The 67,888-nt window shown below is 44.3% G+C and overlaps 2 protein-coding genes across 4 annotated transcripts; one reads left to right on the forward strand and one right to left on the reverse strand.

Annotated features, from left to right (window-relative positions):
* Positions 1-7,102: 7,102 nt before the first annotated feature.
* Positions 7,103-21,676, reverse strand: WDR53 (WD repeat domain 53). Of its 3 annotated transcripts, XM_012510646.2 has the most exons (3): positions 21,521-21,676; positions 14,015-14,510; positions 7,103-7,733 (listed from the first exon to the last, which is right to left on the reverse strand). In XM_012510646.2, exons 2-3 carry the CDS (start codon positions 14,492-14,494, stop codon positions 7,137-7,139), a joined length of 1,077 nt encoding a protein of 358 aa, XP_012366100.1. In that variant the 5' UTR covers positions 14,495-14,510; positions 21,521-21,676; the 3' UTR covers positions 7,103-7,136. The 3 variants fall into 3 exon arrangements, with proteins under 3 accessions (XP_012366100.1, XP_012366099.1, XP_030678879.1); XM_012510645.2 differs by lacking the exon at positions 21,521-21,676 and having other exon boundaries at positions 14,015-14,598; XM_030823019.1 differs by lacking the exon at positions 7,103-7,733 and having other exon boundaries at positions 13,571-14,510; positions 21,521-21,576.
* On the forward strand, positions 21,651-40,964 carry FBXO45 (F-box protein 45). The gene is made up of 3 exons (XM_003280112.4): positions 21,651-22,316; positions 31,056-31,412; positions 37,809-40,964. Exons 1-3 carry the CDS (start codon positions 21,987-21,989, stop codon positions 37,992-37,994), a joined length of 873 nt encoding a protein of 290 aa, XP_003280160.2. The 5' UTR covers positions 21,651-21,986; the 3' UTR covers positions 37,995-40,964.
* Positions 40,965-67,888: the final 26,924 nt, after the last annotated feature.

A 67,888-nucleotide genomic window follows, 5' to 3' on the forward strand; every position in this document is an offset into this window, starting at 1 on the left:
GGGAAGTGAGGGGCGCCTCTGCCCGGCCGCCCCGTCTGGGAAGTGAGGAGCGCCTCTGCCCGGCCACCCATCGTCTGGGAAGTGAGGGGCGCCTCTGCCCGGCCGCCCCGTCTGGGAAGTGAGGAGCGCCTCTGCCCGGCCGCCCCGTCCGGGAAGAAGTGAGGAGCGCCTCTGCCCGGCCGCCCCGTCCGGGAAGAAGTGAGGAGCGCCTCTGCCCGGCCGCCCCGTCCGGGAATAAGTGAGGAGCGCCTCTGCCCGGCCGCCCCGTCCGGGAAGAAGTGAGGAGCGCCTCTGCCCGGCCGCCCCGTCCGGGAAGAAGTGAGGAGCGCCTCTGCCCGGCCGCCCCGTCTGGGAAGTGAGGAGCGCCTCTGCCCGGCCGCCCCGTCTGGGAAGTGAGGAGCGCCTCTGCCCGGCCGCCCCGTCTGGGAAGTGAGGAGCGCCTCTGCCCGGCCGCCCCGTCTGGGAAGTGAGGAGCGCCTCTGCCCGGCCACCCATTGTCTGGGAAGTGAGGGGCGCCTCTGCCCGGCCACCTATCGTCTGGGAAGAAGTGAGGAGCGTCTCTGCCTGGCCGCCCCATCTGGGAAGTGAGGAGCGCCTCTGCCCGGCCGCCCCGTGTCTGGGAAGAAGTGAGGAGCGCCTCTGCCTGGCCGCTCCGTCTGGGAGGTCTACCATGGAGGCCAGAAGCAATGTGGGGGCTGGATGTGGTGGCTCACGCCTGTGGTCCCGGCACTCTGGGGGGTGAGGCGGGTTGATCACTTCGGGCTAGGAGTTCGAGACCAGTCTGGCAACGCATGAAAATACAAAGAAAAAAAAACTCGTAGGGACAACTCTGGATGTCAATAGAGGTGACTTCCTTGCTATGTTTTATTAACCAGTAGAAGACTGGTGGTGGCATTTTGGCCTCTTGCCTTGCTTAGAGCTTTGTGGAACTTTGAACTTGAGAGAGATGATTTAGGGTATCTGGAAGAAGAAATTTCTAAGCAGCAAAGCATTAAAGAGGTAACTTTGGTGCTGTTAAAGGCATTCAGGTTTTTTTTTTGTTTTTTGTTTTTTGTTTTTTGATATGGAGTCTCACTCTGTTGCCCGGGCTGGAGTGCAGTGGTGCGATCTCAGCTCACTGCAAGCTCCACCTCTAGGGTTCACACCATTCTCCTGCCTCAGCCTCCTGAGTAGCTGGGACTACAGGCACCCACCACCATGCCCGGCTAATTTTGTTTTTGTATTTTTAGTAGAGACAGGGTTTCACTGTGTTAGCCAGGATGGTCTCCATCTCCTGATCTTGTGATCTGCCTGCCCCAGCCTCCCAAAGTGCTGGGATTACAGGCGTGAGCCACCACACCCAGCCAGCATTCAGTTTTAAAAGGGAAACGGAATAAAAGTTTGGAAAATTTGCAGCCTGACAATGCAATAGAAAAGAAAATCCCATTTTCTGAGGAAAAATTCAAGCCAGCTGCAGAAACTTGCAGTTAAGAAGAAGCCAAATGTTAATCCACAAGACAATGGGGAAAATGTCTCCAGGGCATGTCAGAAGTCTTCATGGCAGCCCCTCCCATCACAGGTCCTAAGGCCTACGAGGAAAAAATGGTTTAGTGGGTCAGGCCCAGGGTCCCCATGCTGTGTGCAGCCTAGGGACTTGGTGCCCTGTGTCCCAGCCAATCCAGCCATGGCTAAAAGGGGCCAACATAGAGCTTGGACTGTGGCTTCAGAGAATGCAAGCCCCAAGCCTTGGCAGCTTCCACATAGTGTTGAGCCTGTGAGTGCACAGAAGTCAAGAATTGGGGTTTGGGAACCTCTGCCTAGATTTCAGAAGATGTATGGACACACCTGGATGTCCAGGCAGAAGTTTGCGGCAGGGGTGGTGCCCTCATGGAGAACCTCTGCTAGGGCAGTGTGGAAGGGAAATGTAGGGTAGGAGTCTCCACACAGAGTCCCTACTGGGGCACCCTCTAGTGGAGCTGTGAGAAGAGGGCCACTATCCTCCAGACCCCAAAATGGTAGCTCCACTGACATCTTACATCATTCACCTGGAAAAGCCACAGATACTCAACACCAGCCTGTGAAAGCAGCTGGGAGGCTGCACCCTGCAAAGCACACAGGGGCAGAGCTGCCCAAGACCATGGGAACACACCTCTTGCATCAGCGTGACCTGGATGTGAGACAGAGAGTCAAAATAGATCACTTTGGAGCTTTAAGATTTGACTGCCCTGATGGATTTTGGACTTGCATGGGGACTGTAGCCCCTTTGTTTTGGCCAATTTCTCCCATTTGGAACAGATGTATTTACCCAATGCCTGTACCCCCATTGTATCTAGGAAGTAAGTAACTTGCTTTTGATTTTATAGGCTTTATAGAGGAAGGGACTTGCCTTGTCTCAGGTGAGACTTTGGACTGTGGATTTTTGAGTTAATGCTGAAATAAGACTTTGGGGGACTGTTGGGAAAGCATGATTAGGTTTGAAATGTGAGGATATGAGATTTGGGAGGGGCTACGGGTGAAATGATATGGTTTGCTGTGTCTTTATCCAAATTTCTTCTTTTTTTTTTTTTTTTTTTTTTTTTGAGATGGAGTCTTGCTCTGTCCCCCAGGCTAGAGTGCAGTGGCGCGATCTCGGCTCACTGCAGGCTCTGTCCCCAGGGTTCACGCCATTCTCCTGCCTCAGCCTCCCGAGTAGCTGGGACTACAGGTGCCCGCCAACACGCCCGGCTAATTTTTTTGTATTTTTAGTAGAGACAGGGTTTCACCGTGTTAGCCAGGATGGTCTCGATCTCCTGACCTTGTGATCCGCCTGCCTTGGCCTCCCAAAGTGCTGGGATTACAGGCTTGAGCCACCGCGCCCGGCCCAAATTTCATCTTGAATTCCCACATGTTGTGGGAGGGACCCAGTGGGAGGTAATTAAATCATGGGGACAGGTCTTTCCCATGCTGTTTTCATGATAGTGAATTAAGTCTCACAAGATCTGATGGTTCTATAAGGAGGAGTTTCCCTGCACAAGCTCTCTCGGGTTGCCTGCTGCCATGCATGTAAGACATGACTTGCTTCTCCTTGCCTTGCACCATGATTGTGAGGCCTCTCCAACCACATGGATCTGTAAGTCCATTAAAATTTTTTCCTGTATAAATTACCCAGACTTGGGTATGTCTTTATCAGCAGCATGAAAACAGACTAATACAAAGTGTCAAGGTACCTCACTTTCAAATAGTTCAGCAAACAAGACACACACACATACACACATACAAAACATATGTGCTGTGCATTACTATTTTTCACTAATTCTTTGCTTGTAAATAGGAAAACTGTGGTCAAGGGAGAGCTGGTCTTAGGCTGACGGCACCAGAACTACACGTGATTCTGCCAGAATGTGACTGATTAATCCTGAAAAGGCCGGGCGCAGTGGCTCACGCTTGTAATCCCAGCACTTTGGGAGGCCGAGGCGGGCGGATCACGAGGTCAGGAGATCGAAACCATGGTGAAACCCCGTCTCTACTAAAAAAAATACAAAAAATTAGCCGGGCGTGGTGGCGGGCGCCTGTAGTCCCAGCTACTCGGCGAGGCTGAGGCAGGAGAATGGTGTGAACCCGGGAGGCGGAGCTTGCAGTGAGCGGAGATCGCGCCACTGCACTCCAGCCTGGGTGACAGGGCAAGACTCCGTCTCATAAAAAAAAAAAAAAAAAAAATCCTGAAAAGTATTTCTGCTCTTGGCAAGGAGTGGTTGGGTGGCACTGTATCAGCCTCAGGTTTGTGTATCCAGGACCACAAACTGATTGTAATTTGGAGAGGGTACATGAAATGTGAAATAATTTGGTAGGCCAGGGTGGGTGAATCACCTGAGGTCAGGAGTTCAAGACCAGCCTGGCCAACATGGTGAAACCCCATCTCTACTAAAAATACAAAAATTGGCCAGGCACGGTGGCTCATACCTGCAATCCCAACACTTTGGGAGTCCAATGTGGGTGGATTACTTGAGGTCAGGAGTTCAAGACAAGCCTGGCCAACATGGTGAAACCCCATCTCTACTAAAAATACAAACAAATTAGCTAGGCGTAGTGGCGGGCACCTGTAATCCCAGCTATTCGGGAGGCTGAGGCACGAGAACTGCTTGAACCTGGTTGGTGGAGGTTGCAGTGAGCCAAGATGGTGCCACTGCACCCCAGCCTGGGTGACAGAGTAAAACTCCATCTCGAAAACAACAAAAAAAATTAGCTCGGTGTAGTGGCATACCCATGTAATCCCAGCTATTCGGGAGGCTGAGGCACGAGAATCGCTTGAACCCAGGAGGCAGAGTTTGCAGTGAGCCAAGATCATGCCATTGCACTCCAGCCTGGGTGACAGTGAGATTGTCTCAAAAAAAAGGAAAAAAGAAAAAAGAAATGTGAAATGAGCATGTTTAGGTATCTGTGAGTTCAGCATTGGTTAGGAGAATGTGTAGCCCTGATAGCTGGTGTTAAAAATAATCTGAAGAGGCCGGGTGTGGAGGCTCACGCCTGTAATCCCATCCCTTTGAGAGGCCGAGGTGGGGATCACCTGAGGTCAGGAGTTTGAGACCAGCCTGGGCAACGTGGCAAAACTGACTCTCTACTAAAAATACAAAAATTAGCTGGGTGTGGTGGCGGGTGCCTGTAATCCCAGCTACTCAAAAGGCTGAGGAAGGAGAATTGCTTGAACCTGGGAGGTGGAGGTTGCAGTGAGCTGAGATGATACTACTGCACTCCAGCCTGGGTGACACAGCAAGACTTCATCTCAAAAAAATAAAAATAAATAAATAACAAATAAATAAAATAAAAATAACCTGAAGAACAAGCAAAGGGTTGGGTCTAGTTGTCAGGCAATCCTGCTACCAGTTCCCTTCAGGCTTTTTTTTCTACCCACATTTTAACTTTCTGGATCTCCTTTGATTCATTTAATGTCTTATGAACACTGTTCGTGTTGGCTGGGGAGCCTAGGACAGGCCACACAATATGCTCTGAAGTGAAAGAGGGTAGTCTTTGCCTTCAAGCATCTTACACTCTAATAAAAATAGAAAAGCACGTAGTTATCCCTCGGTACTCATGGGTTCCACACTCTGTGGAGTCAACCAACCATGGCTCACATGTATTCGGGAAAGAAAAAACAGAACACAACTATACAATGATAAAAAATAATACAAATACAAAATACAGAATGCTATTTATATAGCATTTCCATTGTATTAGGGATTATAAGTAATCGAGATGATTTAACATATATGGGAGGATGTGCATAGATTTGCAAAATATCATTATTTTCTTTAACATAATTCTTTAAGATTCATAAATTAATCAGATCTGCAAAGATCCTTCTGCCAAATGTTTATAAATTTACTTATAATTAAATATAAATATTAATATTATCAATATTTAATAGTTACATAGCAATCTCATAAATAGTATTCAAAATTAATATTTTAAATTAAATAATTAAAACATATTTAATAGTAATAAGTAATACAGGTTCCAGTGATTAGAATCCATTATATTTGGAGGATGTTTTTCAGCCTTCTACAGGTGGGGGACATTGAAAGCTTGCTTCCGAGGGGTGACCACTGGGGCTATTTGTCACCTTGAGTGGCCACTTGACTATTAGAACTAAGCTATATTCAGAATGCTATCCTGGTTCTCTGTAAACTTAGGCTGGGGTGCTTCTTTTGCTTACCCTGCCAGTGTAGCCACCTCAGCAGTGTGCACCTGATTATTCGTGGACTTCTCAGCTATGTGAGCCAATACATTCCTTTTTATTCTGTTAAGCCAATTTGAATTTGGTTTCTGTCACCTGCAACAGGAGTACTGACTAAAACTGAACTTATGAAAAAGAGATCTCCACAAACAAGAATAACGGTAACCAATCAGATGATTTCTTCAAAGCTTTGAATACAGGCCAGGTGCGGTAGCTCACACCTGTACTCCCAGCACTTTGGGAGGCTAAGACAGGAGGATCGCTTGAGGCCAGGAGTTTGAGACCAGTTTGGCCAACATAGCAAGGCTCCTCTCTATAAAAAAATTAAACTAAAATTTAAAAAATTTTAAATATAAGAGTAGGCAGTATGAGTGAAAGCTGAAAGAACACGCAGAGAAGGCAGCAATCCAGGCCTCAATGAAAAGGAACCTAACTCTTGACACCCTATCTAGGCCTCTGTTCTCTTTTCTATCTTCTGCTTAGTCAGAATTTCTGCTTATTAATAACTGCAATTTATTCTCACTCCACCAGCATCATGGCCTGGATTGCTGCATAATACCCTAAACTGATTTGACCCTGGAACCCTTATTGTTTTTTAGAAAACAGTGAAAGGTAATTGTCAGCAAAGCAATTTGGGCTTTACACAGAACAAGCAAGAATAGGTTTCCTCTTCCAACTTGGTAATGCTCCTCATGACGTCCTGGGATCAGAAATAACTAACGTTATTTATTTATTTATTTATTTAGAGACAGTCGCTCTGTCGCCTAGGCTAGAGTGCAGTGGTGTGATCTTGGCTCACTGCAACCTCTACCTTCTGGGTTCAAGCGATTCTCCCGTCTGTCTCCTGAGTAGCTTGGATTACAGGCATGTGCCACCAGGCCCGGCAAATTTTTGTATTTTTAGTAGAGATGGGTTTTTGCCATGTTGGCCAGGCTGGTTTCTAACTGCTGACCTCAGATGATCTGCCCGCATCGGCCTTCCAAAGTGCTGGGATTACAGGCGTGAGCCACTGCGCCTGGACAGAAATAACTAATATGGTGACCGACTTGGACCAGGATGTGCGCCTCCCTACAGTAGGCAGCTTAGCAAGGTCCTTTCCAGACAAGTCGTTGTGCCTGCAGTTTTCCTGGATCTTTAAGTTACTCAACATCTCTAAGTCTTAATTTCTGTGGCACTAAAATGGGGAAATCACTGCAATGATTCGGAACAAGAAATCAAATATACGTAAAATGGCTGGTACATGGTACATGATGAATATTCATTCTCTTCCTCCAAACTGTAATATATCACTTACTATGTAAGTATCCAATTGTCTTTTGTTCAAATATCTTAAAATTTGTACAGTAGAATAGTATGATTTTACATACAACAAACAGCTTAAACAACCAGGACCTTTTTTTTCATCTGAAAAAGTTTTGCCACAATTCTTCAAATGTTTTTATTGGATTTAAAATTCATTTAAGGGGTATACAGATATACAACTAGTTTGATCAGCTACTAATATATTTTGGTGTCCCTTTATTTTTGTACCCAAAAGCCAGTTCACTTTTTCTCCATGTTCAATATTTAGCTTTGGTAAAATGTTGCCATGTTCTTCCTCATCTGTTACTGAAGCGTTAGTATTTCCACCCTGCTTGGTGCAAGTTCCTCTTTTAGGTTTCTTCCTGTGGGTACGTTTTGTAGGACTCTTCTGTTTTTTCTCAACTCCACTGTTTGCATCCCACAACATGATCTTCCCATCATTCCCTCCAGTAAGCAGCAAATAGGATTCCGGGAGAAAGCAGACCTGGGATACCCCTAAAGTGTGGCCCTTAAATCCCAGTTCCTGTTCACACTTAACTCCCATCACCCGAAAGATTCGAACCTTACCATCTTCTGCACCACAACTAAAAATATTACCACACGAAGCCACAGAGATAGAGTGGGCTAGCGCAGGGTTTAAGAGCTGACCAGGTGACTGCGGGCCTTCCATTTCTTCTGTTTCATCCTCCTGTAAATTTGTAATCCAGAGTGGTCGGGCTTTTTGAAGACTCCACAGCATCACCTTTACATCAGAAGAAATTACACAGTCATACAAAATGCTGGCCAATTTGCTCAACTATTACACAGCCATACAAAATGCTGGCCAATTTGCTCAACTATTACACAGCCATACAAAATGCTAGCCAATTTGCTCAACTATCGTGCTTATTCAGCTTCTAATAACATCGTTACAGCAGTCTGAGAATGGGCAGTAGTGCACGTTCTCAGCAGTATTAAAAAAATAATCAAATGCTGCCATAACGTGCCAGTGGAATGCTACCCCAGGACTAAAACTAGAGTGTGGCAAGGTAGAATTAAGGTAGAATTAAACAAGATCCTGAATAATTTTTGATTAATAAACCTCATTAAAGTGTAATTGTTAAGCAGCTGCCGGTTTCTAAACGTTTTTCTGCTCTCATCTCTTCAGGTAAAACCAAAGATTATCAAATTTGCTAGTTTTAGTCTATGCTGGTTATAGGTAAAAAGGCCTATCAACTAAATAAACTCGATCTGGAATATCACTGAAATGATTTCCATCTGGAATGCCTTCCTTTCCTTTCACATTACCCAGTTACCCATCCAAGGGGCTTAAGCCCAGTCCCGGTGCCTCCAAGAAGGCTTTCCTATTTCAGCCCGCTTCTCCTTCCTGTATCTAGTTTCTATTCTATTAATTGACATATTCTACTAGCTTATCAGTTTCTTGAGACTTACTTAGTCTTTGCTAATGCCTAGCACAATGGCCGAGAAAGAGGAGAAATTCCAAACGTGTCTGTTGATTAACATGACATCCTGGTGTTAATTTCATTTGGCTTTTCATTGTTGTTTCCGACCTGGTTTTTTTTTTGTTTGTTTGTTTAAATAAGCTTTGTGAATGGGTTTTACATTATCATCTAGTGATTCATTCTTTTCCTGTATCAACCATTTTGCAAAGAAAAATACTCTTAATACTTTCAAAGCAAACAGACAGCTTTATCATGTAGTTTAGCACCATCCCTGAATTATAACTCACAATTTTAACAGACACTGGAAAAAGCATGAGCTTGTTTAGACAGTGAAAAGCATAGATCTGAATTGGCAAGATTACCATTGCTGATGCTATTAAGAATTTGGTTTCCTATTCAAGGTAACTTCCCTTATGATTATTCTCAGTGGCCTATTTTCAAAAGCAGTGACATCTAGTAACACTTATATTCTGCTTCTCTTAGATGCAAATCTCTTTGAATTGGGTTTATAACATTACACTATGTGACTAACAATCACTATTTGGGTGAAGTTAAAGTACTAACAAATTGAAATAAGTTAAAGTAAAATAAATATTAGAAAATATAACGCGAAGGAGTGCTGAAACTTGATATGAAAATAGTTTTTGGTTTTTTTTTTTTTTAAAATAGGGTCTCACTTTGTCACCCAGGCTAGAGTGCAGTGGCACGACCATGGTTCACTGCAGCCTTGACCTCTTGGGTTCAAGTGATCCTTCCACCTCAGCCTCCCAAGTAGATGAGACTACAGGAGCATGCTACCACACCCAGCTACTTTTTGTAGAGATGGGGTTTTTGCTATGTTGCCCAGGCTGGTCTCCAACTGCTGGACTCAAGCGATCCACTCATCTCCACCTCCCAAAGTGATGGGATTACACACATCAGCCACAATGCCCCAAAACAATTTCTATTAAAAAATCAAAACATGGCTGGGCGCGGTGGCTCACGCCTGTAATCCCAGCACTTTGGGAGGCCAAGGCGGGCGGATCACGAGTTCAGGAGATTGAGACCATCCTGGCTAACACAGTGAAACCCCATCTCTACTAAAAATACAAAAAATTAGCCGGGCGTGGTGGCGGGCGCCTGTAGTCCCAGACATTCAGGAGGCTGAGGCAGGAGAATGGCATGAACCTGGGAGGCGGAGCTTGCAGTGAGCCGAGATCACGCCATTGCACTCCAGCCTGGGCAACAGAGTGAGACTCCGTCTTAAAAATACACACACACACACACACACACACACGGAAAATGGACATTCTAGAATCTGCTAGCTTCACTGTACTGGCAGATAGCCCCAGTTCTTTCTCATACAGCCCTTATGAATGGACTGTATTTTCTGTCCTCCAAAGACATTCAAATATGAACTGGACCCAGAGTCTTTCAGCAGCTGAAACACCTTTTGTATTTGACTTAAATCATCTAAATGTGTTAACAGCTATCCCAGATTCTACCAAGTCTAGAATCATTTCCAGGTATTGAGGATTCCAGACTGTTCCTGTCTGGACATTCCCTTTATGCTTCTTGACTTTTCCAAAATGCTAAAAACTCCGAGGTGTTTCACACTCAATTTCTCAACCAGCTGTTCAAGCAGTTATCATCCTAAGCAAGAGAGCTAGAGATACTGAAAGAAAAGAATGAAAGAGTTTGGGGCTTATGGTTCTGTAAAACATCGAAGGGAGAAAAGGTGGGGAACCAGCAAATGTTCAGAAGTGAATGGAATCATAACAAAGTGACCTTTCAAAACAAAATTCCCCTTTTACAAAAACGTTTCTTTCCACATAAAAGACTCATCTTCAAGATAAAGAGCCTCTTCGGGCCAGGTGCAGTGGCTCATGCCTATAATCCCAGCACTTTGGGAGGCCAAAGCAGGACTGCTTGAGCCCAGGAGTTCGAGACCAGCCTGGGGAACACAGGGAGCCAGCCCTCCTCTCTAGCAAAAATAAAAAAAATTAGCTGGGTGTGGTGGCTTGTGCCGGTAGTCCCAGCTACGCAGGAGGATGAGGTGGGAGGCTCACTTGAGGGAGTGCGAGGCTGCGGTGAGCTGTAATTGTACCACTGCACTCCAGCCTGGATGACAAAGACTCTGTCTCAAAAACAAACAAAAGAGCCTTCTCCACCATCCTGGTCTGTAAGTGTTGCTATTTCGGTCTTAAAAATCCAGAAAGAACAAGAAACCTTTCCATCATTTGTTTTCAGATGCAGAAAGGGGCAGGGAAAGAAAATCAACACGTATGCTACAGAAATATGACAGTTTTAATTTTCTAAGTCTTTCAAGAAAAAAAACTATAGTTGAATGGTATGTATACAGGTATTTATGTAATTTTTTTCTTTTTTTTGAGACAAGCTCTCACTCTGTCACCCAGGCTGGAGTGCAGTGGCACAATCTTGGCTCACTGCAACCTCAACCTCTAGGGCTCAAGCAATTCTCCCATCTCAGCCCCCCAAGTAGCTGGGACTACAGGCACTCACCACACACCTGGCTACTTTTTGTATCTTTTGTAGAGACAAGGTTTCGCTATGTTGCCCAGGCTGGTCACAAACTCCTGAGCTCAAGCGACCCACCTGCCATGGCCTCCCAAAGTCCTGGGATTATAGGCATGAGCCACTGCGCCTGGCCTAATGTTATTCTTTACACCTCATATATATTACTTTGTACCTATTAAATAAAAAATTAAGCAGTCTCATGTGTCTTAACGAACCACACTTTGCTTTTAGGGTCCTTGCCTCTCTGAATGTGCTTTGCCTATTTTATTTTTTTGAGACAGGGTCTCACTTTGTCACCCAGGCTGGAGTGCAGTGGCGAGATCATGGCTCACTACAACCTCCACCTCCCTGGGCTCAGGTGATCCTCCCACGTCAACTTCCTAAGTAGCTGGGACCACAGGTGGATGCTAGCACACCTGGCTAATTTTTGTATTTTTTGTAGAGATAGGGTTTTGCCATGTTGCCCAGGCTGGTCTCGAACTCCTGGGCTCAAGCAATCTGCCTGCCTTGGCCTCCTAAAGTGCTGGGATCCCAGGCATGAGCCCTCAGGCACGTAAGCTACCACGCCTGGCCCTGCCTAATTATTTAAACCCAAGTCAAAAGAAATAATTACATAATTACTGTTACATAAGAACAAAGATAGGTATGCTGAACATGGCAATCATTCAATTTCTGCCTTGAGATAAAATTTGTTTGCTCAGAGAGAAGTAACTCAAAATAGTCAGAACTCCCTTCCACTATTATTATGCCTACATTCTTGGGCTCCCCCATAGACTGGCTATCCTTAAAGTTTAGGATAATACTGGATGAACAGGTTTTAGGAAGACAACTGTGGAAAAAATTATAGAGTTTCAACTTCAGTTAAGGAAGTCATTTCTTAAAAGCATGGTTGTATGGCTGTTACATCACAACCCAGTGTAGAAACAAATCTACCGCGAACCTTTAGCAATTTTACCAGGCAAATCAAAATAAGAAATTACCTGAGCCTCCCTTTTTCAAAATACTTGTTTCCTGGGCTCTTCACTAGCAAGTGCCTGCCACTAAAACGTCTTACCTGGAACTGGGGGCAAGACAGTACATTCTGAATGCCCATTCCTTATCTAATCTGAAAAGTACACATCACTTTTGCGTACCCAATTGTCTACTGCCATGCCTAGCAGTTAATGAGCCACTGATGGAAAACTGGTATAGCTGAAGGATGACAGAATGACTACTCAAAGACACGCTGTACAATCTGCCTACTTAAAACATATCCATCTGCTTGTATAGGTCTTTCTTCACAACCACAAGGGCAGATTATCACCACTAGGGTGGAAAACGTAGGAGACTTATAAAGGGCTTGGTCAAAACCTAGGAGTGGAAAAGGAAGGTAGAGGTTGTAGGGTCACTATGCCCCACACACGTAGAGTGAGTCTCAACCCAGGCAGTACAGATGTTTTTGGGGGGACAATTCTTTATTGTTTGGAGACTATTCCAGCACTGCAGGACACCCACTGATTCTGCCTACTGAATACTGGTAGCTTGCAGGAGAGGGGAACAGCATGGTGACAACAAGAACAGTCTCATCATTCTTCAGTTATGAGGGGCATGCAGGGTTGGGGAGGGAGAGGTAAAGACCACTAGTCAACAGGGTGGAAGTCAAAACTTCTGATGCTATTAAAAAGAACATGGAATCTTAGAAGATACTGTATGTAACTGAGAACAGAGATTAAATGCCTCAACAGTGCTGGACACACAGGTCATTCACAATGGTTCTCTCTCTAGAAGCCACTTGACCGCAAACCAAGAAACTTTTCGGTGACATTATTGATGACACTCTGCTTGAATACCTGTCATCCTAGACAAAATACACAGCCTCTGGAGCCAGAGAGATCGAGGTTTGAATCCCAGTCAGGTGGCTATGTAGGTACTTAATGTGAATTTCAGTTTAGTTATAAAAAAAAACATAACTAGAAGGGTGTGATTAGAATTAAAACTAATATAAACAAAGCATTGACAAGAACTAAGCGCTCAACAGACAGAAATCATGATGACTCTCACTCCAGTGATGAGATTTACTCTCTCAAGAGGAAGCACATCCTGCCATGGGAACGTTCAAGCTATTTGAAGATGTTTACATGAAGCCCAAATCAGCTTTCCCATGACTTCTCTTATGAAGACCAGCATATTCCATTTTTTCCCCTCATGAAAACTAAGAATTAAACACCTCCAGTTCTCTACATAATGGGTTTCTGGATACATCTACTCTCCTGATGGACTTCATCTGTATTTGGGCAATTTGTGATGCTCCTTTCTTTTTTCTTTCTTTCTTTTTTTTTTTTTTTGAGACAGAGTCTCACTCTGTTGCCTAGGCAGGAGTGCAGTGGCATGTTCTTGGCTCACTGCAACCTCCGCCTCCTGGGTTCAAGTGATTCTGCTGCCTCAGGCTCCCAAGTAGCTGGGATTGCAGATGCCCGCCACCACACCTGGCTAATTTTTGTATTTCTAGTACAGACAGGGTTTTACCATGTTGGCCAGGCTGGTCTTGAACTCGTGACCTCAAGTGATCTGCCCACCTCGGCCTCCCAAAGTGCTGGGATTACAGGCGTGAGCCACCGCGCCCAGCTGTGATGCTCCTTTCAAAACTCAGCATTGAATACAGTGCTCTGATCCTGATCACCAATACACACTATTTCAGTTAATGTACCCCAGAACTTTAAAGTGAAAACGGATCCCTCTAACTTTTTGTTTAAACAGAGTTTATAGAGAATGGGTGGACCAACTCTGCCTTTAGTACTCACTGTTTGTTTAAACAGATGTTTACAATCAAATATTTGAATTTTCAGGTTTTAGGAATATCTTACAGTACAGAGAAAGGAAGAGTAAAGGATTAATGATTACTTTGTGAATAAATTCTATTAGGTTTTATCAGACTAGCATTAAATGTAGAAATAAGGCTTATCATTCATAAATGGGTATGTTAGTAGAAAACAGAAAAGCAAAGATATTTCGTGTGACCAATAATTTGATTCTGTTAGCAAATCCCACTTATGAATTCCCCAAGTACTCTGTGCAAAAGCATCACCTGCATATCCAGTCCACATGACACCAGGCTCTGAGGCCTCTGAGGCCGAAAAGCCACCGAGGAGCAGATATTGGAATGTCTCTTCAAGGATCTGATAACTTTCTTGTTTTCCAAGTCTAGGATTTTGATTGCCCCAGAGTCGTCAGCAGAAGCCAGCAGGTTTTCCGTTTGATTCAAGGAAAGACAATTGATTTCTTCTTCATTCACATGAAAATGGTCCAAGGAATCTTTGAGGGACCTGACGTCCAGTACACTAATGGTTTCTCCATGTGAGGCATACAGCTTCGTGGGGCAGGAGGGAGAAAATAAGACACTGGTAACATCATCAGCCCCTTGGAACCGCGTGTGTCCTAATGGAGTTCCATCTTCACCCCAAGCCGTGAGATCTCCACCCTCTGCTCCAGAAGCCAGCAGCCCTTCTTTACTTGCATTCAGGCAGAGGACAGGAGAAGAATGCCCACCCATCCACTTGACTGCCATAATGGTCCCGGAGACTCTGTGAAGTGGGGGAAACAACTGTAATCTCATGTTTTATACATCGACTTGATGGGAGGAGACAGATGTAATAAACAATATTTCATTTAAATGTTTTAAAAAGACATCTTAAAAAAACTCAATTAATTAAAAAAAAAAAAAGACACTTAAAGATCACGTCTCCAAAAGCCTAGCTGAACACAGGGTTGTATCCTGGCTGGCAAATGCTTCAGTGGGCTTCTTTTGCCATCAGAGATCTAGGTAAGGCTGGTCCTCCAGTCTTTCATATGGAACCCACAGAAAAATAAACACTAAATATTTTAAATTAAGAAAAATTATTTTAAAGAGAGGGCTGCAAAATCACCAGGTTATACCTCTTATCTGAATAATGTTTTAGATGGTGAGCTCTGTAGCTAGGCTCTCCAGGTTTGTAGTAGCTAGGTGACTGGGCAAATTACTGAACCTCTCTGTCACTCACTTTTCTTCTCTATAAAATGAGGATAATAATAACACTCATTTCATAGGATCATAATATATGTAAATCACACATAATAGTGCCTGATACATAATGAATCCTCAACAAGTACTGCTATTGTTACTTTTTCAATTTTTATTAGGCTGGTGCAAAGTGGCATCGCATATACTGCACCAGTACTCTCAAAGTGTGGTCCCCAGACTAGCAGCATCAGCATCACCCAGGAACTTGTCAGAAATGCACATTGCCAGACCCAACCCTAGATGTACTGAATCTGAAACTGGGGGTGAGACCAAGCAGTGTCTTTTTGTTGTTGTTGTTTTGTTTTGTTTTCTGAGATGGAGTCTCGCTGCTGTTGGCCCGGGCTGGAGTGCAATGGATGATCTCGGCTCACTGCAACCTCCGCCTCCCGGGTTCCAGCAATTTTCCTGCCTCAGCCTCCCGAGTAGCTTAGATAACAGGCACCCGGCACCATGCCTGGCTAATTTTTGTATTTTTAGTAGAGACGGGGTTTCACCATGTTGGCCAGGCTGGTCTCGAACTCCTGACCTCAGGTGATCCACCCGCCTCGGCCTCCCAAAGTGCTGGGATTATAAGCGTGAGCCACCACGCCCGGCCGCAGTGTGTTTTAGTAAGTCCTCCAGGTGATCCTGATGTACAGTGGAATTGAAGAATCTGTATTAAACTAATAACCACCTGAGAAACTGGTGAAAATGGCAGGCTCTTGGTCTCCCCACCAGACACTTACTCAGTAGGTTATCTAATTTTATCTCAAAACAACCCTTTTGATTGGTATTATTCCATTTTAGGGATAATAAAACTGAGTCTCAGAAATGTTAAATAATTTTCCCAAAGTCACTTGACTCTTAGGATTTGTAAGGGATCCCAAATGTTTTGATTTGGTTTTGAGACAGGGTTTTGCTCTGTCACCCAGGCTGCAGTGCAGTGGCACAATCGTGGCTCACTGCAGCCTTGACCTCCCAGGCCTAAGCAATCCTCCCATCTCAGTCTCCTGAGTAGCTCAGACCACTTATGTCACCACCATGCCTGGATAATTTTTATTTTATTAAATTTTTTTTTGCAAGTCGGGGTCTCCCTATGTTGCCCAGGCTCCAAATATTTAAATAATGAAGGTCCTTTTCTAACAACTCCACCTGACAACAGTTTTGTTATTATTCTTTGAAGAAACAGAAAATGACCAAAAGTTACTAGTAAGTCATCAGCGCTTGAAAATGTACTCACATATCTTTAATCATATTATCATCTACCTGCACTTACACAACAGTGCAAAATTTAGATTTCTCACCCTCTAGGAATCCCAGATATACACACACCGGAAATGCCACATAATACCAGCCTGCCTTGCCCGCCTTGCCCGCCTGCTGGTCAAGGCAAAAAGGAAATCAGGGTAATTTATACAACTCTAATCTTGGTCAAGACAAAAGGAAGCAAACAAATCTACCTGGACAAATTTAATTTTTCATTTCGTAAGTGAAAGGAGAGCTTACCCGAGTGCCAGCCCCCAGAGCTGTTGTGCTATTTTCAGATAAGATATTTGAATTTAGCCCAGTGGTACAGAGATAAAATCATTTAAAATAATCTGGCAATCTGCCCAAAGTTTCCATTCCCAACACAAACTTTTTTTTTTTTTTTTTGAGATGGAGTCTTGCTCTGTCAGCCAGGTTGGAGTGCAATGGCACAATCTCAGCTCTCTGCAACCTCTGCCTCCTATGTTTAAGCGATTCTCCTGCCTCAGCCTCCCAAGTAGCTGAGATTATAGACGCCTGCCACCACACCAGGCTAACTTTTCCATTTTTAGTAGAGACAGGGTTTCACCATGTTGGCCAGGCTGGTCTTGAACTTCTGACCTTAAGTGATCCACCCACTCAGCCTCTCAAAGTGCTGGGATTATAGGCGTGAGCCACCGCACCCAGCCTCCTCCTACTTTTAGTCACATATACGATCACTAATTAGACTGCAAAAAAATCACTGATCAAGGTAACCGAAACATGATCACAAAATCAAATATAGAAATGTTCATAAAAATAACAAAATGAAAAAAACAAAATTAAACTTTTGTTTTCAAGCAGAAGCACTCAACCAGTATACAGAGGAAACTAACTGGAGACTGAAGCAATAACATTTAAAGGAGAGAACTGGAGAGGAAATGACTCAGAGGGAGGTAAAAACAGGGAGCCCTGGTGGTTTGACTTTTGCTGACAAGTACTGAAACAGCAGCAGGTAAATATGCCGTAACGAAGACTGTTGCCAAAAGTTCCAGATAAACCAAGATTTTAAATGAAAGGCACTGATAGTATTTAGGCTTAGGAACTGTAATACTGATTTATCTCATAATAAAGATGCTATCCTACAAATTTGAATTGAGTATTGAAAAGTCAATCAAAGTTACAAATAATTTTAACGATTTCAATTTTTTTTCTTTTTCTTTTCTGTTTGTTTTTTTTTGAGACAGGGTCTTGCTCTGTCATGCAGGCCTTGACCTCCAGGCTCAAGTGATCCTCCCGCCTTAGCCTCCTGAGTAGCTGGGACTACAGGCTCTCACCACCAAACCCACCTGATTTTTTATATTTTTTTTGTAGAGATGAGGTTTCCCCACATTCCCCAGGCTGTTCTTGAACTCCTGGGCTTAAGTGATCCTCCTGTCTCAGCCTCTCAAAGTGCTGGCATCACAGGCATGAGCCACTGCACCCAGCCAATGCTTTCAAATCTTTAGAATGTCGATCACTTTTTTGCCAAGTTATAGTTTTAATTTTGCTATGATGAATCAACTTTGAAGTCAGGAAGTCTGTACTCTAGAGCATTAAGATTTGCTGATATTTGTGTGCATACAGGTTTTGGATCCCAGCTGGGATTTTAGGTTTTCTCTGAAACAAGAATGAGGCAGGGTTTCTAGTGCTCCTGTTTCTCCATTACAAACTACCCACAAGAGAGCCAAATAAATGTTGACTGACAGACAAAAGTTTCAACAGGTTTTCTTCCTAATTTAATTCTTTTCTAGAAAAGATTAACTCAATCTTCAAGGTTCATTCGGTTCAGTTTTACTCCAAAGTGTGAGAAGACAGGCAATAAATGAATTTTGTCCTTAAAGGGATTATTATAAAGACTACAGTTCCTATAAATTTTTCCACAATGGAACCAGTAATAACTCTTGTTCTATTAGTCTCACAAGACCCCAAGAACAGTTCTATCTTATTAAACTCTACACACTAAACTCCTACTCTCTAAATCACATAGATAATATTTACTGATCATTTATCTAGTCACAAAAATAAAAATAAATGTTACTGGGAATGTTAAAAAAAAAAAGGCGGGGGCGGGGGGAGGTTGTGCATGGTGGCTCACGCCTGCAATCCTAGCACTTTGGGAGGCTGAGGCGGGCGGATCAATTGAGGTCAGGAGTTCAAGACCAGCCTGGCCAAGATGGAGAAACCCTGTCTCTACTAAAAATACAAAAATTAGCAGGGCGTGGTGGTACGTGCCTGTAATCCCAGCTACTCGGGAGGCTGAGGGCTTGAACCTGGGAGGTGGAAGTTGCAGTGATGAGCTGAGATTGTGCCACTGCACTCCAGCCTGGGCGAGAGTGGGGCGGTGGGGGGCCGGGGCAGCTGGGAGTTTGGAAAGCCCCAGAAACAGAAATCCATACACTCTGAGGCTATTAATTTTAGTCAATCAAGATTTATTATGCAAACTATTGATCAGTGATTCAACTAGAGCCTCCAAAATTGTTTACTTAGTCTATAAAATTTAAATGATTTGTTATTATTTGAAACACACCAAAGAACACTATCAAAAAGTTAATCAGATTGCTGTGATAGAAGGGTAGTGGGAAAAAATGTAATTAAAGTTGGGTTAAATCAAAACAATTTTTCAGAAATGAGTTGGCAAGCCACTGTTTCTTGCTTTTCTATGACTGCAACTGGAAAGCCTGGCAGAAAGCGGTGAAGTGTCACCATCCCCACATTCACGTATCAAGTCAACAAGCTTCTCTTTTCCTACGGAGTTGCCTAAAGCGTTAAGCACAGCAGTTAATCATATCCTACTGTAAATTAATTAGATAATAGATCACTTCCTTCTAATACCTAATGAAATCACACAGAGTGGGTAAGGGAAAGGTGAGTTTTTTTCTTGGTTTTTTTTTTTTTTTTTTGAGACAGGGTCTCCCTCTGTTACCTATACTGGAGTGTAGTGGCCCAATCTCTGCTCACTGCAACTTCCACCTTCTGGGCTCAAGTAATCCTCCTACCTCAGTCTCCCAAGTAGCTGGGATTACACGCATGCACCACCACGCCCAGCTAATTATCGTATTTTTTGTAGAGACAGGATTTCACCATGTTGCCCAAACTGGTCTAACTCCTGGGCTCAAGCAATCCGCCCACCTTGGCCTCCCAAAGTGCTGGGATTACAGGCATGAGCCACTGTGCCCTGCCAGGCGAGTTATTTTGAGAGCATCTTTTCTTTTTTTTTTTTTGAGACAGTTTCGCTCTCGTTGCCCAGGCTGGAGTGCAATGGTGCAATCTCGGCTCACTGCAACCTCCGCCTCCCAGGTTCAAGCGATTCTTGTGCCTCAGCCTCCTGAGTAGCTGGGATTACAGGTGCGTGCCACCACGCCTGGCTAATTTTTGTATTTTTAGTAGAGACGGGGTTTCACCATGTTGGCCAGGCTGGTCTCGAACTCCTGACCTCAGGTGATCCACCCGCCTCGGCCTCCCAAAGTGCTGGGATTACAGGCATGAGCCACGGGCACCCGGCCGAGGGCATTTTTTAAAAGGGTGAAGTGCCGCAGTTCTCTTCAGCCAGAGCGCAGAATGAGAGTACTTAAGAGGAAGGGGCTTGGTGGGGTGGGTGATGAGCAGGTGAAAGATTTGTAAAAAAGAAAAGGAGGGGTTGAGAAGGGTAATCTTTTACTTTGAAATTCTACCTGGGGCACTTAGGAGATGGTCTGCCGTTGAAAGTCACCTCAGCGGCTGGACTAGATTAGTACCAGAATAACAACATCGGATGCTTCAAAGGCTCTACCTCGGCTGTACTGTGACACGATAAAGGCCAGTCTTTAAAAACTGAATGATCTCTACTAAACACTCTGCACCGGTCATACCACCACCGTCCCGTTCAAGTGTCTGTGCCTTTAAGGCTGTTCATTCTGTCTAGTTCATGATCCCTTTCTCAGATAGATCAACTCTGCTTATCCTTGAAGACTTCAAAGAAATTAGTGAGAGACAGTCACCATCACCAGAGTCAGCATAGGTCAACTTTTCTTTACAGGCTTGGGGTTTCTAAAGTTGGACTGGATGTGGAGGAGCTGGATAGCAACCAAAATGATTGAAGGGTTGTGGCGCTGGCATTGGTAAGAATGAAAAAAATTAGGGTTACTGGACTTGGTGAAAAAGACATATGAGGAGAAGGGACAGGCAAGTAATAATCAAACACCATGAATCAGAAGGGCAGGGAAGGTAGCCGCCGTTCTTTTGCTTTTACTAGAGACTAAGAAATGGATTATGCATAGCAAGAAGCTTCAGAAAAGATTTCTTACTACGTAAAGGTTCCAAGACATTGGAGTTGACTAAGGGAGTCTGTGAACCCTATTATTTTAATTACTTAGCTCTTGGAGTTGTTTTGAGAATTACGTATATAAAAATCTGCGCAAATGACGTAGTATATAGTGCCTGGTTCACACTGTGGCTCAAGTGATGGTTATTCTTCTTCTCTTACTGAGCATTCTTTAAAGGCTGTCGGAAAACTTTTGGGGCCACCAAGGAAATCGTAGTATAATAAAATAATGCTGAAATTCTTGTGTGTGTGTGTGTGTGTGAGGTAGGGGCTCACTCTGTCGCCCAGGCTGGAGCACAGCAGTGCGATTACGGTTCACCGCAGCCTCGACCTCCCGGGCTCAGCCTCCCAAGTAGCTAGGACCAGAGGCGCACGCCACCACCCTCGGCTAATTTTTCTATTTTTTGTAGCGACGCGGTCTCGCAATGCTGCCCAAGCTGGGATGCTGAAATTCTTCCCCTTCTAAGAATCCATCTATAATTATAGCCTCTACGTCATTCTCCCTATTGGAATGTTTAATTGACTAAAACTACATTGCCTTCATCTGCTTACTAAACGCTGGATCCAGTAAAGACCACATCTTGTCCAAAAGACGGCAGCACTTAAATTAGCACTCAAATGGCACTTGAAGGTTTGGGCGCGGGGGTGTTCAGTCGCAGTCACCTTACTTTCCGAAGGCACACAGGGACAGACGTTCGGCTAAGTGCCGATATTTAGGGAGAACGAGGGGGCCTGACCAGGTAAAGACGGCCTCCGCTGCCCAAGCTACACAAAAGGGTGGGGGAGCTAGGAACTGGCAAGCAAGAAAAGTTTCATGCGTTGAGTTGGAGTCTGAAGCAAGGACCTAACGGACACAGGGAAATGTCACAGGAAAGGGAGCCCAGGAAAGCAGACGCGGAGCCGCCAGGCCAGAAAGAGGAAAAAACAATGGAAAACAGCATCGAAGTCACCGGAAAGCAGCATCGAAGCCACCGGCGCCAGCCTCATACCTGCGCTTCCCGCTCCCTTCCTCGGCGCCTAGTGATGACCTCACCCGCCGGCGCCCAATCCCGTCGAGCGTAAGGCGCGAAGCGGCGCAGCCAAACAGTCACATCCGGGGCCGAGAGGAACCGCGAACGAGCTGGGCGTGCGCCCTTGCTTCGTGCCCTCAACCCGCATGGCGGAGCCGCTGGCGCGCCGCGGAGAGGCCGGGCGAGTCGGGCGGTTTCGGCGCCCGCGCTGAGCCGCGGGGGAGGGGCGGAGGACGCCCGTGCAGGCGGTGCGTCTGCCCTCAGTGAGGCGGGGCGCGCGGCGGACGCCCCCGGGCAGGGGCGGGAGTGGTGGAGGCGCCGGCGGTTGGCACTGGAAGGGGCGGTGAGCGAGCCGCTCCGGTCTCCGGGCGAGGCTTGGCCTTCCGAGCAGAGACGGCGGGAAGCGGCGGTGGCAGAGGCGGCCCTCGGGCCGGCTGGTGAGGCGATGGCGGCGCCGGCCCCGGCCCCGGGGGCTGGGGCAGCCTCGGGCGGCGCTGGCTGTAGCGGCGGCGGCGCGGGCGCGGGCGCGGGCTCGGGCTCGGGCTCTGGGGCCGCGGGGGCCGGGGGCCGGCTGCCCAGCCGGGTGCTGGAGTTGGTGTTCTCTTACCTGGAGCTGTCCGAGCTGCGGAGCTGCGCCCTGGTGTGCAAGCACTGGTACCGCTGCCTGCACGGCGATGAGAACAGCGAGGTGTGGCGGAGCCTGTGCGCCCGCAGCCTGGCAGAAGAGGCTCTGCGCACGGACATCCTCTGCAACCTGCCCAGCTACAAGGCCAAGGTGAGAGAGCCCCGGGCCACACCGCTGCCCCCAGTCCCGCTCCCCGGCGTCGTTCGCGGTGTTTCTCATCCAAGCTTCTGAGTCAGACGCCTCGCCTCACCAGCCCGCCTTTCCACGGCTCCAGTCAATACCTTCCTCACCTCCCCCCAACATAAAGATTCTCTTTTCTTTGGATCGAAGTTCTGCTCCTTAACCCATCCCACTTCCGTGATCCACTTTTCAAACAACTAGGTAGTTTGCATCACTCATTCAACTTCTGACAGTTTTCCCCGTTAAAGACAGACCGCCACTCTTGTACCTTTTAATGCCCTCGTCCTAATTTTCTCCCTGGCCTCCAAATAGACTTCATTATATTAAATAATCCCGGCTACCTTAGCATGGACTTAGTTTCTAAGTTTCTAGTTTGCTTTCACTCCACGTTTATCTCATCTTTTCCAAGCTCTGATTTTTAACCTTTTTTTTCATTATTTTCCCCCAAGTTCTCTTTAGTTCCCTCCACTGTATTTGAGGCTTACAAGTGAGTGTAGTCCTAGTCATCCTGCTCGCTTACAAGATACAGGCTTTTATAGAACCTCCGCGGGCACCACCGAACATACTGCTTTGTCTTACTGTTATTGGCTGTTTCCTTGCTAACTTTTTAATAGTCCCACATTGATGGTGTCTCTTTTTTTCTATTTGTCATCTAACGTGCTGATTACAGTTTTGCTGCATCCTTCCTGCATATTCCGCCCGCCTTCATATACAAAATAAAAATGTCAAGGAACAAGTTGTGGTAGGGCTGAAAGGACTCTCAGGCCATATAAACAAAGGGTCTTGGCCTTGGGTTCAGTTGAATGGTTAACAGCTATTCAGTATAGCAGTCAACCAAGGTCATACATAAGAGAAGATAAAGTCTGATTGCAATGTATTAAACATAATAAATGCGTTAGTAACTAAAAGGATAACATCCCTTTTTTTTTTTTTTTTTTTTTTTTTGAGACGGAGTGCAATGGCGTGATCTCGGCTCACCACAACCTCCCCCTTCTGAGTTCAAGCGATTGTCCTGCCTCAGCCTCCCGAGTAGTTGGGATTATGGGCATGCGCCACCACGCCCGGCTAATTTTGTATTTTTAGTAGAGTTGGGGTTTCTCCATGTTGGTTAGGCTGGCCTTGAACTCCCGACCTCAGGTGATCCTCCCTCCTCGGCCTCCCAAAGTGCTGGGATCACAGGCGTGAGCCGCCGCGCGATAACACACCTTTTTAATGCTAGCTTGCCAACAGGGGTCGGAGTAAGAAGTAAAAATTTTTTTTTCATGTGAAGCATGTAAAATTTATACTTATGTAATAAAACCGGTTTTAGTTATAGAAGATAAGGAACATTGCCATTAAATATGTCAACTATCAAGTTGTTTCTCTTTTCTTTTTTCTTTTTTTTTTTTTTTTTTGAGACGGAGTCTCGCTCTGTCGCCCAGGCTGGAGTGCAGTGGCGCGATCTCCGCTCACTGCAACCTCCGCCTCCCGGGTTCACGCCATTCTCCTGCCTCAGCCTCCTGAGTAGCTGGGACTACAGGCGCCCTCCACCACGCCCGGCTAATTTTTTGTATTTTTAGTAGAGACAGGGTTTCACCGTGTTAACCAGCATGGTCTCAATCTCCTGACCTCGTGATCCACCGCCTTGGCCTGCCAAAGTGCTGGGATTACAGGCGTGAGCACATGTGCCCGGCCTCAAGTTGTTTTTCTTTTTCTTTTTTTTTTTGAGACGGAGTCTCGCTCTGTCGCCCAGGCTGGAGTGCAGTGGTGCAATCTCGGCTCACTGCAAGCTCCGCCTCCTGGATTCACGCCATTCTCCTGCCTCAGCCTCTCCGAGTAGCTGGGACTACAGGCGCCCGCCACCACCACACCCGGCTAATTTTTTTGTATTTTTAGTAGAGACGGGGTTTCACCGTGGTCTCGATCTCCTGACCTCGCGATCCACCCGCCTCGGCCTCCCAAAGTGCTGGGTACAAGCGTGAGCCACCGCGCCCGGCCCGAGTTGTTTTTCTATTAAGCGAAATAACAATAATTTACTAGGACTATTTGTGCGTGGTGGCTATTCAGTGGATACTGGTTGTAATTTTTATAGGTGAGTGCAGACGATTGCAATTTTGTTCTACTTTGATAAATGTGTCGGTTTCATAAATTTTATTCAGTTTTCATTTTTCCATAAAGTTTTATTGTTTTTGCTTATTTTAAGCTAGGAGTTTTTATTGTTGTTTTTGAGACAGGGTCTCACTCTGTCGCCCAGGCTGGAATGCAGTGGCACAATCACAGCTCACTGCATCCTCGGCCGCCTGAGCTCAGGGGATCCTCCTTAGCTCAGCCTCCCGAGTAGCTGGAACTACAGTCATGTGCCACCACACTGGCTAATTTTTTATTTTTTACAGACACGGGGTCTCACCTTGTTGCCTAGGCTGGTCTCAAACTCCTGGTCTCAAGCGATCTTCTCGCCTCAGCCTCCCAAAGTGCTGGGGTTACAGGCATGAGCCACTGAACCCAGCCTAAATTAGGAGTTGTTGTTTTGATAATTGACTTGTAATAGAAATGTTTACACGATTCAAGATTCATATTATAATATGTAATAGATAATGTGTTCGTGTGAGTTAAGCTTCAATAGAAGCAAAATGATGTCAAGCAAAATGTTTTCCTTTCATCCTTGTCCCTCAGCTACCCAGTTCCTCTCCATGTATGCAACCTGTCTTACTTTTTCTTTTGTATCCTTCCATAGATATTTCAGGTTTCTGAGGTTTTTAATACTTTGCCTTTCTGCTGTGTGCATTATAGGTGTTGTAGACTCGTACCAATCACTGTTCATTCACGCATTGTAGGACTTTTCTTGAATATTTTGAGGATAAAATATTAATTCAAAAGGAGTCAAATAGTCTAGTAGGAAAGTCAATCTAGTAGACGAGAGAAAAAGGTATAGAAAGAACTGTGAATGTGTGGTAGAAATTGCTCCTTACTGTTACAGACGTAAAAAAGTATACTAGAAGTTCAGTGAAAGGAGGAATTTACAAATCGAGTGGAGGATTGGAGAAGATTTGAGGTTGAGGTTATATTTGAGTGAATTTTAAAGATGAGGAGTTGAATATTTTAGGAAGAGGAAGTACTCTGAGCAGAAGCAGGACAAGAGGAAAGTAAAGGGTTTGTACAACATATATTTTTATTTAAAAAAACGAGTGCCAGGCACTGTGCTCAGTTTTGCAGATGCAATGGCAAATAAAACAGGCACAGACTCTTAATGGATGTCTTGCCTTATGGAGCTTACAGTCTAGCAGGGGAAATGGATATTAATCAAATAATCACACAGATGTAAAACCGCATCTGGTAAGTAGTATGAAGGAAAAATACCTAGTGCTCTGACTGTCAGTAGTGGAGGATTTAACCTAGGTGGAGAGGTGAGGGAAGGCTTTCTCAGAGGAAGTGATTCATGTACTGACACCTGAAGGATGATAAGTAGGCCAAGGGGAGAGAGAACAGCCTTCCAGGAGGGAACCTTCTAAGTGTGAGGGACGGAAAATACGTCAATGTGGCTGGAGCACAGAGAGCAAAGGTGATGCTGGTTTGAGATAAGATGGAAGAAGTGGACTGGGACCAAAGTGTAGGGAAGCCATTTTGAGTTGTAAGCAAGAAGGATTTGAGGTGTGGGGATTGGTGATATGATTATTTGGCATTTTAAGAGATTATTTCTGACTTTAGTATGGAGAACTAAATTGTTGGTTGGAAGGGGACCTTAGAAATATGGTAGGTCAATTAGGAAATAGGTAGTGGAGGAGATAGAAATGGACAGATTTAGTAAGTAAAATCTATAGAATTGGCAATACATTTGAAATAGGGATGAGGAAGAGGGAAGTGGTAAGGATGACTCCTAGTATTTGGCTCACATAATGTAGAGATCATTTGATCTAGATTTTTTTTTTGAGGTGAGGTCTTGATCTGTTGCCCTGGCTGGAGTGCAGTGGAATGATCATAGCTCACTGCAGCCTTGAACTCCTGGGCTCAAGTGATCCTCCCACTTCAGCCTTCTGTGTAGCTGGGACTACAGGCCTGTGCCACCATGCCCAGCTAATTTTTAATTTTTTTTTTGTAGAGATGTGGTCTCATTACATTGCCCAGGCTGGTGGGCTAGGTTTTGAAGAAATGGCAGTGAGTTCAGTTCTGGGAGAGCAGCATTTACAGTATTTTTGAGACAGAGATTTCAAATAGGCAGCTGTTGGAGGTTGGAGCTTAGAGGAGAGATCTGCACTGAAGATATAAAATAATACAGTTAGACTGAATGAAAGGAAGTAGTGGGAAATATTATAAAGCCATATTATGGGACTAGATATATCATGGAGGGCTTTGAAATAATAGCCTTCAGTCTATAGTTCGGGTTTTGTACTACAATCGTAAACCATAGAAGTTTGAACAGCAGAGTGACAAAGGCTGTACTTTAAAAAGACTAGGCCATAGATGAGTTGGAGAGGGCAGGGGTTAGTGCCTATACCAGAGATACTTAAGACCGGAACAGGTACGTCGAGCGAAGGAGATGGCTGGAGAGCTGTCGTCGAAAACAATATACATAGGTAGACAGCTGACTGGGTGAATGGGATGAGGAAGATGGAGGTGTCAAATGGATTTTCCCAGGAGCCTGGATAACAGAGAATGACAAGAAAAGGTTTAGGGTAGCATAAAACAGGGAAGTGGAGTTTGTTAATCTGTTTAGTTTTTTTTTTTTTTAAGTTCATGTTTTACATATCACCCCGTAGCATTAATTGTTTCAGTCATACTTGGCATCTGATGAGAATTCTGTAAAGTTCAGACTTAGATTTTTTTTTTTCTTTTTTTTTGGAGACAGAGTCTCGCTGTCGCCCAGGCTGGAGTGCAGTGGCGTGATCTCAGCTCACTGCAGGCTCCGCCCCCCGGGGTTCACGCCATACTCCTGCCTCAGCCTCCCGAGTAGCTGGGACTACAGGCGCCCGCCATCTCGCCCGGCTAATTTTTTTGTATTTTTAGTAGAGACGGGGTTTCACTGTGTTAGCCAGGATGGTCTCGATCTCCTGACCTCGTGATCCGCCCGCCTCGGCCTCCCAAAGTGCTGGGATTACAGGCGTGAGCCACCGCGCCCGGCCAGACTTAGATTTTAAGCTAGGTCTTCATGCTGCTTTTGCCATAACAAAATCCAGGTTGTGCATGGGACTGTGAGGCTATGGGTTGTTTTTAATTTATTAATTTGGTCTTTATTTTCCCTTTTTTTTTTTTTGAGACAGAGTCTTGCTGTGTTGCCCAGGCTGGAATGCAGTGGCACGATTTCAGCTCACTGCAACCTCTGCCTTCCGGGTTCAAGCAATTCTCCTGCCTCAGCCTGCCAAGTAGCTGGGACTACAGGAGCCTGCCACTACGTCCAGCTAATTTTTGTATTTTTAGTAGAGACAGGCTTTCACCATGTTGGCCAGGACAGTCTCGACCTCTTGACCTCGTGATCCGCCCGCCTCGGCCTCCTGAAGTGCTGGGATTATAGGTGTGAGCCACCATGCCCGGCCTATTTTCCCATTTCATACGAAGTTTCCAGTATCTGTTTCTAAAAAATAAAGACACTTAATGTAATCACAATATGGCTATCACATCTAAATGTAAATGTACATTAATTTCTTAATATCAAAAATGCAGTGTTCAAATTGCCAGTTATCTCATAATTGCTAAATGTTGCATTTTAAACTTATATTTTATATAATCAAGATCTATATAAGGGTCCCATGGCAAAGGTTGATATGTCTCTTAAGGCTGTTTTAGTCTATATATTCACTCACCATCTCCCCAACTTCCCATCTTATTTGTTGAGGAAACAAGTTTGTTTACTCTCAGCTCGATTTTGCTGATTTCATTATCATGGTGTTGCTTGACATGTTCTTCTGTCCTCTATTTCCTATTGAGGTTTGATCAATTTAGATTAGATTAGTTTTTTTTGCAAGTTATCTTTTACTAGAATCAATGGTTAAAGATGTGTTAGAAAATAAGAGCTACTAAGTTGTTATGTGGTACAGAAAGTGGTGGGTAAGCACTCAGCAGAGAGAGAAATAAAGGGAATTGGGTGGCCCTGGTTAAGAATAGCTTAATAGAGGTGATCTTAGAGAATGCGTGGGAAAAGAAAGCACATATAATACTATAAGCAAGAAGAACATCATCAAGGTAGAAAGGGAAATAGGAAGAATCAGATTTGGAGGGCTTTGAAAGCCAGGCAGAAGAATTTGCAGTTGGTGATGGTACTAAGTATGGAACTTCCAAAGGTTATAGAACTGGGATGAGATGTAGTAAAGGTGCTGTTTTAGAAAGACAGGTCTGGAAATAATTCAGATAGAGAGTTGAGGACTGAGTTTGGAGAATTTGGTTGGGGCAGAGGAAGGGTGGTCACCAAAAAAGGAAATGATACAGGATCAGTCCAGGGAAATAGGAAGATGTCGTAGAAGTTTGAGGAAGACAGGGCCGGGTGCGGTGGCTCACGCCTGTAATCCCAGCACTTGGGGAGGCCGAGGCAGGCAGATCACCTGAGGTCAGGAGTTTGAGACCAGCCTGGCCAACATGGTGAAACCCTGTCTGTATTCAAAATTCAAAAATTAGCCGGGTGTGGTGGTGCACGTCTGTAATCCCAGCTACTCGGGGGAGGCTGAGACAGGAGAATCGCTTGAACCCAGGAGGCAGAGGTTGCAGTGAGCTGAGATTGAGCCACTGCACTCCAGCCTGGGTGACAGAGTGAGACTCCGTCTCAAAAAAAAAAAAAAGAAAAGGAAGTTTGAGGAAGAGGTTGTCAATAGTGTCAATGTGAAATTGGAATTTATAAGAATTGGGGAGTAGGCATAGGGAAATATTAAATATTTCATAGTGAATTATTGATATTATTCTCTTGAGTTATTTAGACAGTATTTGCTATTTTGGGGACATGTTCCTTCCCCATTTAATCCCTTTTCCTTTCTTTTCTTTCTTCCTTTTTTTTTTTTTTTGAGACAGGGTCTCACTTTGTCACCCAGGCTGGAGTGCAGTGGTGTGATTTTGGCTCACTGCTTCCTCTGCCTCCTGGGCTCAAGCATTCCTTCTGCCTCAGCCTCCCAAGTAGCTGGGATTACAAGCGTGCACCACCACACCTGGCTACTTTTTTGTATTTTTACTAGAGTTGGGGTTTCGCCATGTTGCCCAGGCTAGTCTTGAACTCCGAGTTCAGGCGATCTGCCCACCTTGCCTTCCCAAAGTGCTGGGATTGCAGGGGTGAGCCACCGCGCCCGGCCCTTTCATTGAATCTTATGTTTTGGTCTTATAAGTGCCTTAAAGTATTTTATAATACGAGCAGATAGGAAAAACATTGGGAATGCTTCAGTTTTATTGTGAATGCATGGGATACTGGAAACAAATAGTTCTCTTTTTTTAAATCTGTGCCCTGCAGTGAAACAGTAGAGTACCAGCGAATGGTAAATGAACAGGTGGTGAGGGAACTGGATACTTGATCTCTCTTTGGGCCTCTTGCACTAACTCGTGGTTGAAATCCCGGAGAAGGACTAGGTGACCTTTAAGGGTCTTCCTGAATGCTGACATTCTGTGACTCTGGAGTTGATTTCTCAGGTTAACTGAAGCATAGGTCCCAGCCTTCTACTGCTTTTGGGTAGTTTGACTAAAGTAGAGAAGAGATTTTTTAAAAACATACAAACCAGGCAGGCATAGTGACTCGAACCTGTAACCCCAGCTACTAGGAAGGCTGAGATGGGAGTATCACTTGAGTCCAGGAGTTCAAGGCTGCAGTGCGGTATGATTGTGCCACTGCACTCCAGTCTGGGTGACAGAGTGAGATGTTGTCTAAAAAAATTTAAAATACACAAACTAAAAGTTTAAAATTGTTTATGAGAAATTGTTATTGTTTGTATAGAAGAGCTATTTTCATACCCTCTTTATTTTGGAAGTGTAAACCTTTGTATTTACTGAAGAGTCAACGAACTCGCCTTATTGATAGCTTCTCTTTATAAATTCTAATAGTTGAACCTAGATGCTATCGAGGGGATTATTTGATTTGGTAAAATGAGATTGGTGATTTTTTTATTGTATAAGTCATATCCAGCAAGTAGGCTGAGGATCTAAGGTAGTTTGTGTTTACTAAAATTTTTCATAAACTTTAGAGCTGCTAGGATTAAAGTTTCTGTTTTATGTAAAATATAATTCTTTTTGATGACAGCATTGCCCATATGAAAACGGTACATCTCAACTTTTTGGTATAAAAATATCAAATATAAACAAAAGTAGAGGAAATAGTTTGATGAACTTCCTTATACCCATCACCAAGCTTTGCCAGTGATTAATTTATGGCCAGTCTAGTTTCATGTTTCTATCACACAGTCTCCCACTCCATCTCTGGATATTTCAAAGCAATTCCCAGATATCATTATTTCATCCATAAACGTTTCAGTATTATCTCTAAGATATAAGGATTTTTTTTTTTTTTTTGTATCTTTTGATGTTTTAAGAAGCCTGTTTGAGGAAATACTACAATTTAAAATTTTGGTCACTGATGAAACGGTTGGCAGTTATTTTTAATGTTATTTATTCTGTTAGTATCCCATCCTGAAACTTTAGCCATTATTTGGAAATACTTGTGTTATTTTAAAATATATAACTTCATTATTTAAAAACATATAGCCTGAAGTTTGGGTACTTTTTAATATTTAAGAAAAAATTATTTATTTGGCCTGTTTTTCATCTTTTTAGATACGTGCTTTTCAACATGCCTTCAGCACTAATGACTGCTCCAGGAATGTCTACATTAAGAAGAATGGCTTTACTTTACATCGAAATCCCATTGCTCAGAGCACTGATGGTGCAAGGACCAAGATTGGTTTCAGTGAGGGCCGCCATGCATGGGAAGTGTGGTGGGAGGGCCCTCTGGGCACTGTGGCAGTGATTGGAATTGCCACGAAACGGGCCCCCATGCAGTGCCAAGGTTATGTGGCATTGCTGGGCAGTGATGACCAGAGCTGGGGCTGGAATCTGGTGGACAATAATCTTCTACATAATGGAGAAGTCAATGGCAGTTTTCCACAGTGCAACAATGCACCAAAATATCAGGTGAGAAACGGGTTTTTCTCAAGTATGGGCCTTTGTCAAATCACGCCTTAATTTGTTTTAAATTTACAAATTTTTATATAGGAGTTTTGTTTGTCTTTTTGGTAATTTTTATCTTTATTTATTTTTATTTTTTCAAATACCCAGACTTCAAGGAGATTTTTTTTTTTTTAATGTTAGGAGGTTATAGTTAATTTTGTTGGGTGTTATATTTTGATTTTGGCTATGCAGAAAAATATTCTCTTTTTTTTTAGACAGAATCTCGCTGTGTCGCCCAGGCTAGAGTGCAGTGGTGCGACCTCGGCTCACTGCAACCTCCGCCTCCCGGGTTCATGCCATTCTCCTGCCTCAGCCTCCCGAGTAGCTGGGATTACAGGCGCCTGCCACCATGCCCGGCTAATTTTTGTATTTTTAGTAGAGACGGGGTTTCACCATCTTGGCCAGGCTGGTCTCGAACTCCTAACCTCGTGATTCACCTGCCTTGGCTTCCCAAAATACTGGGATTACAGGCGTGAGCCACCACGCCCAGCCTCAAGGAGATTTTTTGACCATTTTTAAATAAATATATAAATGATCTATCTTAATACTTGCTTCCTAATACAACTTTAAGCAGCCTATTTTTGCTCCAGATCAGGGGTTGGCAAACCTTTTTGTAAGGGCCAGGTAGTAAATCTTTAAGGCTTTGCAGTCCATATGGTCTCTGTCACAACTTTTTTTTTTAATGTCATTTTCAAGGTAAGGATCCATCACAAGTTTCAACTTTTATTTATAGTACAAAAGCAGTCATCGATAATATGTAAATGAATAAACATGGCTGTATTCCATAGACCTTATTTATGGGCTGCAGGACAGATTTGGTCCAGGGGCTGTAGTTTGCCAGTTCATGCTCTATATCAAGCTTGTCCAACCCACAGCCTGCATGCAGCCCACGATGGCTTTGATTGCGACCCAATGCAAATTCATAAACTTACTTAAAACATTATGAGTTTTTTTGCAATTTTTTTTTTAAAGCTGATCAGCTATCTTTAGTGTTAGTGTATTTTATGTGTGGCCCAAAACAATTCTTCCAGTGTGGCCCAAGGAAGCCAAAGGATTGAATACCCCTGCTCTAGATAGTCATCTTTCCTATATCACAGCACATCCAAATCTTTTTCTAGGCTCCTTACCCCAGTAAATACAGCTCTGTGCATGCACATGAGTGTGTACCCTCTGTTTGTGGATTCAAAGCCCCTGGAGGCATCAGTGATTTCTGTAGAGACAGGCAAATTCAGGCTAACTGCTGTATTTTTTATTCTTTTCATCTTAGGCTTAAGGCATACTCATTTGACTCAAGTTAAAATTATAGTTCCTATTTGTAAAAGCCATATTTATTACTATAGACTCAACAGGGTGTAATATACAATAATCTGATAAGAAATTGGAAGTCTTTAAAGAACTATAGATTGCATATTTCAGAGCCACCTGTGGCGTGAAAGTTCTAGCCTCAGTAATGACCTCAAGTCAGGCATACTAAAGCAGAAGAACCAAAAATACATCCCATTTTCTGAGGTATAAAAGCTGGAAGGATTTTTTTCATGGAATGTTTACTCACTATCCTTTTAGGCTCTGCAGATACTATAAGGAGAAGGGTGTGTAGACTTTATCACTAAAAAGGAAGTCCTGTTGCTACCCTTGTAATGATTTTGTAAGTGAAAGTCCTTAAGTCTGTTTTTCAGAGAACGTACTCTATGGTTTCAGTCCTTTTAAATTTGTTGAGATTTGTTTTATTCTAATATGTGGTCTGTCTGGATGAGTGTCCCATGTGTGCTTGAAAAAATGTATATTCTTTTGCTGAATGGAATATTCTGTAAATGAGAATTAGGTGAAGTCGCTTGATAATGTTCAAGTCTTATATAGTGTTACTGATTTTTTTCTACCCCTTCTATTATTTACTGAGAGGAGTATTGAAATCTCCATCTATGCTTGCTAATTTGTCTCTTCTTTTAGTTCTGTCAGTGTTTGTTTCATGTATTTTGGAGCTCTGTTACTACTGGTGCATGTACATTTCTAATTGTTATATCTCCCTGCCTGATTTACTCTTTTACTATGAAATGACCTCCTTTGACTCTAGTAATCCTCTGTCAATCTGTCTTTGTATTTAAAGTGGAGCTCCTACACAGCATATAGTTGGATCTTGATTTTTATCTAACCCAGTCTCTGTCTCTGACTTTTTTTTTTTTTTTTTGAGACGGAGTTTCACTCTTGTTGCCCAGGCTGGAAGTGCAGTGGCGCGATCTCGGCTCACCGCAACCTCCACCTCCCAGGTTCAAGTGATTCTGCTGCCTCAGCCTCCCGAGTAGCTGGGATTAGAGGCATGTACCACCACGCCCGGCTAATTTAATTTTATATTTTTTTAGTAGAGAAGGGGTTTCTTTTTTTTTTTTTTTTTTTTTTTTTTTTTTTTTTGGAGACAGAGTTTCACTCTTGTTGCTCAGGCTGGAGTGCAATGGCGTGATCTCGGTTCACCGCAACCTCTGCCTCCCGGGTCCCGGTTCAAGCAGTTCTCCTACCTCAGCCTCCTGGGTAGCTGGGATTACAGGCATGTGCCACCACACCCAGCTAATTTTTGTATTTTTAGTAGAGACAGGGTTTCACCACGTTGGCTAGGCTGGTCTCGAACTCCTGACCTCGTGATCCGCCTGCCTCGGCCTCCCAAAGTGTTGGGGCTCACGCCTGGCGAGATGGGGTTTCTCCATGTTGGTCAGGCTGGTCTCGAACTCCCAACCTCAAGTAATCCACCCGCCTTGGCCTCCCAAAGTGCTGGGATTACAGGCGTGAGCCACTGCGCCCAGCTTCAGTCTCTGACTTTTAAGTGTTTAGTTAATTTACCTTTAATGTAAGTGTGGGACTGCTTGATGTTGTCCTTATCTCTGCCTCTAAAACTATGTTCTTGTTTTTTCCCCAACCTTGTTTCTCTCTAATCTTTGCATTCAATAATTTCTTTTCCTTTTTTTTTTTTTTTTTTTTTTTGAGATAGGGTCTCGCTCTGACACCTTGGCTGGAGTGGTGCAGTGGCGCGATGATCTTGGCTCGCTGAAACCTCTGCCTCCCAGGCTCAAGCGATCCTCCCACCTCAGCCTCCAGAGTAGCTGGGACTACAGGTGCTCCCCACCAATGCCTGGCTAATATTTGTATTTTTTGTAGAGACAGGGTTTTGCCATTTTGCCCAGGCTGGTCTCGAACTCCTGAGCTCAAGCAGCTGCCTGCCTCAGTCTCCCAAAGTGCTGAGATTACAGGCATGAACCACCGGGCTTGACCTAAATTAGATAATTTCTGTTGTTCTGTCTTAAAGGTTATAAATTTTTTTCTTTTGCCATCTCACCTCTGCTATTGAACTGGGCTAGTAAATCTTGCTTATTGTACACTTCAGCTTTAGAATTTTCTTTTTCTTTTCTTTTTTTTTTTTTTGAGACAGAGTCTCGCTCTGTCGCCAGGCTGGAGTGCAGTGGCACGATCTGGGCTCACTGCAGCCACCGACTCCTGGGTTCAAGCGATTCTTCTGCCTCAGCCTCCCAAGTAGCTGGGACTACAGGTGCATGCTACCATGCCCAGCTAAGTTTTGTATTTTTAGTAGAGATGAGGTTTCCCCATGTTGGCCAGGATGGTCTTGATCTCTGGACCTTGTGATCTGCCTGCCTCGGCCTCCCAAAGTGAAAGTGCTGGGATTACAGGCGTGAGCCACCGCACTGGGCCTGGTTCTTTTTTAGAGTAAATTTCCTTTTTGAGATTCTTTATTTATTATACTATATTTTTGAAAAATTCTTTGGACATATTTATAATAGCTGCTTTGAAGTCTTTACCAGATCCAACACTTAGGCCCACTTGAGTTCAGCTTCTATTGATTGCTCTTTTTTCCCCTAAATATGAATCACGCTTTCCTGTTTCTTTTCATATCTAGTAATTTTTTTATTGCAACCTAGATGTGTAGATAATATGTAGTAGTAACTCCTGAATGTTTCGTTTCTAGAAACTGCTTTATTCTTCTGAAAAGTATAGGTTTTCTTGTTTTAGTAGGCAGTTAACTTGCCTATACTCAAACTATAAACTCTGTCTCATGTGATGTGTAGTAGCTAATGTCTGCTCAGTTTTTTCAGCTCTGCTGCTTTTTCAGTCCTGGGGGTTTACCCTGTGCCTTTGTAATATAGCGGTCACTCAGGGATTTGGGCAGTTAATTCTCAGATTTTGGGGTTCATCCTTTCTGTGGTTCTGTTGCTTCTGGAGTTCCTCCTCTTAAGTTTCCAGTTGCTCTGTCATCTCCCACGTTTTACCCCCTGGCACCTAAAGATGGTAAGACTTCTGCTTTCTCCACCCTGTGCTTTGTGCGTGCTGCGTGCTGCGTGCTCAAAGGTGAAGCAAGTTTGCAGATTTCACCAGGAGTAATTGTTACTTAGTTTCAACTTCTGTAAAATAGGGATAATTCCTAGGATTAGTGTGAGGATTAAATGGGATAATACAAATACGACACAACACAAATACCCAACAAAATTAGCTTTTCATTTCTACTTTGTTAATATTTTGTTGGTAGGAGTGGTGGTGATGATGATTTGGAGGTTCTTAGATCCATAAAATGGGGTGTGGGTTAATCTGTGAGGTGGGCGAAGGGAGGAAAAAAGCAGATGTTGGCAGTTACTGTTAACAGGAAATACAGTGAAGGAAAGTAAATGACAGTAGCAGGGGTTATCATAATCAGGTAGAATTAAATTTTGATTGCAAACATTAGGACTTTCTGTTTCCAATTTTGTAGATGCAACATTTTTTTATAAATGCAAACTGTAAAGATGAAACATCCTTTTTTTTTTTTTGCTTACTTTTCCAAATGGGAAAAAACTGGATATATTCTGCTTCCAGTTTCATTTAATAATCAAAAAACTGGATATATTCTGCTTCCAGTTCCATTTAATAATCAGTGCTGCTGTTTTTTATAACAAACAGGTGTTTCGGAGTTGTGAACCACAAATTGACTTATTTAATAAGCCTATTCTATATTCTACATTAGAATTTGTAGCCAGATTGGATTATTCATGATTCCACATTACATGTGGAACTGCTTCGTAAACTTTAAAAGCTATGTGTCTTACTATGGTGATGTTTAAAATTGTGGTGAAACATACCTATTTATTATTTTAACCATTTGTAAGTATACAATCAGTGGCATTAAATACATTCACACATGTTGTGTAACCATCACCTCTCTCTGTACCCAAAACGTTTTCCTCACCCCAACGTAATCTCTATTATGTTCATTCCCTATTTCCTTCATTCCCTACCCCTGGTAAACTCTGTTCTACAACTATATGTATTTGACTATTCTAGATACTTTATATAAATGGAATCATACCATTTAGCCTTTTGTGTCTGGCTCATTTCACTTAGCATAATATTTTCAGGGTCTATCTATGTCGTAGCACATATCAAAATTTCATTTCTGTTTATGGCTGAATAATATTCCGTTTATGGCCGGGCGCGGTGGCTCACGCCTGTAATCCCAGCACTTTGGGAGGCCGAGGCAGGCAGATCATGAGGTCAGGAGATCGAGACCATCCTGCTAACACGGTGAAACCCCGTCTCTACTAAAAATACAAAAAATTAGCCTGGCATGGTGGCGGGTGCCTGTAGTCCCAGCTACTGGGGAGGCTGAAGCAGGAGAATGGCGTGAACCCGGGAGGCGGAGCTTGCAGTGAGCTGAGATCACACCACTGCACTCCAGCCTGGGCGACAGAGTGAGACTCCATCTCAAAAAAAAAAAAAAAAAAAATTCTGTTGTATGTATAGTATAGTAATTTGAGAAGCTGATTTAGAGTGCTCTTTTTGGTAAAATATGTCGTTATAGATTTTAGTGTTAACCTTAAGAAAAACCTTTAAACAAAGAGTAAATAAAATCAATCTAGGGAGTGTTCAGGTGGAACATTTAAATTGTAAGTAATTAAATGTAGATTCCATGTGAGTCTTAAAAACAAAACTATCAAAATAAGCATTTATGATGTGTTACCCAGGCTGGAGTGCAGTGGGCAGTGGTGCAATACCGGCTTTGCGCCGTCACACCCAGCTAATTTTTGTATTTTTAATAGAGATGGGTTTTCACCATATTGCCCAGGCTGGTCTTGAACTCCTGGGCTCAAGCAATCTGCCCGCCTCCGCCTCCCAAAGTGCTGGGATTACAGGCGTGAGCCACCACGCCCGGCCAGATGTATGTCCTTTTTTTATAGATGTTTCTTCCTGACTAGAAAGCTTCCCTTCTGATTTTTCTAGATAGCTTTCAGGATAATATTCTTAATGTTTTCAGCTTCTTGATTTATGTCTTGTTTCTTCTACCTATGCCCTTGGCAGATTTTCTTCTAACCTTTTGATGTCTGTTTGCAGATAGGAGAAAGAATTCGAGTCATCTTGGACATGGAAGATAAGACTTTAGCTTTTGAACGTGGATATGAGTTCCTGGGGGTTGCCTTTAGAGGACTTCCGAAGGTCTGCTTATACCCAGCAGTTTCTGCTGTATATGGCAACACAGAAGTGACTTTGGTTTACCTTGGAAAACCTTTGGACGGATGACAGTGGCTTGCTTGTGATGACAGACAGAATGGAGGAGAGATCTGCTTATGGGAAGTAGAACCATGAAGTGACTGTCACACGTGCATGTCCAAGAAACGTCCTGAAAACACATGGAGTCGTAAACTGGAGAAGCAGCTCTACAGCAGAGATTATCTTCGTGTTTCCTCTTTCTACTGGGCCAGAAAAATCCTCAGGGTTGCAGTTGGTTGAGTGGGCAGTTGACATATGCATGTTGCACCCGATGTTGTCTCTAAGTTAGCAATGTGTTATTTCCAGCTTTAAAGGTGAGATTGTAGAGATGCTGTCAAAGGGATAAGATAAGGAAATAGCAAGATTTTTAAGTAGTGTGTTTGTGAAGACTGATCCCATTTTACAACTGCCTGTTCTTTCTCCAGTCCCTTTTTTTCCAGCCAGCTTGACTATTAGAAAAGTATGAAACTGGTTGGGTTTTATTTAATATTTTTAATATATTGAGAAGCATGGTCTGCTTGGACTGCACTTCTCTAAAAGTGAGATATAAAATTGTGCAGCTATTTTAAAAGTTGTATATACAATATGTGTGTAAAAAAAAAACTGTAAAAAAAAAAAAGGACAAACAGGTTGCTTTGTTCTAGTTCTAATTTCTTAAAAGCCACTACATGGTTACAAAATTGGAATAACATTTGGGGACAGCTGGGTTAACTACAAAGAAGAGGATTTTAAGAGGAGATGTGTTGTATTGACTCATTTTGTATTATTTTTGGCTTACAGTTCCCATAGCTGTTAGAGTCTGGTTTGTTTTTGTTTTTACTCAAAATTATAGTAAAGATCTCTCGATCTCCTGGCTAAAGATTGAAGGAAGGCAAATCTATTTCTAATTATACAGGTATCAGTAAGGATGCTCTCAGCATAATAGTAATGGGTATCTTTTGGTATCCAGTTTTATTTTTGGCCTTCTAAGGAAGTGTGTCATAACACAGAATATTGCCATTTGCTCTTGTAGGCCTCAAATATGAAAGCTATTAGTCATAGAGCCTAGGAAAAAAAGAATTGATTAATGGTCCTTTTATTTTGTAACCTTATAAATGCTGTAGATATTATCAAAAAAATTTTAATTTCATATTGTTTACATCATACAACTAATCTAAGCCTCAAACTCGTTATTGGGGCTATAAAGAAAACGTTTACTTACCCACCTGAAACAGGTTAAGAATATTCTTAATCTCATTATAGATAATTGCCCCCATGGGACTTGAAATACAACACCTTGTGCTGAAAACTTCAGGTTGGCAATATTTGAAGGTTTCATTGTAGAAGAGTTTAACATTAACTCCTATTTTGACTTACAAATCTTATTTCTCATCACTAAAATGCTTTTGAATTAATAATCCAACCCACATGAGCTGAGAGTTTTTCTTTTGTTAGAAAAGAAACAGACATCTTTCTGTATGAAAGTATAAATTGTATGGTTTTAGATACGTAAGAATTGACAAAAGCGAGTGAAATCTTTGTACTTCTGAGTTCTTGCTGTATGTATGTTTTGTTTTAAATCTAATTAGGGACACTCAGCAGCTGGCCGGGATTCTTGGATTGCTCCTTGGGAGTTAAGATTGTCAGTACTCCTGTGAAGCAAGGGATTTCAGCCATAGAACAAAGATTTATTGTTGCACCTGAAAAGTTTACAAGTATTTATTGTGTGTTTGATACATTGCTTGAAAAGATGAAATCTGTTAAAGATTCTTTTCGATGTCCAGGTTAAGAAGAAACCTCCTTGTCTTGAGTGAAATTTTAGGTTAAACTTACTAGAGAATATAGATGGTATAGAAATTGATTTTTCTTGGTGTAGAACAACTCAATTTGGCAAAGTTTAAAATTTGATTAAACAAGAGAAGTGGTTCAGGTTGAAGATGGACTTGTTAGAAAGTGATCAAGTCCTTTAAGTACTTGTTTCTTTTTCAGGTTGTGATGTGGCCATTCTGAATTTTGTTGTGAGTTTGGTTTATAATTGTCTGTTTTTTCTTGTTAGTAAACATTGATTTGCAACAGTTTTGAAGGTGCTGAGTGGAAAACCGAAACACATGGTTATTGCATATTGTACCTAGAATGAAATAATTGCCTCAATATTTAACAACAAGCCATTCTTAAAGATTTAAATTCCTGAATATCCCATTTGCAAATCATATGCAATTGAAGTTAACAGCATGAGCATCTGGGTAATGAAGAGCCTTCATTTACGTAAATTTGTCACTGAAAACCAGTAGTAGCTCTACAAAATATTAAACTGCTACAGTGTGCAAGGAAATGGAATATCTTTGTCATTGGTGCTGAGAAGAGCATTTATGTAGAAGACAGTTGCGCCTGAAGATTGAGTATAAATCATTCAAACCAGTGGTTCTCAACGTTGGCTGTATACACTTTGTAGTCACTTTGGAATGTTTGAAGACGCATCGATGCTTGGGTTCCGTATGCCAAGATTCTGATGTTGGTCTGGAATATGAGCTGGTCATAAGGATTTTAAAAAACTTTCTGGTCATTTCAGTATGCTGCCAAGGTTGAGAACCACTGTCCTAAAATTCACCTTGAATTTTCTCATCTGCAAAATAGAAAAAAAAAAAAAAAAAATCCTTGCTCCCTCCCTTCACTACCTCACAAGGATATTGAGGGTAAAGGAGAAAACAATGGGGAAGTGCTTGTGCTGTGGATGAAAAGTGCTATTAAAAGTCAAAGGAGTGTTCTGTTTCAATTCATAGTATGATCAGGGAAAGTGTAACTGACTATGTTGACTTGGGAAACCTGGAGCACTTTTTTGGTTCATTAATGAAGCATGCAGATGTGGAAGCAGACGTTACTATTATCCCTACTATGGTCTTCTGTCATACTGAGACAGGCTGTTTTAATTACCTGGTTTTACATAGGAAAGACGAAATATTAAGGCTTAAAGTTTGTAATGGTCAATGGCTCATAATTCATTAAATCTTTTCATACAAGGAATTTGTGGTTAATGTCATTTCATAGTTGCCATTATTTTCTCATTATTTGACTTGAATGTTAAGCCATTTATTTCATCTCCCTCATTCACATAAAGTGTAGATACAGATTCAATAAGACACCTAAAGAAACTAAGATTTACCCAGTTAATATTTGAAATCATTGTTCAGTGATTAGGCATTTTCTGCCTTTTAGAATTATTTGACTGGAGAAAGAGTTTCAAAAATAGCAAAGCCCTAAACCATAAAGAAACTACTATTGTATAATGAACTTTGTTTGTTTTTGGAGACAGGGTTTCACTCTGCTGCCTAGGCGGGTCTTGAACTCCTGGGCTCAAGCACTCTTCCTGCCTCAGCCTCCCAAGTAGCTGGGATTACGGGTGTGTGCCACTGTACCCAGCTTTAACTTTTAAATCCCCAAACTATGTAGATTGTCATATTAATATTAATTTTTTGGGTTACTTTGAAGAAGCGAGTAGTTTGAAGAGATAGAAACTTAGGGAGTGGTGTGCGTGTTTGTTTTTTGGAGACAGAGTCACCCAGGCTGGAGTGCACGATCTTGACTCACTGCAACCTTTGCCTCTCAGGTTTCAGCGATTCTCATGCCTCAGCCTCAGCCTCCCGAGTAGCATGTGCCACCACACTTGGCTAATTTTTTTTTTTTTTTTAGATGGAGTCTTGCTCTGTTGCCCAGGCTGGAGTGCGGTGATGTGATCTCAGCTCACTGCAACCTTTGCCTCCCGGGTTCAAATGATTCTCCTGCCTCAGTCTCCCAAGTAGCTGGGATTACAGGCAGCTGCCACCATGCCTGGCTAATTTTTGTATTTTTAATAGAGACGGGGTTTCACCATGTTGGCCAGGCTGGTCTCGAACTCCTGACCTTGTGATCCACCCACCTAAGCCTCCGAAAGTGCTGGGATTACAGGCGTGAGCCACTGTGCCCGGCCCTAATCTTTGTATTTTTAATAGAGGGGGTTTTGCCATGTTGGCCAGGCTGGTCTCGAACTCCTGGCCTCAAGCCATCCACCCACCTCGCCTCCCAAAGTGCTGGGATTACAGGCGTGAGTGACCGTGCTGGGCCAGAAATTTAAGGGGTTTTAAAGGTTAGCATTGAAAAGATCACTTTCCAGAAATCGAGACCACCACAGTTCCACAACTGGGACTGTGGTAGATAATCAGGACCACTTCGAAGGCTTTATTAGGAGCAGGCCACACCCAGCCCAAATGCTGTCCTCAAAAAACATTCCTCAGTTTCTCTAGCTGAATGTAATCTCTCCTTGAAATTTCCCTAGTATTATATATCTATAGTTGACTCATGCTGTATTTATTTATACCTTGTTTAAAATTATTTATTGATTATTTCTTGGTGTCATATCGCCCCAAACTGGGACAGGATCTCTGATGGACTCATCTTTGTGCCACAACATGTAAGCCCAATAGGCAGGTGCTCACATATCTGCTGAAGGAACAGAGAAAGAACTACGGAGAAAGACAAAAGCTCCTCTGAAGTTTTAGACTATAGAAGCAAAAGTTACAGTAGCAAAAGATGAATGAGAAATTCTGTTCTAGTCCATGTGAAGCAGGAAGGAAAGGGTTGCAAACTTGAGGCTAGTAAGGAAGAAATAATTACTGTGAATGCATTTAGCCATTCCCCTCTACTCAAAAATACTGGTAAACTCTGATTTTTATATTTGTTTAGAATTTAAATTAGAATTCTGTATCTTTATTTTTTGGAATTCTGTTGTTTTGCCTTAGTTTCTTAATAAAAAGTTAAACATTAACCACCTGTGATTGCTTACATTTAAAGAACATTTTTACACATTGGTCAGAAAGACAAATTGGGGTGCCTTAATGGCCAAAGGTGGTGATGGAATTTACCTATACATTCCATGGCTTTAATAATAGAATCCACATTCCCCATGTTTAGAATGGAAAGTGGACAGCGAACAGTAATTCACTAGGATCTTATTTCCCAATTGCCTCTACCGCCCCCCCACCCCACCCTCCTGCTGCCATTTGTTGGATAATGCAGTTGTTTGCCAAGAATTAGAAGAGAGAGGCATGCTGTTCCTGAACTGGCTGAATAAATGGCTCCTGTGATCCAAAAGCTTAAAAGAGAATCAGTTGATTATGTTGCTAAACAAGTTGCCTAATATGTTAAAGTTCATACAAAGCATTTTAATTTTTTTTTTTTTTTTTTGAGACAAAGTCTTGCTCTGTCACCCAGGCTGGAGAGCAGTTGATGTGATCTCGGCTCACTGCAACCCCCACCTCAGGTGATCCGTGTGCCTCGGCCTCCCAAAGTGCTGGGATTACAGGCCTGAGCCACTGTGCCCGGCCCAAAGCATTTAAGTTTTGTAAAAGAAAAATAGGTGTAAATGTTCTGTATTTGCCGCTTTGTTTAGTGGAAAGAGACTCCAGAGACAGCTTTACCAGCCTGTTGTCCTGATTTCTTTTTTGGATCCTCCCCCGAACTGTTTGCTTCTTCTTTAATGTGTTCACTAAAATGCTGTTGAGAGCAACATGTTCTCTAGTCTTCAGAATATAGTTTGCTGAAAGAAGTAGCCCTTTAAGATTTAAGATTGTTATTCAGCTTTTCAATGTAGGATTTCATGATGAGTGGCTCAAGAAGTAGGAATCATTTGGGGAGTTTCCTTAGGTCACCCTGTTGATAGTGCTTAATTTCTGTTTCTTTTAAGGCAGGAAAACATTAAGATTAGGGAAGTCAAGTCCTGTCTATGATATGATATGATACTTGTACACCATATTATATTTCTGCCCCCTTTCCTCTATAAATAAAATGGGGATAAAATCAAGTAATGGTTTTGAGGTCATAGCTCCCTTGAGAACGTCTCCCTGAAATAATGTATTAAAATTCTAGCGTCTCAGGTTAGATTCATTAGAGGCATATTGTAGTGGGAATAGACCAGATATCTTCATTTTAATGTAGCTAACTTGTTCATATTCCCAACCCACGTTTAAAGGGCATATTCATCCGTGCCCCCTTGTTGGTCATCTTCACCTTTGAAGGAAAGGAGGCTTAAGGTTGGAATGACAGTTGTTGATGACATCTCTAACACCTCAATAGGCCAAAGAGTGATATAGTTCATGATCAAATTGCCCAGAACAGCGTGGACAGAGGGCTACTTGCTAAAAGACGTGTTGGTAGCAAAGACGCTGCTCTGAGCAGAGACTGGTGGCAAAGCCCAGCGCAATCCACCCTTCTGAGCACAGCCTACGGGAACTTCAGTGCCGATGGAGTCACGGAGCTAACGGTGACTCCGTAGGCCACTCTAGGTTTTACGTGGCCATAGTTGAGCTGCTGAAATTTTGAAGGATCTCCCTGCCCACCCAGCTACTAGTCATCCACTTGGTAATGTAGAAAGAATGAAAAAGGCAGGAAAGATAATTCATCAAATTATTTTCTAACATCCATTATATACCAGGCTTTTACCAGGTGCTAGAGATGGAAAGATGAGAAGGAAAAAACGAAGCTGCTCACAGGCTTCTGTGAAAGCAAATGTGGAAACAGACCACCGTGAAACTGAGGCAACTGCTTTAACGAAATTACAGGTGAGGCCCAGGGTGGCAGAGGAGAGGGAATAGTTAACCCGGGGTGATGTTTAAGCTGAACTTAGAAGATAGTAGGTGGGAGCTAATAAGGATAAATCCACTGTGCCAGGCAAGTGGGATAGGATGTGCTGTGATACGGAGGCACAGATAGATCTGCTATGTCTGGAACCATGCTGGGCAAGTGGCGGGGGAGGGCATGGAACAGGGAAATTGCGTCTGGATTATAATTGCCTACTAAATAGTTTGGGTTTTGTCTATTTTTTCACAGGGGAAGCCATTCAAAGGTTTTCAGGAGGGGCGTGATTAGCTACAAAAAGCATTATCTGAAAGGTGGGAGTCAGGAGGTCTAGGCAGAAAATGATGAGAACCTAAACTAAGGTGACTAAAGATGCAGGAGGGATGGATTTAAGAGAATTCAGGAACACATGTGGACACCATTTGTATGTCAAGAGTGAGAAACTTTTTGGTGCAGACACTTGAGAGAATAATGGTACTGTTTATTAAGAAAGGGTATTGAAAAGGAGGAATAGATTGGGAGGTGAGGGGCTGAGCACGGTGGCTCACACCTGTAATCCCAACACTTTGGGAGGCCGAGGTGGGCAGATCACCTGAGGCCAGGAGTTCGAGACCAGCCTGGCCAACATGGTGAAACCCCGCCTCTACTAAAAATGCAAAAATTAGTCGGTTGTGATGGCAGGTGCCTGTAATCCCAGCTACTTGGGAGGCTGAGGCACGAGGATCACTTGAGCCCAGGAGGTGGATGTTGCAGTGAGCCGAGATAGTGCCATTGCACTCCAGCCTGGGTGACAGAGCGAGACTCTGTCTCAAAAAAAAAAAAAAAAAAAAAGAAAAGATTGGGGGGTGAGGGTAACGAGTTCAGTTTTGAACATGTTAAATCGGAGGTGGAAATACTGAAAAGCCAGTTGGAACTAGTGAGGCTGGAGTTAAGGAGATCGGCAGCCAACTGGATGAGAGAGCTGCTGGTGTGTCGCGTTCCTCACTGGCTGTACTGGCTCCACAATCCAGCAGGTAGAGCGAGGGAGGCGGGCCTGCAATACCCTCAAAGGAGAACCAACTGCCTTCTAAACCATGACTCTGCCAACTAAAGGCTGTGGGGGTGTTCGTTTTCTTGCTTCGGGTTTTTTTCTTTTCTTACATAACCCACACCTCTGAATAACAATCCTAGCAGTTCAAATTTTTTTTTTTTTCTTGGAGACGGCGTCTCGCTCTGTCGCCCAGGCTGGAGTGCAGTGGCGCGATCTCAGCTCACTGCAAGCTCCGCCTCCCGGGTTCCAGCCATTCTCCTGCCTCAGCCTCCCAAGTAGCTGGGATTACAGGCGCCCGCCACCACACCCGGCTAATTTTTGTATTTTTAGTAGAGATGGGGTTTCACCGTGTTAGCCAGGATGGTCTTGATCTCTTGACCTCGTAATCCACCTGCCTCGGCCTCCCAAAGTGCTGGGATTACAGGCGTGAGCCACCGCACCCAGCCTCAGTTCAAAATTTTTAGGTGCCTCTTTTTAATTTTGGGAGAAGTTCAGCAATGTTCTATCATGTTGGTCTTGAGGCAAGACCGCTGGATCAACAGCACAGGACTCACGCAGTCTAAGTCATGGCGGGGCTGCTGGTCACGACGCGATTCTGCAGCAGACGTCTTCCTTCCTGGGGCTGTTGCTGAGCTGACCTGGCTCAATGATTCTCATTTTGGGATGCCCACTAGAATTACCTGGGGAGCTTTTTATTTCTTTAAATTAGCTTTATTGGGATAATAACTGACATCAAATAAGCTATACATATTTACCAGTACACAATTTGATAAGCTTTGATGTATGTATATATCCATCACAATCAAGATAGCCTCTATGTGGGAAGCTTTTAAAAGATAAAATGCAGCCGGGCGCGGTGGCTCACGCCTGCAATCTCAGCACTTTGGGAGGCCGAGGCAGGCGGATCACCTGAGGTCGGGAGTTCGAGACCAGCCTGACCAACATGGAGAAACCCCGTCTCTACTAAAAATACAAAAATTGTCCAGGCGTGGTGGCGCGTGCCTGTAATCCCAGCTACTCGGGAGACTGAGGCAGGAGAATCATTTGAACTCGGGAGGGGAAGGTTGCAGTGAGCTGAGATTGAGCCATTGCACTCCAGCCTGGGCAACAAGAGGAAAACTCCGTCTCAGAATAAATAAGTAAATAAGATGCCCTGGCAAATTAAATTCCATGGAGTAGTAGAGTGGAGTTTTTTTGTTTTTTTTTTTTTGAGACGGAGTCTCGCTCTTTCACCCAGGCTGGAGTGCAGTGGCCCGATCTCGGCTCACTGTAAGCTCCGCCTCCCGAGTTCATGCCATTCTCCTGCCTCAGCCTCCCAAGTAGCTGGGACTACAGGCACCTGCCACCACGCCCGGCTAATTTTTTGTATTTTTTTAGTAGAAACGGGGTTTCACCGTGTCAGCCAGGATGGTCTCTATCTCCTGACCTCTTGATCTGCCTGCCTCAGCCTCCCAAAGTGCTGGGATTACAGGTGTGAGCCACCGCGCCCGGCCTAGAGTGGAGTTTTGTTTGTTTTGTTGTTGTTTGTTTTTGAGACGGAGTCTCGCTCTTGCCCAGGCTGGAGTGCAGTGGCCCGATCTCAGCTCACTGTAAGCTCCGCCTCCCGAGTTCATGCCATTCTCCTGCCTCAGCCTCCCAAGTAGCTGGGACTACAGGCCCCCGCCACCACGCCCGGCTAATTTTTTGCATTTTTAGTAGAGACGGGGTTTCACCGTGTTAGCCAGGATGGTTTCGATCTCCTGACCTTGTAATCTACCTGCCTCGGCCTCCCAAAGTGCTGGGATTACAGGTGTGAGCCACCGCGCCCAGCCTTTTGTTTGTTTTTAAGTCTTCAGGTAGTTCTCCCCTGAACTAGGAGACCACCATTCAGGAGTGACATCTGAGCAGCCTCAAGTGGAGGCAAAAATCTCTGGTTTATTTTTATTTTATTTTATATTATATTATATTATATTTTACTTTATAAGACGGAGTCTCACTCCGTTGCCTAGGCTGGAATGCAGTGGCGCGATCTTAGCTCACTGGAACATTTGCCTCCTGGGTGCAAGCGATTCTCCTGCCTCAGCCTCTTGAGTAGCTGGGATTACAGGCAAGTGCCACCAGGCCCAGCTAATTTTTGTATTTTTAGTAGAGACGGGGTTTCACCATGTTGGTCAGGCTGGTCTCGAACTCCTGACCTTGTGATCCACCCGCCTGGGCCTCCCAAAGTGCAGGGATTACAGACGTGAGCCACCATGCCAGGCAAAAATCTCTGGTTTATAACCAGGAAAATTGTATGAGAAAAAAGAACTCTAGCTCTAGAGACCAAGAGCAAGGTGATGGCAGCGCCAGAGTGAGCACCTGAGGCAAGACGTCTCTTCTGTGGGTCTTTCTATGGCCCTTAGTGAGCTAAAGTGAGGCTGTCATTTAAAAGAGGTTCTAGCCCGGGTGCGGTGGCTCACGCCTGCCATCCCAGCACTTTGGGAGGCCAAGGCAGACAGATTATGAGATCAGGACTTCGAGCTCAGCCTGGCGAACATGGTGAAACCCCAACTCTACTAATAATACAAAAATTAGCCGGGTGTGGTGGTGGGTGCCTGTAATCCCAGCTACTCGGGAGGCTGAAGCAGGAGAATTGCTTGAACCCGGGAGGCAGAGGTTGCAGTGAGTCGAGATGGTGCCACTGCACTCCAGCCTGGGCCACACAGCAAGACTCCGTCTCAGAATGAAAAAAAAAAAAGAGGTGTCCTTATCAGGATTCTTTCAGGAATTAGTGATTTGGTCCTTCCTATATCGGAGTGGCAATGACATTTGGGTGCCTAACCAAAGCTGAGCAGCTGCACCTGTGCTTTGTCACATCTTAAAATCAAACTTCTTACCTCTGATAAAAGGAGATATAATGATTGAAAATTGCTACAGGAAAGAAACAATAAAACCTAATATCAGGGGCTGAGTTGCATCCCCTTGAAAATTTATATGTTGAAATCCTCCAGTACCTCAGAATGTGACCTTATTTGTAAATGGGGTCATTTCAGATGTAACTAGTTAAGATGAGGTCATACCAGAAAAGACTGGGTCCCTAATTTAAGATAACTGATATCCTTATGAAAAAGAGAAATTTAGACACAGACATGCACACAGAGAGGATTCCATGTGAAGATGAAGGCAGTGATCAGGGCCATCCAGCAGAAGCCAAGAAGTGCCAAAGATTGCCAACAAACCAACAGAAGCTGGGCAGCGGTGTGGAGCAGATTCTTTCACCCGCCCTCAGAGGAAACCAGCCCTGCTGACACCGTCATCTCAGACTTCCAGCCTCCAGGACTGTGGGACGATACTTTTTTTTTTTTTTTTTTTTTTTGAGATGGAGTCTCGCTCTGTCACCCAGGCTGGAGTGCAGTGGTGCAATCTCGGCTCACTGCAAGCTCCGCCTCCCAGGTTCAAGCAATTCTCCTGTCTCAGCCTCCTGAGTAGCTGGGATTACAGGCGCCCGCCACCACGCCTGGCTAATTTTTGTATTTTTAGTAGAGATGGGGTTTCACCATATTGGTCAGGCTCGTCTTGAACTCCTGACTTTAGGTGATCCACCTGCCTCGGCCTCCCAAAGTGCTGGGATTACAGGCGTGAGCCACCGTGCCTGGCAAGGGACGATACATTTTTGTTGTTGAAGCCACCAAGTTTGTGGTACTTTGCTGTGGCAACCCTAGGAAACACACCTTTTAATTTTTCTCTCCACCAATTCTGTTTCTTTCTGGAGGCAACTTTGATGCTGTGTTTGGTTGTTCACCGGAACCATGGGAAAGGCCAGGAACAGTTTTAAGGTGTTATCGATTTGTTGGAAGGTCTTTGTCAGGTTGCATTCGTAACCCAGTGTTTGTAAAGTACTTAATGTAGTGGTTAGGGGCATGCATTCTGGAGTCATGAATTCAAACCCGCGTTCTACCACCTAGTTCTGTGACCCTGGGTGGGACATTTGATCCCTCCATGCCTCAGTTCCCTTATCTGTAAAATGCGGGGCGGGGGGAATTGTGCTACTTACTTTAAAAGCTGATGTGAGCATTATATGAAACGCACATTGAGCCACTCAGAACAGTGCCAGGAGTGTAGTAGTATTCACTGTATTTCTCATTATTATTACTGAACTGTTCTATAAAAGGGAAGTATCATTAGGAGCCAACCATGAAAGAAAAGCAATTTTAGTCACTAAAAAAGAAAAAAAATTGTAGTGAAATATAAAACGTTCCATTCATCTGGTTCTAAAATTAAGAATAGGAAACATTTTAAAATAGGAAATGTTTTAAAATTTAGGAAACATTCAAAAATATTCAAAGCAACAGAACTTGAGGTAGCATACACAAAATAAGTTTATTTTAGAGATACAGGGCTGGCTCCCAGAGATCAATAGCAGGAATGCCTTGTTTTTCATGAGGAAGTTGGACAAAGCAATGGAAAGCCATCAGGAGCCTGGGAATACCACCTCTTCCTTATTCCCGAGACATTTCTTCATTCTTTCCCCAAACTTCCTCTTCTACACAGTCCACATTGTGAAAATGGCCACCCACACTTCTCCCCTCCATCCCAGAGACAGCTCAGGGTCCCAGAGAGAGATTCCAATTCCTACTACTGGTCCAATCAGCTATGGCCATGGGATGAGGAGTGGACTCACACAGTACCTAGGACACCACTAGAGTCTCAGCCCTACGGCTCTGTGGCTGGGGGATGAGGGGGAGGGAAGTCATAAAGAGGAGAGAATGGTACTGCAGGAAGGCACTAACAAACATGCTTCCTCCCAACCCCAAAGACAAAGGAGGCTGAAAGGAGTGAAGAGGAAAAAAGATACAGAATGGAGAATAAGGTAACCCCATCAAGTACCAGAGATTCACAGCAAGAGAGCCACCTAGAGGGGAGTGCGGCATCTCGGTGTAAGACTCCGGATGGTGCCTTGCCCAGCCTCTGCCCTGAGAAGCGACAGACAATACCTGGGCTGTCAGGGGCTGTGTCTGAGCAGGAGCTGGTTTGCTAAATCAAGGGCAAGAAGAGAACGCTCAGGTCTTTTGGATCTTGAAGAAACTGTACTTCTTACCTCGTCCTTCTCTTCTCTGTTTTAAGGGAGAGAATAAAGAATGGTGAGGTTTGAAACTCAGAGGAAAGCCAGCTTGGTGATCTGTTTTTTGTTTGGCTGATACGAAATCATTCATACCCAGCAGTTCACTGGCTGCTTATTTTGAGCATGAAGAATGAGGGTAATAAGTTTCTCCCTGTCTTGTGGGAATCATGTTCACATCTTTCACCGGACTCCTTTCCTACAGACCCAGAGCTTAATTTTGGTTACTTTTGGAATACTAAAATGAACTGAGGGTCCCGGCCTGGAGGGGAGTTTGGTGATGAGGTGAAATGAAGTATTTTAGGGCAAGGGTGGCAACGGAATTCAAATCCTCTGCCGTGACAACCAAGTGAAATGTTGTGCTTCTCACAGAGTGACACTTAGAGCTGTGGGTTTTGAGGTAGAAAAGGATCTCTCTTGGTTTTTTGTTTGTTTGTTTGTTTGTTTTTTAAGACGGAGTTTCGCTCTTGTTGCCCAGGCTGGAGTGCAGTGGCGCAATCTCGGCTCACCGCAACCTCTGCCTCCCAGGTTCAAGCGATTCTCCTGCCTCAGCCTCCCGAGTAGCTGGGATTACAGATGCCCGCCAGCATGCCCAGCTAATTTTGTATTTTTAGTAGAGACAGGCTTTCTCCATGTTGGTCAGGCTGGTCTCAAACTCCCAACCTCAGGTGATCCACCCACCTTGGCTTCCCAAAATGCTGGGATTACAGGCGTGAGCCACCACGCCTGGTTGTAAAGGATCTCTTGTTGGAAGACGGAACCCAGAGGGGCTTAAGAGGACCTACCGCACCCTCAGGCCTCCTCTCCCTGCACAAAAACATATGCGTCCCCTGATTTCATGACCAGTTGTCATGAAATCACACCCAAGTCCCTCACTTAGGAACCCCCATGAGGAGTTAAAAAACTATTCCCTGGCCGGGCGCAGTGGCTCACGCCTGTAATCCCAACACTCTGGGAGGCTGAGACAGGTGGATTACCTGAGGTCAGGAGTTCGAAACCAGCTTGGCCAAGATGGCGAAACCCCGTCTCTACTAAAAATACAAAAATTAGCCAGGCATGGTGGTGGGCGCCCGTAATCCCAGCTACTCGGGAGGCTGAGGCAGGAGAATCATCTGAAGCTGGGAGGCGGAGGTTGCAGTGAGCCAAGATCACACCATTGCACTCCAGCCCGGGTGACAGAGTGAGACTCAGTCTCAAAAAAACAAAAACAAAAACAAAACAAAACAAACAAACAAAACACCCTTCCCTGCAGCTTCCCTGCCCATAAAGAAACGCATGCTCTAGTGAAGGAAAAGGGTACAGCCTCGTCTTCTGTGCATCTGTCTTCCAGGGCCTTATCAGAAGTGGCTGGTGGACAATTTATGATTGAGGTCTTCTTACCTCTTTTCCCATCATAATCATGACTAGCAGCAAGAATGCAATATGTAGAGCCCTAGCCTAGGCGATCAATAGAGCACTCACATTCCTTTGACTCAGCACCTCCTCCATGCAATATGCAGCGCGGGTACTGTTAGGACTCTGCAGCGCGGGTACTGTGAGGACGCTGCAGCGTGGGTACTGTTAGGACTCTGCAGCGCGGGTACTGTTAGGACTCTGCAGCGCGGGTACTGTTGAGGACTCTGCAGCGCGGGTACTGAGGCGGCGCGGGTACTGTTAGGACTCTGCAGCGCGGGTACTGTGGAGGGGGACTTAGCTGCAGCGCGGGTACTGTTAGGACTCTGCAGCCGGGTACTGACGCTGCAGCGCGGGTACTGTGAGGACGCTGCAGCGCGGGTACTGTGAGGACTCTGCAGCGCGGGTACTGTTAGGACTCTGCAGCGCGGGTACTGTTAGGACTCTGCAGCGCGGGTACTGTTAGGACCTGCAGGGGGGGGGGCGCGGGGTACTGTTAGGACGCTGCAGCGCGGGTACTGTTAGGACTCTGCAGCGCGGGTACTGTTAGGACTCTGCAGCGCGGGTACTGTTAGGACTGGGTCCCTGCACTCCAGGTCTTCAGAGATGTTGTGCTTAATATTTCTGGGCACCTGCTACGTGTTTTATCTACATTATTTGATTTATTTATTAGAATATCTTGATGGTATTCACATTCATGGAACACTGAGGCTCACAGATGATAAATAACTTGCTAAAGTCACACACCTTAAGTTTCAGAGTCTTGTTTCAGCCTAGATCTCTGACTCAAAATCTTGGTTACTTTCCCCTCAAGGGGGAGGCAGACATGTCAGCAGATAAATATCCAATAACAAGTAAGTGCTCTCGAAGAAATAAACATGAGTAATGTTGGGGTGGCTGACTTGCCTGGAGAGTCAGTAGATACATTTTGACTGTTGTTTTATTTACCAGGACTGGAGAGGAAAACGGGAAGAACATATATTCCCTCTCTTCACAGCCAGCTCCTCTCTGCTCCTCTCCTCGCTTCTGTGAACTCTTCCCTCAGCCTGCCTATGAATTATGATCACCATTCACTATAGAACCCCGACCTGTCTGGGTTGCCAGACGTAATACAGGATGCCTGATGAAATTTCAGATCAATGAATAGTTTTTTAGTATACATATATACCCAGTGTTGCATGAAATATAATGATACTAAAGAATTATTTGTGTTTAAAATTCAAATTTCACTGTGGGCACTGCATTGTTTCCCAGTTTTCAAACTGTGGTACTATACACATAATGTAAAATGTTTACCATCTTAACCAATTTCAAGTGTACAGTTAGTGGTACTAGATACATTCATAATGCGTGCAACCATCAGCACCATCCACCTCCAGAACTCTGTTTGTTTGTTTGCTTATTTGTTTAGTAGAGATGGGGTCTTGCTGTGTTGCCCAGGCTGGTCTCCAGCTCCCTGACTCCAGTGATCCTCTCGCCTTGGCCTCCCAAAGGCTGGGAATACAGGTGTGAGCCACCATGGCCGGCCTCCCGAGTTCTTTTATCTCGTAAAATTGAAACCTTATGTCTACTAAACAATAACTCTACATTCCCCCAACTCCCCAGTCCCTGGCAACCACCATGCTACTTTGTGTATCTATGATTTTGACTCCTCTAAACACCGCATATAAGTGGAATTACACAGTATTTGCCCTTTTGTGACTGGCTTATTTCACTTAGTGTAATATCCTCAAGGTTCATTCATATGTTGTAGGATGTGTCAGAATTTTTTTCCTCAAGACTGAAGACTATTCCATCAAGCCACGTTTTGCTTATCCATTCATTCGCTGATGGACTCTGGGTTGCTTCCACGCTTTAGCTGCTGTGAGGAACGCTGCTGTGAACACGGGTGTGCAAAGGTCTCGTTGAGGCTCTGCTTTCAGTTCTTGTGGGTCTATTCTCAGCAGTGGGATGCTGAATCATACAGTCATTCTCTGTTTTATTTTTCGAGGAACTGCCAGACTGTTTTCCATACTGGCTGCACATTTTGCACTCCCACCAGCCGTGCACAAGGATTCCACTTTCTCCACATCCTCACCAACGCTTCTGATGTTTTTGTTTTCCCAAATAGCCATCCTAAAGGGTGTGAGGTGAGGGCCTTCTTTTATTGTTATTTGCCAAAGGTAGCAACGCTGAAGCCCAGCCAGAGACCTCTTGCCTGGCTCTGATGTCACACCTTGCCCATCTAAGCCTTTTCTGTGTCGCATTCTGGCCTGGACTCCTGGCCCTCCGGTCTTCACCCAACCTCTCCTCGTTTGCTGCTGCACGTGCCTCAGCGTGAGACTTTGTCTGGGGCTGCCACAGAAAGACCTCTCGTCACCTCTTCTTGCTTTGCTTCCTCTGAGAGCACCTCCCTGGCACCACACTGACAGGTTGGCACCATAGGCTGAGCCTGAATGTAGAAACTGGCAGAACATCAACTCAAAGGAAGTGGCCCAAGAGGAGAGAATGTTGAGATGGCACAAGTTTGTGGCCTAATCTCAGAGCACTCACAGTTGTAGACACCTGACACTTTGCAGGCCGGAAGAAGCTGAATTTTTAGTTATTTGATCCTTTCCCCAGTTACGGTTCCAGATTCCTCCTCTTTTCCCTTTTTCAGATACTAAGAACCCACCATGAGCACCATGCTGACAGGCAGGCAGAGACAAGTAAACTCTGCCCTCAAGGATCTAGGCCCAGTGAGGAAGCCGAGATCTTTCTAAATGTTGTAACATATAGAAAATGAGAACAGCCAAAGGAAGTGCTGGAAGAACGCCACGTGAGGGCATTTGCGGGTGAGGGAGGGTTGCAGTGCAAGGAACTTTGTGGAGCAGGTGTCATCTGAGCAGAACCTTAAAAGATAAATGGTATTTAAGCATGTATCAATTTGCCAAATAAAATTAACACAAATTTTTATTTATTTATTTATTTATTTATTTATTTATTTGGAGATGGAGTCTTGCTCCGTCCCCCAGGCTGGAATGCAATGGCGTGATCTCGGCTCACTGGAACCTCCACCTCCCAGGTTCAAGTGATTCTCTTGCCTCAGCCTCCCAAGTAACTGGGACTACAGGTGCACGCCATCACGCCTGGCTAATTTTTGTATTTTTAGTAGAGACGGGTTTCACCATGTTGGCCAGGCTGGTGATCTACCCACCTTGGCCTCCCAAAGTGCTGGGATTACAGGTGTGAGCCACTGCGCCTGGCTGCACAAATTTATTCATAGCAATTTACCAATGTTGCTTGCTAAAACTTTATTACTTTTTTTTTTCTTTTTTTTGAGACAGAATCTCACTCTGTCACCCAGGCTGGAGTGCAGTGGCACGATCTCGGCTCACTCTAACCTCCGCCTCCCAGGTTCAAAAGACTTTCGTGCCTCAGCCTCCTGAGTAGCTGGGATTACAGGCGTGCACCATCAAGCCTGGATAATTTTTCTATTTTTAGTAGAGACGAGGTTTCACCATGTTGGTCAGGCTGGTCTCGAACTCCTGACCTCATGATCCGCCTGCCTCGGCCTCCCAAAGTGCTAGTATTACAGGTGTGAGCCACCACGCCTGGCCAAAAGTTTATTCCTTTTAGCAATTTGTAGAATGTATAGCAATTTAATTTTTACCAAGCTTTCCCAATATTCCATTTATTTATTTATGTTTTCATTTCAGGCAATGTTTATGTCCCAAATGTCAAAAAACATTATAAGGTTGGTTTTTCTCTTTCAACCATTTTTTTCGGTTTAAAAAGTAATCTTTATTTTAAATTAATTTCTTATTTAAATTAATATAAACGAATGCAATAGAAATTAGGATAATTTAATTACTCTTAGTTAATATGTGCATTATAAGAAACTGAAAAACACAAGAAGCGGAGAACAAAGCCGTCCACAATCACGAGCAGTTACAGTTGGCCATGTCCTTCTAGGTCCTGTGTACGTGCAGACACAACACCCAGTGGATCGTGCTTTTTCACACATCATTCTGCCCAATTTTAAATCCGTTTTGCTGCCTCCTTGGGATTCTATGACTCTAGTGGCTTGGTTCCCACAGGTATCTCCCTCTGCAAATCTGTGCTTGAAGATTTCTCTGTCATGCTAAGTCAATGACTATTATTTTTCAATTTTGACATCTTTGAAATATGCAGAAGAGACCGGGCGTGGTGGCTCACGCCTGTAATCCCAGCACTTTGGGAGGCTGAGGCGGGCGGATCACAAGGTCAGAAGATGGAGACCAGCCTGGCTAACGCGGTGAAACCCCGTCTCTACTAAAAATACAAAAAATTAGCCGGGCGTGGTGGCGGGCGCCTGTAGTCCCAGCTACTCAGAGAGGCTGAGGCAGGAGAATGGCGTGAACCCGGGAGGCGGAGCTTGCAGTGAGCCGAGACTGCGCCACTGCGCTCCAGCCTGGGCGACAGAGCGAGACTCCGTCTCAAAAAAAAAAAAAAAAAAAAAGAAAAGAAAAGAAATATGCAGAAGAGTAAATAGAGTAACAACAAACACCCATCTGCTCAATGTTCAGCTTTAGCAAATCTTAACCTTTTGCCAAAATTGCTTCAGATATTTTTTTCTCAGAAACGAAATATTACAGATACAGTTGAAGCCTCTTATACATCTATGTCTGTGATTTGACTCCTTTCCCTCCCTCTCTAGAACTTGACATGTGTCATTGCTGTGTTTGTTTTCATGCTTTTCTGTAGTGTGATGGGTCCCCAGCCAAGTTACTAAAGAGTGTGTCTGCTGCCTGAACCCTCAAGGCCAGGCCATGAGCCAAGGCCACAGTGCCCAGCAGAGGAGCAGGTGTCCCTCAGAACCAAGCATCCCAGAGGGTTTCTAAGAAACTACCAAGAAAAAACAGTCCATCACCCACACAGTGGGCAAAGAGCCAGAAAATTAGCTTAAAGGCAGCTCAAGAGTGTGGCCGGGCACGGCTCATGCCTGTAATCCCAGTACTCTGGGAGGTCAAGGTGGGTGGATCACGCGGTCAAGAGATCGAGACCAGCCTGGCCAACATGGTGAAACCCCGTCTCTACTAAAAATACAAAAATTAGCTGGGCGTGGTGGCATAGGCCTGCGGTCCCAGCAACTCAGAAGGCTGAAGCAGGAGAATCACTTGAATCCAGGAGGCGGAGGTTGCCAGCAAGCCAAGATCGTGCCACTGCACTCCCGCCTGGAGACAGAGCAAGACTCCATCTCAAAAAAAAAAAAAAAAAAAAAAAAAAAAGAGTGGGAGAATGGGAGGCAGTGCAGGTCTCTACAGCTGTCCTGCTGCTGCCCGGGAGGCCTTGTATGTAGGTCCAAATAAACTCATCTACTTGCCAAGCTGGACTTGTCTCAGTCATTCTTTGGTCTCTCAACCTCCTTCTAGTTTGGGAAAAGGTTTTTTGTTTGTTTGTATATTTCTTAATACAATTCCAGGTTTTCTTTGTTATGTTTCTACATATCCATTGATCTATAAAGAAGACTTAGCATTTTTTGCATATTTCCGAACCATAGACAGGATGTATACACATGCATGTGTGCCACGAACCGTTTATGTCCTCCTGCAACTTTGTGTTCTTGTGATTTACCCATTCCTAAACATGGAACTGTTACTTCTTTTTTAATTGCTGTGCAGCAGGGGTCCCCAAACTCCAGCACAGGTGCATGGCCTGTTAGGAACTGCATCATACAGCAGGAGGGGGGCAGCAGGCGGGTGAGCAAGTGAAGCTTCATCTATATTGACAGCCACATTACTGCTTGAGCTCCGCCTCCTGTCTGATCAGCGGCGGCACTAGATTCTGATGGCAATGCGAACCCTATTGTGAACTGAGCATGTGAGGGATCTAGGCTGCGTGCTCCTTATGAGAATCTAATGCCTGATGATCTGTCACTGTTTCCCATTATCCCCAGATGGGACCGTCTAGTTGCAGGAAAACAAGCTCAGGGCTCCACTGATTCTACATTATGGTGAGCTGTATAATTATTTCATTATATCTTACCACATAATAATAATAGAAATAATGTGCACAGTAAATGTGATGCACTTGAATCATCCCAAACCATCTGCCCTACCCCCAGTCCATGAAAAAATGGTCTTCCAGGAAACAGGTCCGTGATGCCAAAAAGGTTGGGGACGGTATTCCATTTCACCAACATGCTACTGTCTATCGGGTCTTCTGTTCACGACCATTTAGGTTGTTTCCAATTTGTGATTACAAACAAAGCTGGAATGAATTCTGTATGTATCTCTCTGGTCCCTAGAAATACATTATGAGAAGCGACATTCTCAGGTTCTAGCTTATGCTCATCTCCACCTTTGCTAGATATTGCCTAATTGTTCGTCACCATCAATATTTCTGTTTATGAAGCAAGGGACAAGGGCAAGCAGCAAAAATAATACATGGTACAGGCATGTTTCAACCTGCAGGTGTAAGGGGATGCATATAGTGCCCAAGATTCTCACCATTGCATGGGGATGAGTGCTTAGGCTAGGCATAGCTGGACACATCATGTGTTCTGTACAAGGAGAGGGAATATAAAATTCCTTGTTGCCTCACGCATTTATAAAGTATTATGGAGGGCAGGGCGTGGTGGCTCACGCCTGTAATCCCAACACTTTGAGAGGCTCGGGCAGGTGGATCACCTGAAGTCGGGAGTTCAAGACCAGTCTGGCCATCGTGGTGAAACCCCGTCTCTACTAAAAATACAAAAATTATTTGTGTGTGGTGGCGGGCACCTGTAATCCCAGCCACTCGGGAGGCTGAGGCAGGAGAACTGCTTGTACCTGGGAGGCAGAGCTCGCAGTGAGCTGAGATCACACCACTGCACTCCAGCCTGGGCAACAGAGCAAGACTCTGTCTCAAAAAAAAAAAAAAAATTATGGAGGAATCGGAGATCATCTGACCAAGGTGGCTTTGCAATTAAGGTTTCAGCCTTTCTGGCCTAAGAAATAACATTAGAAACAACCCAATAATCCAGACAGTTTATACATGAGGGGTTTGTAGCCCTCCTTGAAGAGCCAGCTCATTGCCAGGTTACCTGAAAAAAGACTCACAAGGGCCGTCCACGTAACAAACCTGCTTATCCCTCTACATTACACCTCTGGCCCTGGCGATTTATTAAACAGGCTTTCCGACCTAGGGCTTGCATTAGTTGACAACATTGTGACAAGTTTGCATCACGGGCCATGAAAGGCATAAAAGGTATTTTGAGGCTTCTGTCCATATCTGTAAAACAAAAGGAGAAATAGTCTTTAAAACATTTTTAATATAGGTTTTTAATCTATCTAGAATTTATTTTTGTTACGGAGAAAGTAGAAATTTCATTATTACAAATATATGGTTAACATTTTATCCTGCTCCTATTTATTGAATGCTTATGCTTCCATTGATTTGCAGTACCTCCTGTGTCACTTACCAAGTTTCCATATATACACATACATGGGCCAGCGCCTGGGGTGTCTGATTCTTTTGGCCTCTTTGTCTACACATAGGCTAGTACCATACACTCTTAGTTGTTCTCACTCTATAATCAATCTGAGGGTTTTTGTTTTGTTTTAGAGTCAGGGTCTTGGTCTGTCACCCAGGCTGTGGTACAGTGGCATAATCACAGCTCACTGTAACCTTGAACTCTTGGGCTCAAGAGATCCTCCCATCTCAGCCTCCCTAGTAGCTGGGACTTCAGGAGTGCACCATGACACCTGGTCCGTCTTTTTTATAGATCTTTTATAATGTTTTAAACAATCTTTTTTCTAGGGATGGAGTCTCATTATGTTGCCAAGGCTGAGCTCGTATTCCAGATCTCAAGTGATCTTCCCGGGATCATAGGCTGGGATTACAGGCATGAGCCCTGTGATCACGGCTCACCGCAACCTCTATCTCCTGGGTCCAGCTCCTGATCTTGAACTCCTTGGCTCAAGTGATCCTCCCACCTCAGCCTCCCAAGTAGCTGCGACTACATGCACACGCCACTATGCTGGCTAATTTTTTTGTATTTTTTTGTACAGACAGGGTTTCACCACGTTGCCCAGGGTGGTCTTGAACTCCTGGGCTCAAGCGATCCGCCTGCCTTGGCCTCCCAAAGTGCTGGGATTACAGACATAAGCCAGGGTGCCCAACCCCAGTCTTCATTTCGAAAGAACAATTCCCTCAAACTTTTGGTTTTAAAAGATTGATTTGGTTATTCTTGGCCCTTTACTCTTCTATATAGATTTTAGAATATACCTTGTCAAGTCACCTGGAAGTTCTGTTGGGATTTTTATTGAAAATTGAAAATATAAATCAATATGCACGTTGAATCAATGGACTCGGGAAGAATTAGTATCTTTATGATGAAATGCATGCTCATCCATGACTGTAGCATATCTCGCCATCTTTTGTGTCATTTAATATTGCCTTTGAGGATCCAATAAAAAGATAGGGTTCTCTGCTTGGGTTTGGCCCCTATAGAGGCCAAAATATTATTTTTATTGCTGATAGTGACCAGGTTAGAGGATGTAGCTTTAGGTCTGTTAGCTGAGTGTTTAGTAGATCAAGGCAACAAATATACGAACAATTATATATATATATTTATATATATATAACACCGACAGCAGTTTGCACCCCAAAAAGAAAAGCAGAACTAACATATCCAGATTATTCTTCCTAAATTTACTATTTGACATCACTCTGTCCTCCAAGGAGCAGAATAAGTAAAGAGGCAGAGAGACCGAGACTGTCACACCAATAGAGGTCCGTGAAATGAATGGAAATCTTAGGAGGAGGAACTAAGCATGCTTTCCTCACAGGCATCTAAGTTGTTTGTGTACAGATCCTTTGCCCATTTAAAAAATGGGTAATTTGGCTGGGTGGAGTGGCTCATGCCTGTAATCCTAGCACTTTGGGAAGTCGAGGTGAGCAGACTGCCTGAGCTCAGGAGTTCGAGACCAGCCTGAGCAACATGATGAAACCCCATCTCTACTAAAAATATTTTAAAAATTAGCTGGGTATGGTGGTACACATTTGTAATCCCAGTTACTTGGGAGGCTGAGGCACAAGAATTGCTTGAACCTGGGAGGCAGAGGTTGCAGTGAGCTGAGATTGCACCACTGCACTCCAGCCTGGGTGACAGATTGAGACTCTGTCTCAAAAATAAAAAATAAAATAAAATAAAAAATGCGTAATTTGTCTTTTTATTGTTGAGTTGAAGTCCAACTTATTTACTTCTTTTGTCAGTTGGGCTTTTGGTTTCATATCTAAGAAATCATTGTCTAATTCAAAGCCACAAAGATTTACTCCTTTGTTTTTTTCAAAGGGTTTTACAGTTTGATCTCTCACATTTAGGTCTATGAGAATTTAGAATTATTTTTTTGTTTATGGTGTGAGGTAGGAATTCAACTTCATTCTCTTACATGTGAATATTCACGTGAACTATAATCTATTCAATCATTTCTCCTTTACTGTTATTTCCTTCTGAGGCTTTTAAAAGGGGATATATTATAGACCCAATGTATTGTCTCCATTGCCTAGCTGATGTCACATTATTTTTTACTTGAAAAAATGTCTTTATCGTGTTTACTCCTCTGTCATGTCTTAATTCACAAATTTTCTCTTTGTGCTCAGTCTGGAGTTTATTCTATTAGATTTTTAAAGTCATTAAACAGATGTCATGTTCTTAAGATTTCTAACCCATTTTTTTCTGATTTAAAAATAAACTAATGAATTTATTATTTTTGAATATGAGACATAGGCACACAGTACAGAATTCAAAGAATAAAAAATACAATGATGAGGTTATTGGCTTTAAAAATATTTACCTGTTCTTGTTTCATTTTTGTCAGTTCTTGTTTCATAACTTTGTTTATAATGTGTGTTATTTATAGAGCTACAGGTGTGTGTGCAGGGGGGGTTGGTAGAAGCCAACATAGGTCACAGCCTGTGCAGGGAAGAACAGTGGGAGACAAGGCTAAAGAGGTAGGTTGGGGTCAGTTTGTGGGCTTTGGAATAAAAGGGAAGAAAACGGTTGTTGAAGAGTATGAAGCTTATTATCTTAGCCATGTAGTCTTTGAATAATTTTTTTTACCACATAATAAACATTGTGCTTTAAGAAGGCTAAAATGCTTCAGATATACCAGAGGGAGGAGATGGGTAGTCTAGGCCTCATTAAAAGGCTTCCATCTCAGGTGGGTACCCAACCACCTTATACTTCCTTGACCCGTTTTCACAGGCCTGTATGTGGGTTATAAGCCAGATGCTTCAGACATTCTGTGCAAAGATTTTAGTGTCTGGCTATATTTAAATGCTCTGTTTATCACTTACCCCTCAGAGTCCCCTCCTCTCCTGCCCCTGATGTGGCCACTCTGAAAGGAGTCCCTCTCCCCGGGATCCAACAGTGTTCTCCCAGCAGGGGGCAGCAGCGGCACACATCAGGTGCCCAGGGTAGGGTGGGGTGCTATGGGGTGCCCTGTAGGGAGGAACTTGCAGGAGGAAACACATAGAATGGAAAAAGTAAACTAGTTCCTCAGTCGCACTTCAGAGTCAAACCCACACCTGTGGTGAGTTGGGCCACAAATACGTTTTCTCTAAAGCTGGCAGCCTTTTATTTTGGAAGGAGGAAGATGCACTCAATACTATCGAGGACCTGGCTTTTTTTTTCTTTGCTTTTTCCTAATTTCTTATCCTCTGCTTTGGCCATAAATGTTCTAGTTTCTCTCACTCTTCTCTTTCCCTTCCTTCATGTCCAACATTTTCCCATTTTTTTCCCAATGGTCAGGAGTATAGGTCTGGCCAAATAATCACCTTCTAGTCACTCCGGAAATAAGAAACACAGCATAAGGGAAGGGAAAAGCTGGTTGGCTCCCCCAGTTCCTCACCTACCCCAGAGGCATCACACTGATCTCCAATACTGTCGTCACCCGGAAGGCGAAGGCCTCTCACAATTGCTCACACATCTCCGTGTTCCCCACTCACTTGCTAGACTGGACGAGAACACAGACACCCACCTGCAATCTGGTCTACAGCTTTGTCCACACCCGCATGGCGTGTGGAGAAGGAATGCCTGGGGGTAGGACCTGGGGGGCTGGGGATCGAAACACTGTAATGAGGGGTAGTTTTGCAGAAATCCCCAAAAACGTGATTCTAGGACCCTCTCACTGCTTCTCCCTGAAATCCACTGTTACAATGCCCTTATACTAGCTTGGTATCCCGGTATACCACAGTAGAGGCAGCGTGGTAACTGTGTGACCGCTAACCTAGTCCCACCATGGCCAAGGTGACAAACATGTACATGGGAGTTTATCGTCTTGGGCATGGTCGAACTAGGTCAGAGGTCACATAGTTAATTTTGGGCAACTCACTTGCCTTCTCTGGGCCTCAGTTTTCTTTTCTTTTTTTTTTTTGAGACAGAGTCTCACTCTGTCGCCCAGGCTGGAGTGCAGTGGCACGATCTCGGCTCACTGCAAGCTCCACCTCCCGGGTTCATGCCATTCTCCTGCCTCAGCCTTCCGAGTAGCTGGGACTACAGGCGCCCGCCACCACGCCCAGCTAATTTTTTTGTATTTCTAGTAGAGAAGGGGTTTCACCGTGTTAGCCAGGATGGTCTCGATCTCCTGACCTCAGGTGATCCGCCTGCCTTGGCCTCCTAAAGTGCTGGGATTACAGGTGTGAGCCACCGCACCCGGCCCTCAGTTTTCTTATCTATAGATGGGTATTAATAATGCCTTTCATAAATACCTCACAGAGGACGGGCGCAGTGGCTCACGCCTGTAATCTCAACACTTTGGGAGGCCAAGGCTGGAGGATTGCTTGAGGCCAGGAGTTTGAGACCAGCCTGGGCAACATAGTAAGACCCCATCTCCACAAAAAATAAGAATTAGCTGGGCATAGTTGTGCATGCCTGTAATCGCAGCTACTTGGGAGGCTGAGGCAGGAGAATCACTTGAGCCCAGAAGGTGGAGGCTGCAGTGAGCTGTGATCACGCCACTGCACTCTAGTATGGTGAGAGTGAGACCTTGTCTCTAAAAAATAATAATAATAAATACCTCACAGAACTGAGATACTCAAGTAAGATAATAATGTGAAAAGTTTGCATTTATGGTGAGTGTTTTTAAAACGTTATTCATCATTTCTAGCTCTTTTTCAAGAGCACTTTGGCTCTTGTCTCATGGGCATGTTGCTTGAATTTAAGCCAAAGAATTAGGTGTTGGGATAAATTGGCTTAAAAAACACCTTTTAAAATTTATTTTAATTTATTTTTAGAGATGTAGTCTCTCTATGTTGCCCAGGCTGGTCTTGAATTCCTGGCCTCAAGCCATCCTCCTTGCCTCAGCCTCCCAAAGTGCTGGGATTACAGGCATGAGCCACCAGGCCAGGCCAAAAATTTCTTATTTTTAATTATTATGGATACATAATAGTTGTACGTCTTTCAAATTGAACTCCTGAGGGGTCCAGGGCCATTGAGAAGAAAGACAGCACAGAAGCAGGTGGATTTATTTCTAGGGATTTGGCTCCTAGCCCCTTGTCAGGGAAGGTGGCTTCTTTCTTTCCCCGGGGCCAAGACAGACTAACAGGGAGACGTATCTCTAGAATCCTAGGTCTGAATGAGACCGCCAACGGGTCATTGGTTTTAGGTGTTTTTTGTTTTTTTTTTGCCCCTCAGGTAAGGCTACATCCAAACCACACTAAAGGGATCAGAAAGAATATAGCATATAGTCTGTTAAATGTTTCCACGGAGATTCCATATTCTTTCCTGGTAATTCGGGACTCAGTATGTTTTACAGTCAGTTCTTCTTTTTAGCCTTTTGGCTTCAGCTGAGGGTTGGAAATGCTTTGAGGGTAGAAAGTCTATTCATCTTTAGATCCTGTCCAGACCCAGCGCGGGGACCTAGGGTCCCGTCTATTGACCTGAACCGTATTGTTCTGCTCCCCCTGGAGCTAGGAAATATGCCGGTCACTGCTTTTTATTGGCTTTAAATACAGTATTTGCAAAGTTCAAAACAAACCTTATGATCATTTGGCTTGTGGCTTCTCTCCTAAATCTCCCTCCTTTTGGAATGGTCAGGATGGGAGGAGGACGTGCCAAGACTGGGCTTCTGTTTCTGTTCAAGGACAGTCCCTGCGATGGCTTCGTTTGAGCTGCCCTCCCTTTTCTTATCGAATGAAATCAGCCACCACAGGAAATTGGCTTCTCCAGATTGTAGGAGACAGGAAGCAGCGCCACGAAGCGGAGTCCAGGGAGGGAAGGCGGAGATGAGAGAAACAGCTCGAGTCCCAGCTTGGTCAGTGCCTGGCGCCGGCCTTGCTTTCTGCCTCTCTGTCTCGTTCTTACCATCTCCAGCCTCACCTACCCTTCTTCTGGGTCCTGGCGTCTGAGGCTGAAAGGCGCTGTAGAAGCCTCCCAGGCCAGGCCGGGCGCGGTGCTCACGCCTGTAATCCCAGCACTTTGGGAGGCCGAGGCGGACGGATCATGAGGTCAGGAGATCGAGACCATCTTGGCTAACACGGTGAGACCCCGTCTCTACTAAAAACACAAAAATTAGCCGGGCGTGGTGGCGGCCGCCTGTAGTCCCAGCTACTCGGAGAGGCTGAGGCAGGAGAATGGCGGGAACCCGGGAGGCGGAGCCTGCAGTGAGCCGAGGTGGCGCCACTGCACTCCAGCCTGGGCGACAGAGCGAGACTCCGTCTCAAAAAAAAAAAGAAGTCTCCAAGGCCAGCCTCCCTCCCCACTCAGTCACTCCCAACGAGCCTTCCAGCCTGTGCTTGACCCTTCCAGGCATGGAAATTTTACTGCTTCCCCTAAGAAACCAGCTCCGTTTTGCCTTTTATCCATCTGAAAGCTCCCTCCTCCAGTGTTCTGCCACTGGCCTCACTTTTCCCTGGGACAGCCCTTTCCATACCTGAGTCTCCAGGCTAAGCCCTCCCGGGGAGGTCTCTTGCTAGAGGCATGAGTTTCTCAGAAACTCAACCAGAGGGAGTCAGGAAGGGGTCTAAGCAGGAAGGAACAGGTGAGAACAATGCCACTTGTGGGCCCTTTCCTTGCCGAGGAGTTATGTGTGGCGGCTTTAACTTGATGTTTAGTACAACCTCAACGTGCTTTTCTTCTCCTGCATGCCCAGTGCCTTATGGGAACAGTGTCTTCTCTTTTAGCTCACTTCATTAATTTTTTATGAAATATTTAAATACGTATATAAAGGAATCATGACATTCCACTCCTAAATACTTCAGTGTGTATCTTTAAGACATAAGAATATTGGTCGGGCGCGGTGGCTCACGCCTGTAATCCCAGCACTTTGGGAGGTCGAGGCGGGCGGATCACGAGGTCAGGAGATCGAGACCATCCTGGTTAACACGGTGAAACCCCGTCTCTACTAAAAATACAAAAAATTAGCCGGGCGCAGTGGCGGGCGCCTGTAGTCCCAGCTACTCGGGGGGCTGAGGCAGGAGAATGGCGTGAACCCGGGAGGCGGAGCTTGCAGTGAGCCGAGATTGCGCCACTGCACTCCGGGCTGGGTGAAAGAGCGAGACCCCGTCTCAAAAAAAAAAAAAAAAAAAAAAAAATATTGGCTGGGCGAGGTAACTCATGCCTGTAATCCCAGCACTTTGGGAGGCCAAGGCAGGCAGATCACCTGAGATCAGGAGTTCAAGACCAGCCTGGCCAACATGGTGAAACCCCATCTCTACTAAAAATACAAAAATTAGCCAGGTGTGGTGGCAGAAGCCTGTAATCCCAGCTATTCCAGAGGCGGAGACAGGAGAATCACTTGAACCCGGGAGGCGGAGGTTGCAGTGAGTCGAGATCGCACCATTGCACTCCAGTGTGGGTGACAGAGCAAGACTTTGTCTCAAAAAAAAAAAAAGAATATTTTTCTGCACAGCCAAAATAAAAATATAACACCCAACAAAATTAACTATAACCTCCTAACATTATTTAATACTTAATCCACAAAATTTCCCCAGTTGATTCCAAAATGTCCTTTACTGCTGTTTTGTTCAAACCAGGATCCAATCCAGGACCACACATTTCATCTGGGTGTTATGGAACTTAGGGCTCTTTTATGGATGACGCTGATAAATAGAAGGAAGCTTCCTTGTTAAAGTGCTCTCCTTTTAAAAATTCCTATCAGGGCTGGGCGCAGTGGCTCATGCCTGTAATCTCAGCACTTTGGGAGGCCGAGGTGGGCGGATCACCTGAGGTCAAGAATTCAAGACCAGGCCGGGCGCGGTGGCTCACGCCTGTAATCCCAGCACTTTGGAAGGCCGAGGCGGGTGGATCACGAGGTCAGGAGATCGAGACCATCCTGGCTAACACGGTGAAACCCCTTCTCTACTAAAAAAAAAAAAAAAAAACAAAAAATTAGCCGGGCGTGGTGGCAGGCGCCTGTAGTCCCAGCTACTCGGGAGGCTGAGGCAGGAGAATGGCGTGAGCCTGGGAGGCGGAGCTTGCAGCGAGCCGAGATTGCAACACTGCACTCCAGCCTGGGTGACAGGGCGAGACTCCATCTCAAAAAAAAAAAAAAAAAAAAAAAAAGAATTCAAGACCAGCCTGGGCAATGTGGTAAAACCCTGTCTCAACTAAAAATACAAAAATTAGCTGAGCATGGTTGTGCACACTTGTAATCCCAGCTACTTGAGAGACTGAGGCAGGAGAATGGCTTGAACCCAGGAGGCGGAGGTTGCGGTGAGCTGAGATCACGGTGCTGTTCTCTAGCCTGGGCAACAGAGTGAGACTGCGCCTCAAAATAAAATAAAATAAAATAATAAAATAAAATAAAATAAAATAAAATAAATAAAATAAAATAAAATAAAAAATAAAATGTAATCAGGCTGGGCACAGTGGCTCACTCCTGCAATCCCAGCACTTTGGGAGGCTGAGGGGGCAGA

This window comes from Nomascus leucogenys, chromosome 11, assembly GCF_006542625.1.
Source record: "Nomascus leucogenys isolate Asia chromosome 11, Asia_NLE_v1, whole genome shotgun sequence".
NCBI classification, from domain to species: domain Eukaryota; kingdom Metazoa; phylum Chordata; class Mammalia; order Primates; family Hylobatidae; genus Nomascus; species Nomascus leucogenys.

Coding starts and splice junctions, on each gene's coding strand:
- WDR53 (XM_012510645.2), bottom strand. CDS start 14,542: ATGAGATTACAGTTGTTTCCCCCACTTCACAGAGTCTCCGGGACCATT. Junction 7,734..14,014: donor CATGTGGACTGGATATGCAG/GTGATGCTTTTG, acceptor TCTGATGTAAAG/GTGATGCTGTGGAGTCTTCA.
- FBXO45 (XM_003280112.4), top strand. CDS start 21,987: ATGGCGGCGCCGGCCCCGGCCCCGGGGGCTGGGGCAGCCTCGGGCGGC. Junction 22,317..31,055: donor TGCCCAGCTACAAGGCCAAG/GTGAGAGAGCCC, acceptor TCATCTTTTTAG/ATACGTGCTTTTCAACATGC. Junction 31,413..37,808: donor ACAATGCACCAAAATATCAG/GTGAGAAACGGG, acceptor GTCTGTTTGCAG/ATAGGAGAAAGAATTCGAGT.